General features: G+C 57.1%; 2 protein-coding genes across 28 annotated transcripts; one reads left to right on the plus strand and one right to left on the minus strand.

Annotated features, from left to right (window-relative positions):
• Positions 1-6353: 6353 nt before the first annotated feature.
• On the minus strand, positions 6354-37929 carry IGHMBP2 (immunoglobulin mu DNA binding protein 2). 27 transcript variants are annotated; one of them, XR_014836751.1, is made up of 17 exons: positions 37818-37929; positions 35976-36145; positions 32651-32834; positions 32372-32469; positions 30396-30559; positions 29081-29281; positions 28104-28251; positions 24149-24323; positions 22975-23157; positions 22641-22759; positions 21724-21818; positions 20731-20854; positions 20071-20219; positions 19374-19568; positions 17328-17500; positions 14717-15363; positions 12882-13074 (listed from the first exon to the last, which is right to left on the minus strand). XR_014836751.1 is itself a non-coding variant. In XM_085010502.1 (15 exons), the coding sequence occupies exons 1-15, from the start codon at positions 37901-37903 to the stop codon at positions 15166-15168; spliced, it is 2964 nt and encodes a 987-aa protein (XP_084866628.1). In that variant the 5' UTR covers positions 37904-37929; the 3' UTR covers positions 12882-15165. The 27 variants fall into 27 exon arrangements, 2 of the variants coding, with proteins under 2 accessions (XP_084866628.1, XP_084866627.1); XR_014836750.1 differs by having other exon boundaries at positions 12882-13218; XR_014836749.1 differs by having other exon boundaries at positions 13226-15363.
• Positions 37930-38013: 84 nt separating this feature from the next.
• On the plus strand, positions 38014-49848 carry MRPL21 (mitochondrial ribosomal protein L21). Its single transcript, NM_001444544.1, is given in 7 exon segments — positions 38014-38137; positions 41577-41634; positions 44293-44378; positions 45525-45688; positions 47886-47938; positions 48266-48369; positions 49010-49848. Coding segments are annotated over 7 exon segments (630 nt in total). The 5' UTR covers positions 38014-38037; the 3' UTR covers positions 49075-49848.
• Positions 49849-69381: the final 19533 nt, after the last annotated feature.

Below are 69381 nucleotides of genomic sequence, written 5' to 3' on the forward strand. Positions count from 1 at the left end.
TGCTGGTCTACACCCCGGCCACAGAAACACAGGATCTCAGCCATGTCTGCGACCCACACCACAGCTCAGGGCAATGCTGGATCTTAACCCACTGAGTCAGGCCAGGGATCAAACCTGCATCCTCATGGATACCAGTCGGGTCTTAACCCACTGAGCCACAGTGGGAACTCCTGGTTCTGTATTTTAAGGGCTTCAGGGTCTGGCTGTACATGCAGCTGCTGAGTGCCAGTGTGGGTGACAGGAGGGGAGGGGGGGCCGCGAACAGCCATGTGAGTGGCACAGATGGTGCTGATGGGAGCCAGTGGTGGGCTGTGGGCAAGACACAGTGTGAGTGAGGAGAGCGACCAGGCGAGTGGGGTAGGGCGGGCAGAGAAGGGCAGCTGGGGGGCAGGGCTGGACCTGACTGTCGCTTCTAGACCCAGCTGGGGCACAGGAGGGGCTGCAGGGGGAGGGGGCACAGGGGCCACCTGATCCGTCAGAGCCTGGGGATCTCTGCCTGCCCTGCACACCCAGAGGCCCGCAGACCCAGCACAGAAACCTGGGGTGAGCTCACCCCCAAGTGACGGCCACCCGCTGGGCCAGTGCCCCCAGGAGACACACTCTATGCCACTGGGCACCCTGCACAGACCATGCATACAGCAGGCACTTAATACACATCTAGTCCGGTGCGAGTAATGCTGCCTTGTGCCGGGCCCGCCACCCACGGTGCGCTGGCACGTGTGTCCTAGTTCCTGCACCTTCTCCTTTGGGCCCCACCCTGGCTCCTCTGCACAGACCCCTGGGCAGCCACAGTCTCCCACCCACTCTGCCACCCTCTGCCCTCGCCTTCTGCCACCCCGCACACAGCTCCCGGCAGCCTCAGGGCCTTTGCCCGGACCGCCCCGCCCCTGGCTGTGTGCAGCGCTCTCTCCCTCGCCTCCTTCAGGTCCCTGCTCAAACGTCACCTCCTCAGAGGGCCCTTTCCTGAAAATAAAGCAGCCCACACCCCCCTTGACACTCCCAGCCTGGTTCATTTCGCCCACGTGCTCCCCACAGTCGGACACGTGTTCATCACGAGAGCAGGGGCCGTGTCCGCCTAAGTCACAGCCGTGCTCCAGGCCAGAGACGGGCTCCGGATGTGTTTTCGGAATGTCCCACTTGGCAGGCAGGCGGGGGGGCCCAGGAAACAACAGCTCTGAGAGTACGGTGGGGGTGGTAACCCAGGTGGCTCCGGTCCACGCTCATCCCCAAGGCCCCCCTCAAGGGACACACCCCATGAGGGTCCTCCCCCCATACTGGGTGGGAACGCTGGTGTTTGTGTGGACACGCCTGTGTGACCACGTGAAGGAAAGTGAGTGCTGAGTGTGTCTGCCTGCTGGTGTACCTCTATGTTGCGTGTCCACAGTGCGTGACCCCCACCCACCGCCGCGGGGGGCTGGCCACAGGTCTCGAGCTGTCTCATGCAACTGTGATACTTTTTCTCCCTTCTGTAGGGTAAAATTCCCTGAGACGAAGGCCTGACCCTTTTCGACCTTTGCCCAAGGCTGAAGGCAAAGACGGCAGTCCATCCACGAGATCTGACTTCCAGAATGAGCAAGATGAGCTGCTGCTTTGCTTTACCTGTTTGGGGGCTATGTTCTTAGGAGCATACAGGTTTAGGGGAGTTATGTCCTGGGGAAATGGCGCTTCGGTGATGAATCAGGAAGTTACTCTTATGAATCCCAGTCCTGTTATTTTCTTTGCAGTCTCTTGGACCCTAACACAGCTGCACCAGCTTTTTTTTTGGTTGGCACTGCCAACCGCATCTTCCTTCCTCCTTTGACCGTCTACCTTTCCGTCCTGTATCCGTTAGACGTATCACTTGCAAACAATTCATAATTGGACAGAGTTGCAACTTTGCAAATTAAACCCATCATGGCAGCGAGTGGATCTGTGAGTCCTGACTCCCACCTGCCACGCAGGCGTCAGTCCTGAAGAGTTAGTTGTGCAGGTGAGCAGGTGGGAAGGCCCCACCCTCACTGAGGGGCCACAGCAAGGGCAGAAAAGCACTGGCTCTGGCTTCGAGCCTCGGCCCCACCACCACCTCCCCGGGTGCCTTGGTCCTCTCTGAGCTGTCTTCTCATTGCAAAGTGGGGACAACTGCCTCCCTCTAGTACCAGGCTGCTATACGGAAGGATGGCTCACCATCTGTCTCTCAGCGGATACCAAGAAGTGTCATCCCTAAGGTGGAGCCCTGGGCCTTCCTGCATTAGAGCTGTGTGGGCACCGCCCAGCCCCTCCTGAGCCACCCAGGCCCCTTCCATCCTGTCCCTGGGTCCACCAAGGGTCACAGTACAAGATGCCAACCCCTGGGGGACTCCCAGGATCTCAGAGGCTAGGCCCTGCTTGGCTCTAACATCACCTGTGCTTCATTTTTCCGGGGCCAGTCTCCACTGCATCCCTGACCCGGGAGCTCCACTTCAGACTTGGGAGACCCCAGGGCATAATCACGTCGGAGACAGCTAGTGGTAATAAGAGGGCAGTGAGGGTGACCAAGGGGGCTGGATGACAAGGGACAAAGTCAAGGATGACTAGGAGAGGCTGGGATGACCAGGGGACAGCTGGGATGACACCACCCTGGCCAGCAGCCTCCACGCCAGTCTGTGCCCAGCTGCTCCTTCTCAACCCTCAGATCTCAGTTCTAATATCACCTCCGGAGAGTCACCTCCTGGCACAGCCCTTCCCCAGATCCCAGAACCTTCCACTGGCCACTCTCTGGGATGATCGCATTTCGCTGTCACTCAACATCACTTTCAGAACGTACCAGCCCCCAGAGTTCAGAAACCCTAAATGCTCAGTTCATTCTGCGCCCCATTGTACCCCAGAACCTAGCCCGGCACTTGTCACTTAACACAATAATTTGGAGAAATAAAGAATAACCTCCCCCCACCCCCAGGAGTTCCTGTTATGGCTCAGCAGTAACAAACCCGACTAGTATCCATGAGGATGCAGGTTCGATCCCTGGCCTTGCTCAGTGGGTTAAGGATCCGGCGTTGCTGTGGCTGTGGCATAGGCCAGCGACTGTAGATCTGACTCAACCCCTAGCCTGGGAACATGTTCATGACACATAAAGTGAAAAAGAGCAGGACACAAAGGGATGTAAAAGCCTGATGGTAACTATGCAAAGGGTGCAAGGAGTTCCCTGGTGACCTAGCGGTTAAGAACCTGGCATAGTCGCTGCTGTGGTATAAATTTGATCCCTGGCCCAGGAATTTCTGCATTCTATAGGCATGGCCTACCTTGATTAACTGATTGAATGATTTATTGATTAATGTTTAAAACTAAAACAGTGGCTTTTTAAAAAAAAATGCATGTGGGCATAAAGGAGGGCAGCAGAAAATTGGGCAAACCCACAGAGGGTACCTGCCAGAGAGTGAAAGGGCCAGGCTGGGCAAGCAGATAAGGAGTAGTTTTGTCATTAGTTCTTCCCATATTTCTTCAAGAAGAATCATTATCATTCTTGGCTCCTGTTATAAACTGAAATTCCAGAGGCTGGGGCAAGCAGCATAGCCAGTGATTGAAATCGTAACTTTCGACCTTAAATGGATCCGAAGCCAGCTCTGGATCAGATCCAGGCCCCTCTTCTAGAACCACCGTGCGAGCTGCAGTGAGAGGGGCCTGCAGAGCGCCCAGCAGAGGCTCAGGCGTGGGGATCAGCTGTAGAGAGCCTGCCTGGCGTGGGACCCCCTCCTGCAGTGTCCTCCTCGGCCACTGTCCCTCATGGGCACCTCCCTCCCGACTGTCCCCTGGGTCTCAGTGACAGCCAGCTCTCTGCAGGCACCTTCTCAACCTGCCAGCAAGCTCTCACTGGGCAGGGGCCAGCCCTGGTCCCCCTGGGGCCTGCCCAGCCCCCACTGGCACTAACCCAGCTCCTCCATCAGAGGCAGGCAGCCCCCATCAGAGCAGCAGTGCGGAGGCCAGATGGGCCAGGGGTGGCCAGGGGGGGTCGGCGAGGCTTCTTGCTGCCCTGAGCCTCTGTTCCCTCACCTGAAAACGGAGAAAATGACCATACCTCCCTCACGGCGGAGAGTAAGCCCCAAAGGAGATAGAGTCGTAAAGAGCCTGGCTCAGGCAGGCGAGAAGGATTACACCACTGTTTGCTTTTCAAGAAGTCCCTGGGGGAGTTCCTACTGTGGCTCAGCTGTAATGAACCAAATATTATCCACGAGGATGCGGGTTTGATGCCTGGCCTCGCTAAAGTGGGTTAAGGGGCCAGTGCTGCCATGAGCTGTGGTGTAGTCACAGAGGGGGCTCAGATGTGGCCTTGCTGTGGCTGCAGCGTAGGCCGGCAGCTGCAGCTTCAATTCAACCCCTCGCCCAGGAATTCCTATATGACACAGGTATGACCCTAAAAAGGCAAAAAAAAAAAAAGCAAAAACAAAGGTGTGCACAGGAGTTCCCAGTGTGGCGCAGTGGGTTGAGAATCCTACTTCTGCAGCTCCAGGCACTGGAGGCATGCGTTCCATCCCTGGCCCGGTACAGTGAGTGGGTTAAAAGGATCCGGCATTGCTGCCCGGAAACTTCCGCATGTCATGGGCGTGGCCATAACATCAACTAAAAATAAATGACTTGTATGCAACCGTTCACAGCAGCACAATTCACAATAGCCCCAAAGTGGGAAAGTACAACGGATAATCACAACTAGCTGAACAAAACGCGGCGTTTCCACACGGTTGTGGAGGGTTCAGCCATAAGAAGGAAGGAACCCTGACAGGTGGGTGACGTTGGGAACATCCTGCTCAGGAAGAAGCCAGGCTCTCGAGGTACAGTTGTCGGAGTTCATTTGCAGGAGAGTCCAGCGTAGGCAAGGCCACGGAGACAGAAAGGAGCCGTGGTCGCCAGGGGCGGGGCCGGGGCGGGGCCGGGGGCGGGGCCTGCTAATGGGGGTGAGGTTCCCCCCAGGGGATGAAAATGTTCTGGAAGTCGGCGGAGATGGTCGCTATACAACCGGAACCGCGCCACGGAGCTGCTCACCTTACAGTGGTTCATTTTATGTTATGTCGATTTTACCTAAAAAAAGTCCAGAGGGAGCTGGCGTGCGGGAGGCGGGGACACGGCAGCTGAAGGATGGCACCCAGGACAGGTGACACGTCACGACCAGCACCTCACACGTGTACACACACACGGGTTCTTCCTCCCACAAACACGCAAACGGGGTCCGGCCCTGGGCCGGCGAAAGCTCGGACCCGGACCGGCCCGACCTGAGAGGGGCCAGATGCAGGGCAGCGTCCCTCGCTCCGCGGAGGACAGAGAGCGTCCAGAAAGCTCCACTGAACCCTCGGGCCTGGGTGGAGGGGGAGTCTGCAGCCTTCCTTGCTTCTGCCCCTCTCCCCACCTCAAGGGCTCCCCGGGAGGTCGGAAGAACACAGAGCATATGTGAATTAGAAATGAGACCGATACTACTATGATTGAGAAAGTTGGGGCAGGACTCCCTGAGCCATTAAGTCATCCGTCACCCAAGCCAGAATCGGGAAAATCGTCCCTGGCCCTCCGCCCACCGTGGGTCTGGCCGCAGATTCCGGATGCTTTAACTCATGAATATTCATCAGGTGTGCCCACACCCACTCCACCGGGTCCCCTCCCGGCGGCCGCTCCCACCCGATTCCGGTCCTTGCCCCCACCCTCACCCCCACATCTTCCCCTCCTGGCTGTCCCCAGAGGGACTTTGCCAGGACACACATGGGCCCATCTCCCCTCCTCCAACATGGGTGAGACCCAGGCTCACCCCAAGTCAATTTGGATCACATGAGGCCCAAGAGGGAGAAGGCCTGTGCCGGCCACAGACCCAGCAGCGATCCTTCGGATTAGAGCCAGTTCTCATTGTGGAAAATGCTACAAATGTCAAAAGAACAAGTAAAATAAGACTCGCACCCCATCCCAAGGGGCAGAGAAGTCCACCATTTGGCCCAGGCCTTCTCATCTTGTATATGAATATCGCTGTGTTGTTTTAAGTTTAGTTTTGTTTTCTTTTCTTTTTACAGATGTACCTGCTGCATAGAGAAGTTCCCTGTACCTGCTGCATATGAAGGTTCTCGGTCAGGTGTTAAATCGGAGCTGCAGCTGCCGACTTACCCCACAGCCACCGCAATGCCAGATCCAAGCTGCATCGGCCACCTACCCCACAGCTTGCCGCAAAGCTGGATCCTTAAACCACGAAGCGAGGCCAGGGATTGAATCTGCCTCCTCATGGACACTATGTTGGGTTCTTAACCCGCTGAGCCACGACGGGAAGCCCCGTATCGGTGTGTTTTACGTAAGTTAGAGCCTACTGAATGTATATTTTGTATCCTACTTTTATCATTAAATTAACTTTACATGATTACACAATGTGGCTACAAAAGGATTCTACTGCTTGATTTTATAAAGTACCTGCACAAAGATGAATTCCTGAATATCCCAGAGGAACTTCCAGGTCAGGATGGCTGATTAAACACACACGCCACGGAAGCTCACTCGGGAGCCCAATAGACTCATTCCAAAGAGTCAGCAAAGGCTCAGGAAGCAGGGGCCTGGGTGACAAAGTAAGGAGGCTGGACGGAAGCCTTTCAGAGAGGCTGTCACCCCCAGGGACAGACAGAATATGGGTCACCAGAGGCTGGGGGAGGGAGGGGTGCAGAGTCCGTGTTGAACGGGGCAGAGCTGAGGCTTAGGAAGATGGGAACGTTCTGGAAGTGGACAGGGTGATGGCTGCACAATACTGCGGAAGCACTTAATGCCGCAGAGTTGTACACACCAAAAGGTGACGATGCTTAGGTTTTTTTTGTTTTGCTTTTTAGGGCTGCACCCGGAGCATATGGAGGTTCCCAGGCTAGGGGTCCAATCAGAGCTGCAGCTGCCGGCTTACGCCACAGCCATAGCCACACAGGATCTGAGCCACAGCTGTGACCTACACCAGAGTTCACAGCAACACCAGATCCTTAACCCACTGAGCGAGGCCAGGGATCAAACCCAAGGCCTCATGCATACTAGATGGATTCGCTTCTGCTGAGCCACCACAGGACCTCCGACAGTTAAGTTTTACTTGGGGCAAAATGAGGAGGCGAGCCCGGGAGGCAGCGCTCCAGAGAGCTCCGAGACACCGCTCCACAGAGGTGGCGGGAAGGTCAGTATAGATGGTTTCGGTGAAGGGGGAGGGCGTGCACCCAAGCACCCATTTGCAGAAGTCGCTGCTCGTCTTGTGAACGCCGCAGCTGTTCACGAGGAGCAGGTGTCACCATGAAGGCTTTCGGTGCTTTTCTAGACACGAAGAGATGCAAGAGTTGGGCTCACAATATGTCTCAAGTTCTGTTCTGCCCATTTTCCCAGAGCACAGAGCCCTCCCTCCTGGTCTCCACCCCGAGCTCCTTGCAGGCGGTGCTGAGGGTCGCCAGCTACAGCGGCTCGGGAGGCAGGTGGCAGGTGCCCGTCTCCAGTTCGCACCACCAGCGAGCCCAAGGTGGAGCGCGGGGCAGACAGAAAGGGGGCTGAGCTGGAATCCAGGGGAGACACTCTGGGGTCTGGGACCAGCGTGGCTGCAGCGAGACGGAGACACGGGTCAGATTCTAAGCGTGGTTGGAAGGCTTTGCAGGCAGGTTCCTGTGGGGTGGAAGAGAAAGTGGTACACGGGTGGGCAACGCTCTAGACGGAGCTGCAGAGTTAGAAGCAGGCTGAGGAGTTCCTGTGGTGGCACAGTGGTTAAGAATCTGACTGGGAACCATGAGGTTGCAGGTTCGATCCCTGCCCTTGCTCAGTGGGTTAACGATCCAGCGTTGCCGTGAGCTGTGGTGTAGGTCGCAGATGCGGCTCGGATCCTGCGCTGCTGTGGCTCTGGTGTAGGCCAGCGGCTATAGCTGCGATTCGACCCCTAGCCTGGGAACCTCCATATGCCGCAGGAGCGGCCCAAGAAATGACAAAAAGACAAAAAAAAAAAAAAAAAAAAAAAAAAGAAGCAAGCTGAAACAAAGGTGTCATTGGGACCCCACTCCCTCCCAAGTCTCTAGGGGAGAGGCCTCCCTTCCTGTCTCAGCTTCAGGGGACTCTCTGGGGCCGCCTCCTTCTCATGTGTGTTTGTCCTCTTCTGTCTCTTGTAAGGACACCTGTTATTGGCTTTAGGGCTCAGGGGCCACCAGAATGCTCTCCTCCTGGGATCCTTAATTACATCTGCCAAGACCCTTTATCCTAAAAGGTCTTATTCGTAGGTTCTGGGCATCAGGATGTGGGCATATCTTTGGGGGGCAGGGGCCCATTCAGCCCATGGCCAAGGGGCAGATCAGACGCCCAGCCTAGGACGTGTTGCGCTTGAAATGCCTGAGGTCCAGTTTCCTAGGAGTGGAGGGGGAGCTGGGACCAGGTGTGTGGTTGATGGGCAACCCAGGGGGACAGAGTGAGGCAGCAGGTGGCCTCGGAGAAACCAAGCAGAGGAGGTCCTGGCTGGAGACAGGACAGGTGTCACCTGAGCCCACTCTGTGCTGGGGGACAGATTCTGCTAGAGACCTCCCACCTTGAGACAAGGGCCGCGATATGGATCTCCGTGTCCCGCTGTGCTGTGTCCAAATTCCTTGGCCCCAGCAGCCGCAAGCGTGATAAATGGTTGTTTTATACCCAGTTTTGGGAAAATTTGTTACAAGGCCATAGCAACAGGCACAGCCTTTTTTTCCTCTGATGAATGGGAAAGCCCCGACCGGCATTCAGTCTGAACGTGACCTTGGCCCCATTCCACCTCAGAATGGGCCCTTTTAGGCCCTATTTACCCCCAGGAAAAACAGCCCCCGTTTCTCATAGGCCCCAGCTTCTTTGCCTCTGACTGCCCTATTTCTGTCTGTTTTCTGGAACACAGGGATATTTATCTTTGCGGGGTGTGGCTCTATATTTTTAAAATTCTTTTTCCATTTTATTAGGATTTCTCAGTGTTGGGTCAGAGGTGGGGGTGAGGGCTGCGCCCCGAAGCATACACTTGCAATGTCAACTGGACTGGAAGCCTGAGTTCTCAGCCTCCTGGGCACCCCCCCCCAATAAACGCCGGGGGACCCTGCCCCTCCCACTGCCCCACCTCTCGGGGATCAAGAACTTGAGGGCCAGACCCCTGTTCTCAAGGCTACCTTGGCCTGGAAGGCAGCTGTCCCTGCCCTGCGGGAGCAAGACACAGGCTCGTCCCAGGATGAGCCCCAGGATAACAGCTTGCTGGCTCCCCAAGTTAAGAGTCTTCCCCAGCATTCAGAGAGAGGCCCGGTGGTCCATGGGTTTGCTAGGGCCTGTCCCGTGGAGGTCAGGGAGTGACTTACCAGCAAGCCGTAACCTCTGTCCCCTCACTCCAGGAAAGGCTATGAAAGACTCCTTCAGAGTTCCCTGGTGGCCTAGCCATTAAGGATCCAGCATTGTCACTGCTGTAGCTCAGGTCACTGCTGGGGCACAGGTTCTATCCCTAGCCTGGGAATTTCCACATGTCGTGGGTGCAACCAAAAAAAAAAAAAAAAAAAAAAGACACTCCCCATTCATTGAAAAGGATGGACCAGGAATTCCCAGCCCCGGCTCAGCTGCGTGACCTGGAACCGGACACACCCACTCGCCCACTTCTGTCCGCCCACAGCACTAGCAGCCGCCACAGCATCTCTGGGCCAACTAGAAAGTAGCAGCCCCTTCTCCGAGTGGCCACAGCTGATGCGCTGAGATAGGCAGGGCACAGGTGGACTTCAGCCCCAACTCAGCCCCCAAAGCCCACCCTGTACAGCCTGGGGCAGAGGCCTGCTTCCATCTGCCCCCGAGAAAGATGAGCAGGGGCAGCTCGGGAGCAGCACTCCTCTGGCTACTGAAGTTTGCCACCGTGAGGCTGAAGGCTAAATCAAGTGGGTTTACAATCTAAGGGTAGTGTGGACGCTGGGTTTAATAGGGAGTGGAGGGGCGTGAGGGGCCCTTTGCTGGGCTTCTGTTTCCCTGGGGCTGGAATCTCTAACTCATTGCATCAAAAAATCCAAGAATGGTTGCCCTATAAGGAGACTCACTTCAGTCTGCAACAGACCTCAGCACACTGGTTTCCAAGGGGTTTTGGTTTTGGTTTTTTCTTTTTACGGCACATGGACATTCCCAGGCTAGGAGTTGAATTGGAGCTGCAGCTGCCAGCCTACACCATGGCCCCAGCAACACCAGATCTGACCCTCATCTTTGACCCATGCGGCAGCTCGCGGCAACACCAGAAACTCAAGCCACTGAGCGAGACCAGGGATCGAACCTATATCCCCGTAGATACCTGCTGAGCCACAACAGGAACTCCTGTTTCCAAACAGTTTTGATCATACACCCCATCAACAACATATTAAAAATTATGCACTGCGACCAAGTGGGGTTTATCCCAGGAATTCAAGGTTGGTTTAACATTCACATGTCAACTAATGCAAAAATCTACCATATTGATAAAGGACAACCCCCACGGTCATCCCCGTAGCTACAGAAAAGCTTATGACAAAGTCCAAAATCTATTTGTGGTTAAAAATAAAAGGGGTAACAACAGTTTATAAATAAGTAAACAAAAACGTTCAGCAAACTAAGGATGGAAGGGAACGTCCTCCCCTGATGCTGCAGACAGGTTCAGGGGAACTTGGTTGCGGGGGGGTGGAGGATGGCAAACCCCAACACACCCGCTAAAATTTGCTGCCTTGTACACTGGCGATGTGTGAATTTTACGGTATGATAAAGCTGCACACCGAATAACTCATTGGCAGCTGAAGGCAAGGGGGAGGCAGCTGAGCAGTGGTTCCAGGGGAACAGGGGGGATTTGTGGCTGAAAAGGGCAGGCAGCCCAAAACAAAGAGAGAAGGATGAGATCAAAATAATTCACAAACTGGACAACCCGCGCTGGCATAAAGAAGACTCTGCCCGCCCGGATGAGACATCGGCTCACTCACTCCACTTTTCCTCCAAGCAAAGAAGTTTCCAGACCAAATAAGGCTGCAGCTTTTGCAATGCTCCTGGCACAGAACAGGGTCCTTTTAAATGCCAGGTTGTAACTCGGGCCTAAAACATCCCGAAGGAGCAGGCTGGTGCCCGCCAGCCCACTCTGATCCCCTGGTAACGCTCCAAACAAACCCAGGTAAACACAGAGCAGGGCTGGCCTGACTGCCTGTTCGGGGCCACCAGCAGGGGGTGAGGGTGCACCCTGAGGCACGGAGGATGCCCAAGGTGCCAACCAAGCGAGGTCGGCAGGAAGCAGACTGGCTCCTGGAGCCGCGGGTGCCCTTGGCCGAGTGCAGGAAATGCCACCTGCGGAACCTGGACAAGGAGCCACGTGTGTAGCCTCGTGTCATTTTCACTGCAGTTCTGCAACATGACAAGGACAGCAGACACCTCCCGGGCACTGAAGTGCCCATGCTGTTTCAAGGGCCTCGTGTTTAAAGCATTTAAACTTTTTTTTTTTTTTTTGTCTTTTTGCTATTTCTTGGGCCACCCCCTCGGCATATGGAGATTCCCAGGCTAGGGGTCCAATCGGAGCTGTAGCCTCCGGCCTACACCAGAGCCACAGCAACGCCAGATCCGAGCCGCATCTGCAACCTACACCACAGATCACGGCAACGCCAGATCGTTAACCCACTGAGCAAGCGCAGGGACCGAACCCGCAACCTCATGGTTCCTAGTCGGATTCGTTAACCACTACGCCACGACGGGAACTCCCCTAAAGCATTTAATCTTCACAGCAGCCCTGTGAGGTGGGTGCTCTGATGTCCCCATTTTAAAGATGGGGAAACTGAGGCCCAGGGCCTGCAGCCTATACTGGGTAGATATGGGAGTAACTGCCCCCAGAGCTGACACCCTGAAGCCCGGGCTTCTTCCTGTGTCGTGTTGTCCCCACCCCCAAAGAAGACAATGACAGGGCCCCCTCACTGGTGCCCCCACAGGAGAGGAAGCAGGCCTGCCTGGAAGGGCCTCCAGCGCCGGCCAGGCTGCTCCTCCAGAAGGGCTGAAGCCCGCAGTGGTTTGGGAGGTTTTCCCCTTTGGGGAGCTCCCCTGTCCTGGCTGAACTACAGGACTTCTTTTTTTTTGGTCTTTTTCTAGGGCTGCACCCACGGCACACGGAGCTGCAGCTGCTGGCTTATGCCAGAGCCATAGCAATGCAGGATTCGAGCCGCATCTGTGACCTACACCACAGCTCATGGCAATGCCAGATCCTTAACCCACTGAGCGAGGCCAGGGATTGAACCCGCAACCTCATGGTTCCTAGTCGGATTCGTTAACCACTGAGCCATGATGGGAACTCCACGAGCTATAGGACATTTTTAAAGTAACGAGCCAACAACTTTCCTAACAAGGTCTCCTGGGGGGTAAGAAATGGAAACTTTTTGTGTTGCAACCATCAACTCATTATGTTGTGACCACACGCATCAAACTTGCCTTGAGTGGGTCAGTGATGGAGGGCGAAGGGGACGAGGGACGGGGTGGGGAGGGGGGGCAGCAACCACCACCAATCTTGTCCGATACCACCATGGGCCCAGTAAGCTGGCCCAGGCCCGACCACACACTGCCCACTGCCACTCCTCTGACCTCTCGCTCAGCACAGCCAGCGAGGCGGACCGTCCCCCATCCCCATGACAAATGAGCACACGGGTTCCCAGGGGAACAACGTGCTGAAGCCACATTGAGCCCAAATCGGGAGGCTGCATGCAGTGCTGCTCTCCTTCCTTCCTCTACTTCGAGCTCTTCCTGGGGGGAGGGATGGCCCGGGCGGATGGCACACGGATGAAGGTACAGGGCTTGCTCTTTCCCTAATGAGATGCCCTGATCCAGCACTGCCTTCACGAGGGGGCTGGGTGTCCCCAGCAAGATACAGGGACATGGACACAACTGGGTCAGCAAAGAGCCTTTTGCTACAAGGGAAAGAAAACCCAGGTAGACTTCCCTCAGCTAGAAAGGGGATTTATTATTTCAGGCACTGAGAATGGACTGGAGGTCAGGTGTGGCTGGATCCAGGTGCTCAGTGTGATCAGGTTATTCACCCTGGTCCATTCTTGGCTGTTTCTGGTTGGCCTCCTTCTCTCCTGCACGCAGGCTTCCTCGAGGTGGCAGGGAGGGCGGCCATCTTTCTTCCAGCTCCTGTGTGTGGATCCCAGGGTAGACGCCTGATGGGCCTGTTTGGACTCTGGCCCATCCCTGAACCTGGCCTTGCTGTGGCCATTAAGGTGTGTTCTCTGACCCAGTCGAGGACCCAGAGCCTCCCTGTGGCCCATGGATCAAGGCCTATTACCACGGAGACAGGAAGATTAGCATCCTCGGCAGGTGAACGAGCTGCCACCATGCTCCTCAGCCACCAAGACACGATGCTTCAAATGCAGACACCTCCTGACCCTGCAACCCTGACCATGTTTCCAGCAGCCAGTGTCCTTGAGGGCAGCCGGAACCCGGGCTGAGTCGGGGACGCTCTGCGAACAGCAGGGCTCTGGGCTGATGGAAATCACTGCCAGACCACATGTAGCACTTAAACACACGACGCAGGGGGTCCCCGCTCCTCCCGCTTCCTGAAAAGTTCAGTCCTAAAGTCACTCGATAGGAGTGAACAAGCAAGACGCCCACGCAAGGGGGGGAGGGGCTCTGGTGCAGAGTGGGCATGGGGCCTGGGCAGGGGGCAGGCCATCCCACGAGAGGGGACATGGAGAGGGGACAAGGCCATCCCCACGAGAGGGGGCACAGAGAGGGGACACGGAGAGGGGCACCAGGCCATTCCCACGAGAGGGGACAGAGAGGGGTGCCAGGTCATCCCCACAAGAAGGGACACAGAGGGAGCCAGGCTGGGTGGCGGGGCCCGGAATGGCAGATGCAGTGGTCAGGCACGTGAGCCTGGCAGGAGGTCAGGCGCCATCGAGGTGCAGGATGACACACGGGGTCAATGGCACAACAACAGAACAGACGGGGCTCCTGAGGCCAAAAACACAGACCCCTGAAGACCAGTCACACTGAAGGCGCAGGGGACAGGAATGACAACTGGGGGAGGGGACACGAGGCCCAGGTGAGGAGGGGCCAGGACGGGACACAGGCAGGGCAAGACCTGAGGGGGAGGCCCCGGCCCCACGGCACCTCCTGCCCGTGAGCGGGGCGGAGGCCAGCCCCGGCCCTGTGTCCTCCTCATCCGTCTGGGACCCGAAACGTGCCGCCCTGACTCTCGTGGTAGAAAAATCGAGCACGACAGGGAGGTTTTCTCCCGTCTCTGCTCCCAGAACAGAGCCCTCCCAGGCCCGAGTGTTCAGAGCTCGCCCTGGACCCTTGGGGCACAGAGGGGAAGAGTGAGCGTCTGAGACACATAACAGACAGCCTGTGGGCAGCGGGCATAAGTCATTTAACTTTTAAATAATTTACACCTTTTTGAAACAAAGAAATCCCTGAGGCTAAAACAACACATCCAGGAGAGGTTCTCGGAGACACCCCCAGGGCTCAGGGTGAGCGTGTCAGCAAGGCGGGCGCCCAGGGCCACCCCTTCGCAGGACTGACACCGGGAACAGCACGGGGACAGGTTGGGCCAGGCCAGGGCGCCCCCGTAAGCCACACTCTGGGGCGACGCCAGACTTGCCGGGAGCAGGGGACGGCCAGGGCTCTGTCTGCTGCCCTGTCCGGTCAGGGTGGGGTGGCTGCAGCCACAGGAGACAGAAAATGACCTCGGTGAAGTCCGGCTCCAGCAGAGGCCGGGCCGCCCGGGGACCCGGGGCAGGCGGGCTCCGAGTGCCTTAGCCGTGCGCCGTCTCACCTGATGGGCGGGCGGCCAGCCGGCCCTGGGCGGCAGGACGTCGCTCTCGCGGAGTCTGAGGCCCAGGCTCATCTCGGAGGTGCGGCTCCTGCTGTCCCCGCGGCCGCCCGGGGCTCAGAGGCTGGGGATTCGGTGCTGACCAGGAGGGAAGATGAGACGGGAAACGGTCCGGGCGGGAGTGAGGATGGCACACAGTGCCCCCGGGCCGCCCCCCAGCCCTGAGGAGGGGCCGCTGGCCCTGGCGTGGCCTCTCTGCCGCCATCCAGTGCGTCAGAGAAGCTTGCCACTGGCAGGCACCTGGCCCCGCGGCTTGGAGGACGGCTTGGGTCTGGCAGCACCCCTGTCGCCAGGAGCAGCCACAGGGAACAGAAAGAGGCTGGGGGAAGCCCACTCGCCCTGCAGCCACATCGCCAACGACGCTGGGCCCGGAGGCGGCGTGGCGCTGGCCCTCACTGCCCCTTCTCCTTCTTCCTGCCCTTCCTCTGGCCGGTCAGCTCCTCCAGCTTCTTGTCCAGCCTCCTCTGCAGCTGCGCCCTCTTGGCTGGGTCCAGGGACCTGTCCTTGGCCCCGCTGCCAGCATAGAGGACTCCTTCCCGACTGATCCTCTGCCGCGCATGGGCGCGAGCCCTCTCCCCGCAGCCGTGGACCTGGGGGGACACGAGAGTCAGTGCTGAGCTGGGGGACCGGGCCTGAGTTCTGCCCTCACAGAGCTCAGGGCCACGAGGCCCAGCACCAGCCCGGGGGGTACCCCCCACTCTCCCCGCACAGGACCCCCCACACCCTGGGGGCTGCGGCCGGAGCCTGACGCCCTTCCCGCACCCAGCTCTCGGCTCAGGCCAGACCGTCCTCTGAGCAGGTGCCGGCTAAGGACACCCCCGACAGTGATGTCATCCTGCTCAAGGTGACACCGTGTACACAAGTATGTGGTTTTTAAGGTGTCAGCGTGCTCTGCGTGCCCCGCGCTGTGCAGGTCACATGACCCTTCCACCAGTGAGCTCACGGGAACGTCCCCAGAGCACAGCCATCGTCTCCTGCGGGCAAGACACTGCTTTCTTTTATGCGACCCTCATGCCAGGCCTGTCTCGGGTGCTGCCTGGCGGGCACTGGCTGCCAAGCGTCCACTGCAGGCAGATGGCGCATCCTGCTGCCGCGCCTCAGTGAAACTCCGGTTTAAAGGAGGGAAAAGGGGACGGGGAGGGGAGAAGGCTGGCCCGGCACCTCCCGAGGGCCGGCACTACACCCCCTTGACACGCGTGTTCCTTGATTCCGCCCAGAAACAGACCGAACCCACGGGCTCCTTTCACCACGCCTGTGCTCGCCTTGCCGCACAAAACTGGGACCCGAGTTCAGACCCAGCTCGGTCCCAGACAGACAGCTGGAGGGCTCACCCAGCCCGCCGTGCCCCCGCTGCCACCCTCCTGCGGCCCCAGGCTGCCCCCACTGCTCCCGAGACAGACAGGCCGTGCCGTCCCATCCACGTGGCCCAGGCCCCCACACCCGGCGTCACGCAGCACGACGAGCATGAGCCATGCAGTGACGAGAACTGGACAGTCCCGCTTTCCCTTGCCAGCTTCTCAACACCCCAGGGGAGGTCCTTCTAGAACACCATCCGCCTTCGTAAGAGCTGTGACCGTGGGAGGCTGCGTGACTGCTGAGGGGGGACGTTTTCTTCCCCGGGGTTTTCTGGGTTCAGAGCCGAGCAGAGCCCTGCAGGTGGCAGCCACGACCAGCAGGACTCCACCAGGACAGACGCGGCCCTCCAGGGTGGCGTCACCAGCCCTGCCCGAGAGCCCCACGGCCAGCCCCCATCTGCCCTCAGCGGACGCCCGAGGACCACTCTGGGTCTGCCCGCTCCTCCTGTCCTTGACCTACGACCAGTTCAAGGGGCCGTGGCCCTCGCTCTCTCCATCCCCCACCCCAGGGAGACCCCCGGGCCTCTGGCCCACGTCCCTACAGCCAGTTCATGCTGCCTCCTGGCCCCACTCTCAGAGCCAGGCCTGACCTCCTCTAGGCAGCTCACCGGGCTGCCCTCGGCCCCAGCTGCACACACCGCCCCACCCTACCCTGCCCCACCTGGCATCCGTCAGGTCTCAGCCTGTGGCACTTCCTCCAGGAAGCCCGCTGACAGCCACCTGGGCAGCACCCACCCCTGCTGCCGCCCCTGGACCCCCCTCGGCACCCTCAGCACACACTGCTGGACGCTGGTCTCATCAGAGCCCGGCTGGGCCCAGTGCCCCCTCCACCGTCCGGGGCAGAGGAGAGGTCTGCTCTGGGCCCCAAGTCGCCATGCCTGGCAGAGGACGACCCCACCAATGCACGCACGCTCAGGGGTGCAGGAAAACACAACCAGGCGGGGGTGGGCCACAGGCCTCGCCCCCCACCTCCCTGACAAGACCCACCGATGGGTCCCAAGGACACGGGGACACAGCCTTCTCAGCCTGAATCGCCCCGACTTGGTGTAACTCAGTCAACGGGACACTTGCTCACTCGCGCTCTGACACGGCCACGTGTGAGTCAACTGTGAGGCCCTGGGGGCTCGTGCCCAGCTGTGGGTCTGTCTGGAGCGTGTCTGCCCGCATCTGCACCTGCAGGCGGGGCCCGGGCCACGTACCTCGGGCAGGTGGTGGCTGAGGCAGTAGCGGCGGCCGCAGTGCTGGCAGAGCTGGCCCAGGGTCACCACGCTGGCTGGGCACTTCGCGAGGCCACAGGTGTTATCAGCCTTGATGGCGGCTGAGACCAGGGCGTCAAAGTCCTCCTCAGCCGGCAGGTCTATGGCCGTGGGTCCTGGGGAGAAAGGCAAAGACAAAGAGGTCAGACGAGGACTTCCCTCTGAGGGCGGGGACCGCGGCCGCAGCTGCGCCCCCTCCTGCCCTCGGGGCCACGGCAAGGAAGCAAATGCATGTCCACCCATCCTTCACTGAGCCGACGACCAGTCACGCCAGGCGGGCACGGGCTTCTAGAAGGGGCGGGCAGGGCACGGAGTGTGCCTCCAAAGAGTTCACCCTCTTGGTTCCAGAAAAGCGGTTCAACATGAAGATGTCCCTTATCTCGTTAACTATCACGACAAAATCCCAAACAACCTACCGCGCCCCCCAGGGAGACGGGCAGGGGAACTGGGGCACGTTCACGCCCAGCGTCAGGAAACTTTAATATCCGTGACCAGGCGCGTGGACCCCTTTTAAGGTCGGAGGAAGACACCAGGAGGGGAAGAGAGATAGTTACGTACACGTGTAACACACCGAAGAGGCAACAGGAAGACGCACAGCAAGTGCGGGGAAGGCCACGCGGCAGGCAACACGCATTAGGTGGGTGAGGAACAGAGGCAGGACCTGCTGGCGCCCCGCCATCCCCCAGTCACTCTCCGTCCTGGGCCCCCCGAGGCAGCTGTCACAGAGGTCACAGTGGCTGACCTGGGCGCGTGGGGCCCGAGTCTCCTCCAGATGCCGCCCAGGGTCTCCCAGAGCCTCCTTCCCCACAAGTGCCTCATTCTACAGCGGCCACTGCAAACCTAAGCAGGAGCTGCTCTGCCACGATCACCTGTACGTGGGGACACGCCCCCTACCCTGTGCCCCGTGGTGGGCTGGAAGCTGACGGGGCTCTGCACACACACAGCCCTGGTGGGCACCGAGGGCCAGGGAGGGACAGTGCTGAGGCCCGGCCACGCCCCTCGGAACAGGACCAGGAGGTGCAGAGACGGCCCAGGAGGTGCCCGCGGCCGCAGACACCCAGCCTCTGGACGGTGGCCAGAGTCCTCAGGAGACGGATGAGACACAGGGAGCAGCACAGGGTGTTCAGGCCCCAACCCCGAAGGGGAAATCTCACACGCACGGGTGCTGGCCACCCGTCCCACGGGACCTGGTGCCCAGCACACCAAGGCCTGACGGGCAGGGCCTGCCATGGGAGGAGCGGGGGCTCCATCCGGAAGCACTTTTGCGGATGGCCTCCAGCTGCGGCCCCGGAGGGGCTGCACAGGCCCCTGCTTCTCAGCTGCCAGGAGGTCGGCACAGAGCTTAGAGACCGAGCGCATGGGTCATGTCTGAGCCCGAGGGCGGACGGATCCCGACGGCGCTGCCTGAAGAAGCCCCTAACACCGCCAGCAGTGCCAGAGCCCCTGACGCGGGGCCGAGTGTCCCGGGCGCTCCGTCCTAGGTGGCCCTGCCACATGCCTTCTTCCGGCCACGCTCTCCTGGCCCCTGTCCTCGGTGGTGGGGACACGCTGCCAGCAAGGTTCAAACCGAGGGAACATCGCTTTCCCCATCAGTGTGCCAGCGTCTGCGCTCACCCAGGCGCAGCCTGTGCCCGTGGACACTCACACGCAGGAGGAGAGCGGGGCACACGCCCCCCGGGCACCCCCGCAGGGGCCAGCACCGACCTGTGCTGCTCTCGAGGCCCCTGGGCCCACCCCGGCCGCTCCCCCAGGCCCCTTCCTGCAGCAGGCGCTCCAAGTGCCCCCTACCTGCCAGGCCTGCACGAGGCTCTGGGGACACCGAGGCCACGGTGAGCAGGACGGCCCTCGGGGAGCCCAGACCACACACATTAGAAACAAGGCACAGAGCGCACTGCCGATTCCGCTCCAGGGTAGGAGGCAGGACTTGAATGGGCCAAGCCCAGGGATAAGGGGACACCAGGCCTATGTTCTGCTGAGTCGAAGACTTACCTTTCGCTTCTTTCTTCTTCTTTTCTGGGAACTTGCGTGGCTTGGAGCCCGCAGCCTGTGGCCCCTCCCTGGCCTGCTGCTCCTGCCGGCTCCTCGCCCTCTGCAGTCTCTCGAGGTGCAGCACCTTCAGGTCCAGCTGGTTCTGGCTGCTCTGCACCCCGACGGGGGCCTCTGTGTGTGCGGGGCTGGGGGGCTCTGGACAGAGAGGGGCTTTGCTGCCGGCCTCCGCCGGGGGTGGCGGGGCCGCAGGGGCTGGCGGGGCCCTCTTGCTCACGGTGATGAAGCGCTCCCTGCCCTCCCCAGCACTGTCGTGCCTCAGCCCGAGCTCCTCTGCCATCTGATGGACCCGCAGCCTGTCATGCGAGTTCAGGGAGGCGGGAAACGCCAACTGCGTTTTCTCGCTGGACACAAACTCCACTATCGTGGCCCTCAAGTGATCTGCGCCGTCTCGGCTCCCAGCTCCCTGCGGGCGGCCTCCGCTGAGGCTGGGCTGAGGCGGGGCCTCAGAGTCGGAGGGCGTCCCGCCCGGCTTCTTGCAGCCTGGCCTGGCCCCTGCGGGCTGCCTGCTCCCGGGAGCTCTCCTGGCTGGCGGGGCAGAGCCCTGGGCTTTTGCACCGGCCCGGCTATGGCCCTGGGAGCCCTCGTGGGAGTAGTTTTCGGGGACGAGGTCGTCGAGATACTCAAAGGCCGTGCGCACCTCCCCGTGCTCGGCGAAGTAGGCCACCAGGGTCTTCAGGAAGGTGTGGTTGCTGACGGTGCGGGAATCACAGACCACGGCCACGTGGCGCCGTGCGCGGGTGACGGCGACATTAATGCGCCGGTCCTCGGCGAGGAAGCCCACCTCGCCTAAGATAAACCAGGATGAGTGGGGAGCAGACAGAGACAAAGGAGCAAGAAGGCAGCCACCCCCATCAGCAGCCGTCACCCGAGAGGGACCACTCGGCTCCATCACCTCCCGCAGCCCAGGGGTCCCGGGCGCAGACCCCGCCCAGCACTGCTGCCGAGGACGGCTCCTCGGCCTGTTCTGGGATGGTTCAAAGGTGGATGCAGACACCTCCGCCCTCAGCCCAGACCCAGGGGACAGCCCGGGGCCCCGGCTGCAGCCCAGACACCAGGAGAGTGAGGGACGTGGGTCCATTCCCCACCCAGACTCCACTCGTCCTGCCAGCCGGGGCTCAGGCACCTCCTGGGACCCCCCGTGCCGTGCGCGCGCCCTGCCGGTTCCCAAGCGGTGACCCCTGGAGCCCTTGTCATGCCCTCAGAGGGCAGAGACCACGTGCAACCGCCCAGCACGGCCCTGGCAGCCCCCCAGGCCTCACTTCCGCGCTTCCGGAGGACCCCGCCGGGCGCTACGCACCTTTCCGGTTGGATCGGACGAAGGACAGGATCACGGCCTCCTTCTCTCGGCCCTGGAAGCCGTCCACCGACTTAATCTCAAGCTCGGGGTGCCTCTGCGCCAGGCTCTGTCTGAGCAGGTCCACCTGAAACACCAAGCGAGGCCCCCCTGGCGCCCCAGCCCTGGACACCTGCCCTCCACTCTGCTGAGGCCTGGCCCGCGGAGCCGCCAGGGCCCAGGAAGCCCCGCCGGAGCCTCAGGAGTGATGGCTTCGGAGAGCCGTCCCTCCCACAGGCCTGCTCGTGACAGATGCGGCCGAGGGGACGCCAGCACCGACATCCCCCATTTCCTCGGGCTCATGACAGCCGGCGCCTCCGATGCCGCCACGCAGGGGGCGCGAGACCAGATGGCAACAGGGCCACGGGCCTCACGATGCTCTGAAGCAGGTGGCGTTTCCCACCAAAGGAGACGGCTTTGCTCCATAAGCACACGGGCACTAGGAGGGGAGACGGGAGAAAGCGGGCGGGGTGGGGGAGCGGACGTCTGTGGCTCCCGCTGGCCCCCGACCCACACCCTCTCCAGCAGCACCCCGACCTCCCCCAGCCGCCTCCAGGGATGGGTGAGGACCCCCACCGGCCGCAGCCCCCGAGCCAGGCCAGTGAGACCCACAGCTGAGACCCCCGCGGGAATCGCCACAAGGGCCAGGCTGCTCCCGGGACGCCTGTGAAGGGCGATCGGCCAAAACTGCCCGGCTCCCGGGAACAGCCTGAAGTCGAAGCTGGCACAGGGGTCCCGGGGAGCACCCAGACTGGGGCGGGGGATGCTCCTCGAGGGAGACAGACGGACAGACGGACAGATGCGCTTGCGGATGTCCTCTGAGCCCTGGGCGCTGTCGTGTCGTGGTCAATGCCGCTGTGCAGTTCTGGTCACTACAGTTCACGAGTTACCCTTTCCCTGCAGCCACTCTGGGCTGGAAGGTGACACGACCCACACAGAGAGACGGGGCCCCCGCACCTGCAGGTTGTACGGTGTGATGACGGCAACGTCGCCGGCTGGGACCCCCGCGTCCACCAGGGCCTGCACGTGCAGACCGACGAGGCGCACTTCACCTGCGGGACGCGAAGGGGTCCTCAGCACGAGGGACACTCTCGGCGCCACCGGGCGCCACCGCCTGGTGTTTGTGCCCGTTCCTGTCCCCTGGGACGGGAGGACCCTAACCGTGTGAGGCTGCCCTGGGAGTGACGACCTGAGTGAGGGCTGCGGACCCAGCCCACCAAGCGCAGGACGCCCCTTCCGGAAGCGCCCTTTCTCAGCGGAGGTATGGCCATGCGCCCCCTTTACCGGCGACCCCGTGAGCAAGGCCTCATCCAAGGCCAGGCCAGGCGGCACCGGGCTGCCTAATCCAGAACAAGAACAGGAAACGCTGGAGTTCCCATTGTGGCTCAATGGGTTAGGAACCCGACCAGTATCCATGAGGACACATGTTCGATCCCTGGCCTCACTCAGTGGGTTAAGGCTCTGTCATTGCCGCAAGCTGTGGTGTACACTGCAGACACGGCTGCGATCTGGTGTTGCTGTGGCTGTGGGGTAGGCCAGTGGCTACAGCTCCAATTTGACCCCTAGCCTGGGAACCTCCACATGCCACGGCTGCAGCCCTAAAAAGCAAAAAAAAAAGAAGAACCAGAGACGCTGCCCGGGGCCACCCTCTCCTGTGAATCGGTGCCATCTGGTCTGCCCGTGGAGAACAACAACGGCCTGACCTCCGAGGCCAGTGGCTCAGCCCCGCCCCCACTCCCAGGGATGCTCACACCCCCCTCCCCTCCCTTCCCTCGGCTCCCCTCTCAAGTGGGCAACTTGGAGGGGCTTCTCTTTGGAAGAGGCGCTCAGGGTCCGCTCAGATGAGAAGGTGGGCCCCTCCCCAGCCCGCTCACCAGGGTTCCCTTTGGACTGCTCGTCCTCCTCTTCCAGTTCAAAGAGCCCGCAGCCGGCCGTGTCCACCAGCAGCAGGGGGATGCCTGTCTCCTCGGTGGCAGCCACTCCTGGGAGATCCCTGCACACGGCCGGAGATAGAGCACGTAGGGCTGCAGAGCAGTGCTGGGGTCCAAGAGGCCCCACCTCCCGCCCGCCAGCAGTGGCTCTTCCCACAGGCAGCCCGAGGGACCTCTGACCAGGGAAGCCCAAGCCAGCTCTCCAGGGCGAGGCCACCCTGCTGTCCAGAAACCCACCCCCAGGTCTTCGGGGACAGCAGGGGGCGCTGTCACTCACCGCAGGAGGTGCCCGGCCACGGAAGCGTGGGCCGTGAGCCGCCCGTGGTACAGGGCCTCCGAGGCCCACTGCGCGATGGCCCGATGCATGCGGTACTGCACGGTCAGCATGCGCAGCACCCCCGCGCCGCGCTCCTCAACCAGGCGCTCCATCAGGCTGAGGGCCAGCCCCGCTAGCGCCGCCCTGTGGCCGGGGAGGAACCGGGAAGGGGGCCTGAGTCCCGGGGCCAGGGCAAGGCAATGCCCGACCCCGCAAGCTCCCCGTCCCCCACTCTGGCCGCAAATGGGACACCTGCGACCAGGGACCCCACGTGACCAAGGGGACTTGGCAGACGGGGTGAAGCTGAGGGGCAGAGCAGGGGGATGACCCCGGGTGATCCAGGGCCCCCCAGATGACAGGGGCCTCCGAGGAGGGAGGCAGGAGGTCAGGGTTGGAAAGGAGCTGGGTCTGGGCCCCAAGGTCAGGAGTAGGGGCTGCAGAAGCCGGGAAAGGCGGGGAGTGGGTTCTCCCGCGGCCCCCAGAAGGAACCGGCCCCGCCCACGCCTGGACCTCCACCCCCGAGACTGCGGAGTGGCTTTAGCCTTGCAGGACTCTGCGGGCAGAGACCCTGGTAACTGGCCACGGCAGCGACAGAACCCGCCATGATTATTTTACAAGGTCCACGGGCTCCAGCCAGGCGCTAAGCCAGACACCCTACACCGACAAACCTGCTCAGGCCCCACCAAACCCGAGGCGGACACGGCCAGGCCTCCCACGGCCCGCCCGAGAACAGTGACACCCAGGGAGGCTGCCCAGGCCGCCCAGAGGTGGAGCGCCAACACGGACACCCTCCAGGCGGCCTCCTGTGAGCGGCCAGCACCTCCCGGGCTGCCTCGCAGATGAAGACCACAGCAGGGCCGCGGACCCAGGGGTGGAGGGGCCGCAGACCCAGGGACCCCCAGCACGACCCCCGCCATGTTCTCCCCCAGATCACCCCACTTTCTCCAGGGGTGCAATCCAGCCCCGGGGCACGGTGTCCACACACAGGCTTTCTGGGGGACAAAGCCATCGGGCCTCCTCGGCCGGGCTTGCCACACATCCAGGGCCTCTGGGTGAGCCCGGGGCTTTGGGCTGGACGTCCGGGGAGAGACAGGGGGCGGGGGGGGGGTGGCAGTGGGTGGCAGCAGGGTCTTACTTGTGCGAGATGATGGTGGGGGGCAGCTGTTTGTGGTCCCCGGCCAGGATGCACTTCCTGGCCTTCAGCAGCGGGACCCAGCAGCTGGCTTCCAGGGCCTGGGCGCACTCGTCAATGACCACCACGTCGAAGTAGCCGTCGGGCAGCAACTTCAGGGGCCCGTCCGAAGAAGCACCTGGTTGCAAGGGGAAGCGTGAGCCCTTTCAGAGACGCTGGCTGTGTCGCACCAATAGAGACACGAGAGACGAGCCACTGTCCCGTCTAGTCCTGCCCTCGGGCTGTGCCCACTGCGTCTGCATCCTGGACTCCACGGGGGAACGACATTCGAGAACTCACAGTTCCACCCGCTTGCGTTTAAGTGCAAGGGGTCTGTGTCCCCGTCACGGGCCACTCCGATGTCTCCATCACCAAAATCAATCACCTCTCGGGGCTAGGACCCCAAATCCTTGGAAGGTGGGCATATGTCTAGATATTACTTCTGCACTGTTTTTCTGAATTTAGAATTTAATGAATTTCCTCCTTAGGTGTTTTCTTGGACACACAGAACAATGAACTGCTGAGCATTCCCCCAGGGAACCCCCTGCATCTGACAAAACCACTGCGGTTCCTCCTTCCTGGAACACACAGCCACCCAGAAGAACGAGGTCCAGTCTGAGCGAGACCTGGGCGCCCCCTCAACACCCGCAAACAGCAGGGGCCTTGGGCAGGCCACTCCCCCGCCCCACTCCTCGGCCACAAACGTGGGCAACGCCTGGACCTCCCGGGCCTGGTGTGATAACCGCACGCTGACACAGCACCTGTGTGTCCAGCAGCACGTTGCTTCAGGACGAGGGTAAAAGTGCCGTCTGCACACCAGGAAACACCTAAGTGCCTGCTACAAGGCGGCACTGGGGTTTTTTTCTTGCTTTTTAGGGCCACACATGCAGCATATGGAGGTTGCCAGGCTAGGGGTCGAATTGGAGCTGCAGCTGCCAGTCTACGCCACAGCCACCCCCACATGGGATCTGAGCCACATCTGCGACCTACGCCACAGCTCACGGCAACTGGAATTCCAAGAAGGCAGGGCTTAATAAATCCTATACGTGTTAGTTCTTGCCCTTTTCCCAATTAATCACACTAAAATACATACACATACAGTATATATACATGCGCATGTGTGTGTGTAGATACGCACGTGTGTAATACGTGTGCACATGTGCAGAGACTCATATTACAATCTGTGTATAAATATAAGATACTAAATTATGACTAAGACCCATATCTTGCTAAGTTTCCTGAGCCTGACTTTTCAGAGATGGCCGGAGAGTGTGTGTAAGAGGCAGACCTTAGACCAGCTTTGGATGACGAACAGATGTGTTCAGACCATGGAAGCGACTCGCGGGGCACTGGAACCCCTCGCAGGGATCGCATTCTGGCTTCCCAGGCCAGCGGGAGGGACCTCACGCCCCCGAGCGGACCGTGCGGGAAGGTTGGAGCGGGGCCGTGAGTCCCGGCAAGTGCTGTATTTAAAGGCGGTCGGCGAAGGGTGTCAGCAGACAGGGCAGGGTAAGGACCCCTGAGAATCCTCTCCACCTCCACAGCAATGAGAACATCGGCAAAACCGTCCAAACCGACTTTTTCAAAACTCTAGAGATTAACCAAAGGCCTGCAACAACCCAGGTGAATCTCCTCCCCCAAATGGCTAAATCTGGGCAGGAAAAGCAGGCTTGGAGGTGTTCCCCCATACCAGCACTGCTCCCTGCTCCCCGGAGGCCCTGAACCCAGGGCCTGCCATCACAGCAAGAACCAGCACCTGCCCCGCGAGGGACAGAACTCCTCAGAAGCCCTGTCCCCAGAGAACGTCGCAGTCACACCTGCCTGCTGGTTCCCTGGCAGGTCCCACCTGCAAGCCGGCCCCACCTGCAAGGGCCTGGCTCGGGGCTTGCCCAGTGCAACAGCCCTTTCCCCACTGGTACGAGTGGAAAACAGCCAGAGGCCACAGATGCACGCCACGCTCTTGAGGCCATGGATAAGAGCTGGAACAAACCAGAGGGACCAAAAGCTTGAGAGGAAAAGCTGGGGAATGAGACGCCCCTGGGGCCTTGAAAGCTCTGATCCGTGGCCGGGAATCCAGAGGCCACACTCCTGTAAACCCGAGGAAGCCCTGGACACTCACCCCGCTCACCTTTCCAGGCTCTGTGCCAGATGGAAGAGAAGGCTGAGATGCAAGCCACCTGGCTGAGCACCCAAAGCATGCCCCAGCACACAGAGCGCCCCGCGACAAAGACTGGGAGACTCCCCAGTCCAGGGACCACAAGGCCTCTGTCCAATCACTGCCTGACCTCGAAGCTAACTGGGCAGGGCTGCAGGCTTCACAGACGCAGCACCGAAAATCACTGCACAAACAACAAGGAACAGCAACAAACCCTGGGAGAGAGAGAACCTGACCTCCAGCGTCTCCACACGTCCTTTAAAATATTCACTTTCCCACCAGAGTTCCCACCGTGGCTCAGCAAGCAACAAACCCGACTAAGGATCCATGAGGACATGGGTTTGATCCCTGGCCATGCTCAATGAGTTAAGGATCTGGTGTTGCTGCGGCTGTGGTGCAGGCCAGCAGCTGTAGCTCTGATTCAACCCCTAGCCTGGGAACCTCCATATGCCGAGGGTGTGGCCCTAAAAAGCAAAAAAGAAAGAGAGAAAGAAATGATAAAAAGATACCTGGAAAATCCCCAAATGTTTGGAAAAAAATAACACACCTCTAAGCCATCCTGGGTTAAGAGAGAGATGAAAAGGGAACGAGGCCATATTTCACAGCGAATGAAAACGAAAGCTCAGCACGTCCAAACCGGCCAGAAGCCACAAAAGCGGTACAGGGGAAACACCCAGCACTAAACGCCAATGGCATAAAGACCACACGGCTCCAACCAAAATAAATCAGTGACCTCAGCTCCCACCTTAGAAAAAGAAACTGGGGAGTTCCCATTGTGGCTCAGTGGTTAACGAATCCGACCAGGAACCATGAGGTGGCGGGTTCAATCCCTGGCCTTGCTCAGTGGGTTAAGGATCCAGCGTTGCCGTGAGCTGTGGTGTAGGTCGCAGACGCAGCTCGGATCCCGTGCTGCTGTGGCTGTGGTGTTAGACAGGTGCCTATAGCTCTGATTAGACCCCTAGCCTGGGAATTTCCATATGCAGAGGGTGTGGCCCTAAAAAGACCAAAAAAAAAAAAAAAAAAAAAAAAGAAACTGAAGACCAAATTAAACCCAAATGAACAGAAAGAGGAAAATTAACAGGAACCAAGGTCAACATCAATAAAAAAGAAAACAGACAAATAACAGAGAAAACCAGCAAAAACAAAAGCTGGTTCTCTGAGGAGACCAATGAAAGTAATAAACCTCCTTCCAGAAGGCCAGAAAAAAAAAGGGTTTACAAGTTACCAATATCAGGGACAACAGAGGTGACCCTGTTACAGATGCCCTAAATATTTTTTAAAATAACAAGAGAATATTAAGAACACCTTTATGCCTCTCAATTTAACAACTTAGATGAAATGAACACGTTCCTTGAAAGACATAACTCACTCAAGAAGAGACAAGAGGACGAGTTCCCTGGTGGCTCAGCAGGTTAAGGACCCAGTGTTATCACTGTTGTGGCTCTGGTCACGGCTGTGGCACAGGTTTGATCCCTGGCCCAAGAACTTCCGCATGCCCCGGGTGCAGCCAGAAACAAGCAGGAGATGGGGAGACGAGGGAGGAGGAGGAGGAGGCGGAGATGAGCTGGGCATCCTACATCAAGTAAAGAAACTGAACTTGCAGTTGGGAGCTTCCCTGGAGTTAGAAAACGCCAGGCCCGGAAGGGCGTCACTGGTGGGTTCTCCCCAGCTGGAAAGACAATTCTACGCAGCTCTTCCAGAACCGCAGAGGGCAGCCCCCCAGCGCTCGGTGCGGCCAGAGGAGGGGAGGCCCAGCGCCCTCACCTGCGTTTGTGGCGAGGACCACGCGGGCCGCCGTGAGGCTCTCGAGCATGGCCGCTTCCTCCCTCTCCTTCAGCTCCTTCCTTAGCAGCTTGATTTCATCTCGAAAATGACTCTTCTCTCTCTTATCCTGGGTCTTTTTGGTTTTCCCCTAGAGAGAAGAGCAGAGAAAACGCAACTGACTCAATTCTGTGCTCACTTAGCTCCTTTCAGCTCACAAAGCGCTTCCGTCACGGTCAGCTGGTCCACGTCCATCAGTCCCTTAGAGGCACTAAAAAGTCAAAAGCCTTCCTTGAAGGGGCAACAGATCCACACAGATGACGCCGAGTGGCCTTAGAGCCCGTCTCCTGCGCAGGGGGAGGAAGTGTAGGTCCTCAGGGAACCACCAACTCAGCCGAGACCAGAGGTGGCAGTCCAGCCCCGCCCTGCCCAGGCACCGGACACCCTCTCGGGGCAGAAGAGCACCTGCTCCCGCCGGGATTGGGGTTTCAGCAACTTCTACAAAACCAGGCTGGGTTTCTCCCACTCTTCCACCTTTGCCAAAAGATTGAAATATCTTCTTCAGCCCCGAAATGTCTACCTAGACCCTGACTCCCTCCATGCTCAAAGACACGTGACCCTTCCTTACTTGTGGTTTCTGCTTGAGAGAGACTGCAGATCAGAAAACCAGACACAGGAGTTCCCACCGTGGCGCAGCGGTATCAAGCCCAACTAGCATCCGTGAGGACACAGTTCCATCCCTGGCCTTGCTCAGGGGGTTAAGGATCTGATGCTGCCGTGAGCTGGGGTGTAGGTCCCACACACAGCTCGGATCTGGCGTGGCTGTGGCTGTGGTGTCGGCTGGCAGCTGCAGCTCTGACTCAACCCCTAGCCTGGGAACTTCCACAGGCCGTGGGTGTGGTCCTAAAAGGACAAAAGGCGAAGAAAGAAAAAACCCAGAACACCACAGGCAGAGCGGACGCCAGCCGAGAGCCACTCACGAGGACCTGGTCGATGTCCCTCCTGATGTCCGCCACGACCTGGGCGCCGTCACTCCGCGCCAGGACCGCGTCCAGGGAGTGCTGCTGGATGGACTCCAGGAGCCGGGCTGGGTGCCCCAGGCGCACGATCCTCTGCTTCCACCGGGCCAGACGCTCCACCAGGTTGTCCACGGCGACGTTGGAGGGTGCGCAGCACAGGACCTGGGGAGGCACGGCTCTGACTGGTTGAGAAGTGATTTTTCATGAAATCACTCAAGCTGATGTTAAAGCGAACAGCAAATCTCAAAGAAAGGAGGGCAGGCGCTCCCGCTGTGGCGCATGGGCCTGGCAGTGTCTCTGCAGCGACGGAAGGCAGATTCGATCCCCGTGTCGCCACAGCTCAGTGTGGGTCACAACGGAGGCTGCAATCTGATCCCTGGCCTCCACACACCGAGGGGAGGGCAAAAAAAAAATGCGAGTTCCCGTCGTGGCTCAGGGGTTAGCGAATCCCACTAGGAATCATGAGGCTGCGGGTTTGATCCCTGGCCTCGCTCAGTGGGTTAAGGATGTGGCATTGCCATGAGCTGTGGTGTAGGTGGCAGACGTGGCTCAGATCCCACGTTGCCACGGCTGTGGTGTAGGCCGGCAGCTACAGCTCCGATTGGACCCCTAGCCTGGGAACCTCCATATGGTGCAGGCGCAGACCCCCACCAAAAAAATAAGTGAGTAGTAATATATGATATTCTGTTCCCCATCTGCAGAGACTAGTAACTGCAGTCTGCACGACTAACCTCTGGTTTTTTTTTGTCTTTGTCTTTTTTTTTCAGGCCTGCTCCCGCGGCATATGGAGGTTCCCAGGCTAGGGGTTGAATCGGAGCTGCAGCTGCTGGCCCCCACCACAGCCATGGCAACTCAGGATCCGAGCTGCGTCTGCAACCTACACCACATCTCATAGCAACACCAGATCCTTAACCCACGGAGCGAGGCCAGGGATGGAATCTGCGTCCTCATGGATGCTGGTCAGATTCATTTCTGAGCCACGACAGGAACTCCCAGACCCTCGGGTTAACTGAAGCTCGCCCCTCTCCCTCAACCGGCCACAGGGCCTCCTCCTGAAACGCATGGCAGGCCCTAGTTGCCTGCACACATGACAGGACCTGCACAGAGCACGTGTGCCAAGCAGGTGTTACTGGTGAACAGTGACCCAGCCCAGCGCTCGGTCAGTAAGTGCTTGGGGACGCCAACCAAGCTCAGTGCAGGCTGAGGCCCCCGAGTGCCTGAGAATGTGGCAAAGCCTGGTGACGGGTGCTGGGGGGACACAGTGCCCACTGCCCACCTTGGAGCCCTGTTTCACAGCTTGCAGAATGATTTCGACCACGGTGGTGGTTTTCCCAGTGCCAGGAGGCCCGTGGATGATGGCGAGTTCCTTCTGGGACAGCGCGAACAGGACCGCTTCCTTCTGGGAGGCATCCAGGGCGGTGTTGTAGAAGGTCAGCGGGGCTGCGGGACAGGCAACAGTTAGGCTCCAGCTCCCAGGCGCCCAGCCGCCCCCTCGCACCTGTGCTGATGGAAAGAAACAGGAGATGTCACAGGCGAACGCTGGCCCTCCCCGGGTCAGCCCGTCCACACAGGACCACAGTCTGCTCGGCTCTCAAAAGACATCGCCAGGAATGGAATCTGCGGCCGGGCCCCCGCCCCACACTCGGGCCCCGTGGCTCCCTGCTGCACTGCCCCAGAGCCGAACGGGTTTGCAGTCAACTCGCGCTCCAGAATACCCGACTTCCGTGAGGTTAATGTTTCTCGGAACGAACTTGTTCCTCCCACAGTATCCCTTTCCGAGTGAGGGCCCGTAAGTGACAAAAACAAACGACAGAAAAGAACTGCCAGCAGACCCAGGACTGCACCTCTGCCCCGACTCGCCCCCGTCAAGGCAAGCATCTGCGCCGTGCACTCTGCGCTCTGCCGGCAGGGCCGCCGCGCCCAGCTCCGTCCACAGCCTCCGGCACACGGCGCCGCAGCAGGGACGGGCACGCGCTTACAGGCACCTGTGCCAACCTGGCTGTGCAGGAGGGGCCCAGACTTGGAAAGAGCCAGGGAGCAGAGGTCCCGAGTCCATCCACGCTGCGTGCCTCCTCCCCGAGATGCGGCCACGGCGCACATTCACGGCGGCCTCGCCGTCCGTATTTGGGAGAAGTAAAATGTGGCTGAAAGGTGAGTGCTTGCGGCATCTGAGAAAGTGCACAGCCACCCGAGCTTAGAGCCAACGCACCAGCACAGGGGTGACATGAAAGCGTGTGGGACGGCCTTAGTTTTAGAAGGACGGAGCGGTGCTGTAAAAACAGACAAACGCCGGCGTCTAGAGAAGGTTCAAGACGCACAGCTGCTCCGACACGATAGACGCCTCTCAAAATGAGCTTCTCCAAGACACTGAAGGAGACGAGAAAATACACAGATCCCCGTGAGAGAAAAGAACAGGGTGTGTGGGTGTGGGTGTGTGTGTGTGTGTGTGTGTGTGTGTGTGCGCATGGGGGGTAAAGGACACACACAGTTCTAGGCGGGTGTGGAAAAACTAGAACACGCCCACATATCATAGAGACGAACTCTATGTGGCAGGTTTTGGAGGCATTTCTTACCCTCGTTGACACACTGTTTTTTCCAAAAGTCCTGCGACTAACCCAGATCACTCTTACAATTAAAAATTAGCTGCCCCTGGAGTTCCCTTTGTGGCACAGTGGAAATGAATCTGACTAGTAACCGCGAGGATTCGGGTTCGATCCCTGGCCTTGCTCGGTGGGTCGGGGATCTACTGTTGCCGTGAGCTGCGGTGTAGGTGGCAGATGCGGCTCAGATCCTGCGTTGCTGTGGCTGTGGTGGGGGCCAGCAGCTGCAGCTCTGATTCGACCCCTAGCCTGGGAACCTCCATATGCTGCGGGCACGGCCCTAAAAACCCAAAAAAAAAAAAAAAAAAGCTACCTCCGATCTGAAGGATACTGAGAAAATAAGTGCATGTAGAACAGAGACTTTTCAAACCAAACAAATAATTCTACCAAGCATAAAGGATGATCAGCTATTGTTTTCACAGGGCACTGAGCTAGAAGAAATATCCTTACACTTCACGATAAAATACTTAGGTATATTAGAAAGAGTATTATTTTGGAAAAAATGGCATGAGCTACTCCTTCTTCGGAGAGGGCGCGAAGGCAGATTTCTTCCCACTGCACATTCTCAAACTCTTGAGCGGCGGCCGGGCACAGGGTTCTCCACACTCCCTGTGGTGAGTTCAACGGGAAGGGGAGACTCGTCCGCGCTTACGGATGTCACTGGCAGGACTGGGGGCCGACGCGCCGAAGAGGACCTCGATGAGCGCGCTCGCGGGGCCGGAGTGATACTTCTGCAGGGTGGTCAGCGCCCTGCCGAGGGACGAAACCGAAATTAGGGGCCTCGTGAAAACCCGCACGGACCCAGCGGCCGAGCCCCCCGGCAGCGCTGCCGCCCGCGCCCCCCGGGAGGGGCCCTGGGCGGAGTCCGAACCGCGGCCCGGCCCTCTCCTGCCCGCAGGAGGGGCTGTGAGCGCCAGGCCCGCACACTCACTTTTTCAGTCGCTTATAAGTGACATCATTGGCAAGTTTTAAGAGTCGGTAGGAACGCTCTCGGTCCAAACTCAACTGGAAATCATGGGACGCGTCCAAGGCCACCGTGACCAGCTTCTGGGTGATGCGGGTCAGGACCCCCGTGGCCAGCTGACTGTCCTCGTCATACAGGCCCACGATGTCGCCTGCAGAAACAGAGCCCAGGGACATAAACACGCAACAGCGTTAAATGTGAATGACCTCACATAGCAAAGGCCAGCATCTCTCCAACATCCTATCTGCTACTTTCAGAAAGGAAAAGCAGTAGCACCGATTTCAACAGAACACGGGGGAGCTGCATCTGCAACATGAAAAAGTCCCCAGGCCAGGATCAAACCCACACCATAGCAGCGACCTGAGCCACAACAGTTCAGATCCTGAACCAACAGCCCACCAGGGAACTGCGCAGAAAAACAATTTCATATTTTTAACTAACATCATATATGACACTTTACGGGAGATGAACGAACTGCTTAAAACAAACAGGACAGCGTCCGTGCTGTCTGTGCCAGGTGCGGTTAAGCACTGGTCTGTATCAGGAACGAAATGCTGCCCACCGTGGGGGAGGAAAGGAACTAATACAAAACCCACTGCAGTGCCCAGGATGGGAGGAGATGAAGCATGCAGAGGGTGGGAGGGACGAGGTGCCATTTCTTTCTTTTTTAATTTAATTTTTTTTTTTTTTTTGTATTTTTGTTGTTGTTGCTGTTGTCTTTTAAGGCTGCACCTGCAGCATATGGAAGTTTCCAGGCTAGAGGTCAAACTGGAGCTACAGCTGCCGGCCTACACCACAGCCACAGCAATGCTGGATCTGAGCTGCATCTGAGCTGCATCTGCGACCTACACCACAGCTCACAGCAATGCCAGACCCTTAACACACTGAGCGAGGCCAGGGATCAGACCTGCATCCTCATGGACACCGTCAGGTTCATTGCCGCAGAGCCACAACGGGAGCTTCCGAGGTGCCATTGCAGAGCAGGTGGGAAGGACCTCTGGGGGTGACAGGTGAGCAGGGTGGGCTCTGAATGAAGTGAGGGCACAAGCCCATCCAGGGAGGACTTTCCAGGCAGAGACAGAGCACTGAGGGAGGAGGGGCAGCGGGGGGTCTCCCCACTCGGGGGCCTCCAGTTCCTGGGATACAGCTGAGGGGTGATTCACCCACCACCAGGCAAGCCTGAGGGGCTTCCCGACACCAGGACGGAGCATACGACCCACCCGAGTGTGTCAGGGCTTCACGTGCCCCCTGCCAGCGACAGGCTCGGGGCTGCGCGGGGAATAGTCAGAGCCCCCGGGGCACAGTGGGACTTTTGCTTGGAGGCCCGCACTTTCCACCTGGAGAGGACACAGGGGCTGGAGCTGCTGCCACGTGGCACCTGAGAAGGAAGCCAACCCAGGAGAGGGCAGGGTCAAGGCACAGACAGAGACCAGTCGGGTGCCACCTCCAATCACACAGCCACGCGCCCTTCCCGTCCTGGCCAGCATGGCCTGGGGTTTCTGCCACCTAAATACAGACAATCCCGAACAAACAAGGATCCACGCCGAGATGCAGCTGGGGCTGCCCATATACTTGCAGCCCATTTATTCCGAGTCAAAGTAGGTGCCGCACGTAACCAGGCACCAGGCAAGGTGTCAGGCCACCGAGCTAACAGCTCATCCTGAATGTTTTCTGTCTCCCTCCCCAGCTCTTCAAGACAACGAGCAGAGGCGGCCCTGCTCCCGGGGCCGAGGTGTGATTCTGTGCAGGGGGCCTGGGTAAGCTGAGCGCAAAGGACCCCGTTCTGACCACGACCTCCCCACCCGCTGCCCTGAGCAGGACCCCACATTTCACAATTTACATCTCCAAGCTACTGAGCCCCAAAACTGCTCCTCGGGACATGCAAAACTGACCACTCCACCTACACTGGACCAGTAGCTAGAGCAACACATCAAATTTTCAGCTCCATCCTTTTCCGCATAAACACTGCCTTCCTCTAACTTCCTATTTATCAACTGGTTGTTAACCTGTCCCAGCATTCACTCCACAACTCTTACTAAATGGAAATAATATTTTTCCTTTGGTTTTCAGAGTTTACAAGCGCCCTGCACGTACTTTCAGTCCCGCCCGTTTGATCCTGATGGCAAGGCGGAAAGGCAGGGCTATAACCCCGAGGCCCAGTCTGCAGAGGACTAGCTACTAACTCTCGGCCACTGAGCAGCAAAGAGTAAGATCTGACTCCGACCAGCAGCTTCCCCTCCTCCCATGTGCCTCCAAATCCAGGCAGTGTTCCTACAACGGCGGGGCCAGAGCCTAGAAATCGGAATACGAAGTCAACAAACTGTCACCACCAGGACAAGACAGAGAGACTTCCGGTGAAAGCACAGTGTCTGGCGGGGCTGCTCTTTCCAGGCTTGCTGGTCTGATGGAAAACACACGCCCAGGGGTGTGCGCTCAAGATGCTGCTTCTGGAGTTCCCGTCGTGGCGCAGTGGTTAAGAACCTGACCAGGATCCGTGAGGACGCAGGTTTGACCCCCGGCCTCGATCAACGGGTTAAGGATCTGGCATTGCTGTGGCTGTGGTGTAGGTTGCAGACGCGGCTTGGATCTGGTGTGGCTGTGGCTGTGGCGTAGGCCAGTGGCTACCGCTCCAATTAGACCCCTAGTCTGGGAACCTCCATATGCTGCAGGTGTGGCCCTAAAAAGACAAAAAAAAAAAAAAAAAAAAAAAAAAGCTTCTTCTAAATGCCCCCCCCCCCTTCCCAGCAGGGTTGCCACAAGTGTAGCCCAGGTACACGTGGCACCAGGACGGTCTGGGAACACACGCCTACACACACCGACCCATCGGACCAGGACTTGTTCAACAGGAGCACGTTAGGCACGTGTGATTTGACATTTCACATGTACAGCCGGCAGCACAGTCAGAACAGAAAAGCAATGGGCGAAGTGATTTCAGCAATATTCTACTTAGGCCAATATATGAAAATATCATTTTAAGACAGCAGTCAAAGAAATTACTCTTGACATTCTAAGTTTTTTGTACAGAATCTTCAAAGTCTGGGGTGTATCTGACACGTGCAGCAGCATTGAGCCATATTTCAAGTGTCCAATAACCCCATGTGGCTGGTAGCTGCCAGTCTGAACAGCGCTGGTCTAGACAACAAAAAGCCTCTTAACTGCTGAATTTCTAGGCAGGAGCCCTCCAACGAATGCAAGGCTTTATCCGCCACCTGGTCACGTGTGACACAGGCCTTACAACTCGCATCTGAAGACAGCAGCAGTCAGTGAACACCTAGGTTGAAAGCGCACAGACCTGACGTAAAGCTGTTACTGGGAAGCACAGCTGCCGACGCGCACCTCCTGGGCTCGAAGGTGACCAGCAGCCGCCCGTAGAGCCCGGTCCGCTGGCTGGAGACCTGCAGCTTCAGCAAACAGACGCCTCGGCTCTGGAGTTCTTTCAGAGAGACGTTTTCCTGCCAGGACCTAGGAGACACCCGATGCTGAAACATCAGTATTTATACGTTATTTTACTTCCAACCGTGCAGAAGGAACAGAGGGTGGTCTGTGCATGGGCACCAAATATGACCAGGAAGACGCCAAACCCACCCCTTCTCACACCTGCTCCTCCTATAGCCCTTCTCCCAGTGTCCCCAGACAGAACCTTTGCTCACCGCCTCTCCTCTCACTCCCCAAATCCCAGGTCCTGTGTGTCCCTGAGTCCGACCAGGCCTCTTGTTTGTATCCTGAATCCTCCTCTGTCTCCCACCATCACCGCCACAGCCCTGGTGCAAGCCTACCTCGCTGACCATCTGGACTAAACTGAGCCTAACTGTCTTACCTCTCAGTTCTCCCCAGCCGGTCACCAGTGGGTACCATCCAAGGGAGCCTCCGAAAATGCAAATCTCTTTACCTCCCTGACCTGCTTAAGGGCCCGGAGGCCCATCCTCCGCACAAGAACAGAACAGGAGCTTCTCCGCAAGACGCTTCGCCATCTGAGCCCGTCCATCTTCCCGCGGCACTTACTCTGCACTCGTGACTGTCCTGAGCACTTGACTTTCAGGGCCCGGAACTCCCACCTCACTCTTCTGCTCTGCTGTGAGGACCACCTCATTTTGTGCATGAGACACCGAAAGCTGCAAAGTCACTCGGCCCAAACCGATGGAGCCGAGATCCTTCTGAGGCCGACAGGACTGCAAACACTCCTCACCCTCAAGACCAAAAAGCTCTAAAAGGAACCCTGTCCACTCGTGCGGTGCAAGGGTTGAGTTCGAAATCTGGAATCAGCCTGCCTGAACCTCAAATCCTGGCTCTTCCTGTGTTCCCCTGGGCAAATGACTCAACCCCTCTGTCTCAGCCTCCTTCGACATAAAACAGGAATCACGGGAATCTACCGCGCAGAGTTGACATGAGGTTTCAGGTCCGTCCGGTGCTTTCACAGCCCTCGGTAAAGTTCCAGTCCTACAGAAACAAGCCCAGCTCTCTCACAGCTCCCTCCCTGGCCTGCAGGGCTGCCGGCTCTCCCCACATCTCTTGCAGGAATCTCCTCCCCTGCTTCCACTGTAACCCCTATTTTTCTGCAGGCCATGCTCAGAGACCACCTCCTCCAGGAAGCCGACCCCGAACTAAATCTCCCCAGGGGCAGCTGTTCTTCCTCCCGCTCTTGATGCGCCCGTCCCCTGCACGCACAGCGCCAGCATGCGTCACGCTGGAAGGGAACTGTTTACGCTCCCATCTGCGCCTTCCGCTCATCCCCCGACTCCAGGTGACCATACCAACGTCTCCATCTCGCTCTGGGCCTGGCACAGAACAGGCGCCAGCGTTTACAGAGAAGACAATTAAGGACGAGGGCTGAGAACACGCTGGGGAAGAAAGTGGGGAGAGAGGCCGGGCCTCCGAGGCAAAGTTCAGTGAGGGTGTCAGGTGGAGAACAAACGCTTCCTAAGGGTCCCCCAGACGGAACGGGCTGCCCCGGGAGGTGAAGAGGCCTCCACCCCGGAGGCGGCCGAGCCCCTTCGCAGCCGCGGTCGGGGTTCCAGGGATCCAGAGAGCAAATCCCGGCCAGGCCGAGCCTCCGGAGGCTCAGCCCGGGGTCGGAGCGAGGCGGGGATGGGGGAACCTACGGACCGACTCCGAGAAGCCCAGGCCGCGGCTGTACCTGCGCTCCTCGACCTCCGCGCTCCTCTCGAGCTCCAGCAGGTCCAACTGCTTGATCACGAAGCTCTCCACCGCCGCCGAGGCCATGGCGCCGCCCGGCCCGGGCCGAAGCCGACGAGGTACAGCTGTTGCGCGGGGCGGTGCTTCCGGTCGGGCCCGGTGCGTCGACGCACCAGGTTCGAGCCGCTTCCGCTTCCGCTCTCGGCCGAGGCTGCAGAAAGATGGCGGCGGCCGTGGCGGCCTCCGTCCTGCAGGGCACCTTCGGACGGCTGGTGTCTGCTTACAGCCGCAGCGTTCTGAGGACATCCAGGCCCGGGACAGGTGAGACTAGGGTTACAGGATGGCGGGAGGTGGCGGGAAGAGGCGGGACGAGCCCGGCGCCCCGCCGTCCCTCCTCACGTGTGTCTGTGTCCGACCCGATGCTTCTGTGTTGATTGCTTTTTTTGATGCAGTGACCATAGAGCGGGCTTTGGAGTCGGGGACATCTGGGTTCAGATCCTGGTTCCTTTAGTTAGTAGCTTAAATACTGACGATAACTGTCCCATTTCCATACAGGCTCTGTTTTGTTGAGGGGAGCAAATTGAGCTCAGAGTGGTCAGGTAACTTACCCAGGGTCACACAGCAAGGGGGTGGCAGGCCGGAACCAGAAAGCTCGGTCCGGGTCCGAAGCCTGTGCTGTAACCATTACCCCCAGGCTGTGAACCACTCTGAACCTCTGTCCTCATCTGGAAAAAGGCGATACAAGCTCTTGCCTAATGGTAACCAATTCAGCACAAGCAACAGCTGAGTTTTAGGCGGTGGGTTGTCATGAAGCTCAAAAAGATAATGTTCATGAGAAACGCTATAGACCTCTGCCGCAGCCACTGCGGGAAATGGTTGGAGTGTCTATTTATGTAAGGGAGTGATTAGGTATATTTTTTATCGGATCTATGTGTCTATTTGATAAATAATTGTTCCCATTTTTAGATGTGATAGGATGTTGTTGTTATGTCTTTGTCTTGTTTTATTTTGTTCTTTTTAGGGCCGTACCTGCGGCACATGGAGGTTCCCAGGCTAGGGGTTGAATCCGAGCTGCAGCTGCCGGCCTACACCACAGCCACAGCAACCTCTGATCCAAGCAGTATCTGCGACCTACACCGCAGCTCATGGCAACACCGGATCCTTAACCCTCTGAGTGAGGCCAGGGGTGGAACCCGCAACCTCATGGTTCCTAGTCGGATTCGTTTCCACTGAGTCACGATGGGAACTCCAAGAATTCAATTTTAAATAGGATGATTGGGGAAGTCCTCTCTACTGAGATGGTGTTTGAATGGAGACCCAAAAGAAATAGGGAATTAGTCTGGGGGATACCCAGGGTGGGGGCGTCCAGGGGAAGAGCAGTCAAGGCAGAGCCCCTTGTGCCTCGCATGTTCCGGGAGGAGCCAGAGCGGCAGGTGTGGTGTGAACGAGAGGAAACTCAGGAGAGAGGGGCTGAGAGAGACAGAGGGGATCGCACTGCCCCCTGCCCCACAGTCACCGCAAGGACTTTGACTTTTTCTCTGAATGAAACAGGACGCTCTTGGAGAGTTTCGCTGAATAGTGGCACGATCTGGCCTCAGCCGTAACAGGATTGCTCTAGCTCCTGTGTGGAGAAGGGTGTTAGTCACGGTCCAGGTGAGAGGTGGTGGTGGCTTGGATCTGTTGAGGAGAGGCAAGCATTTGCTGATGGGTTGGCTGAAGGGTGTGAGAGAGAAGGGCCATAAGTGCCTGAGATTTGGGGCCTGAGCAACCAGAAGGATGCGTGGCCATTATGTGAGGTGGGGAGCGTGTGGGCATGGGGGTGGGATCAGGAGCCTTTGTTACGTTTTGTGGCACCAACTGGACGTGGCACTTGTCCCTCCAAGTCCGGGCAGCAGGTATGACTTGAGAGTCACCAGCATATCGGCGGTAATTGACTAGATGCAGTCACCAGAGGAATGGCCATGAGAAGAGGTGAGGTCCGAGGCCTAAACCGCAGGCAGACACGCCAGGTTAGGGCAGGAGGAGAAAGCAGCCCCAGGGGCCAGGAGTTGGGAACAGCTGCTGATGAGCCAGCTTTGAAAGGTGAATGTTGGATTCTGGCTCAGTGGAGACAAACCCAACTAGTATCCATGAGGAGGCAGGTTCGATCCCTGGCCTCGTTAGTGGGTTAGGAATCCCGCCTTGAGCTTTGGTGTAGGTCACAGATGCAGCTCAGATCTGGCGTTGCTGTGGCCGTGGTGTAGGCCAGTGGTTGCAGCTCCTCTTGGACCCCTGGCCTGGGAACTTCCATATGCCTAGGGTGTGGCCCTAAAAAGCCAAAAAAAAATAATAATAATAACAATAACTCTTGTGGTATCTAAATTATAGCTCAATTGAAAAAAAAACAACAGGAGTTCCCGTCGTGGCTCAGTGGTTAACGAATCCGACTAGGAACCATGAGGTTGTGGGTTCGATCCCTGGCCTTGCTCAGTGGGTTAAGGATCTGGCGTTGCCGTGAGCTGTGGTGTAGGTTGCCGACGCGGCTCGGATCCCGCGTTGCTGTGGCTCTGGTGTAGGCCCGTGGCTACAGCTCCGATTCGACCCCTAGCCTGGGAATCTCCATATGCCGAGGGAGCAGCCCTAGAAAAGGCAAAAAGACCAAAAAAAAAAAAAAAAAAAAAACAGCAACAATAGTCACTAAGAAATCTGGCCTCTACTTTTTGCCCCTAAGTACTCTGCATTTTATTTCTGAGGCTTTCTCATCGTACTGTGGGTGCCTTTGTCCCTTGGGGTTTTAGTTATCTACTGCTGTGCATCAAATTACCCCCAAACCTGGCGGCTTAAGATAACTACCGTGTACTGATCACACCTTCTCTTCCGGTCAGGGTGCAGGGGCCACTCAGCCGGGTGGTTCTGGCTGCAGATCTCTCATTAGATCCAAGTCGGGCTGTCAGCAGGGGCTGCCGAATCGGTGTCCAAGTTCCCTCCCTGGGCTTTTGGCAGGAGGCCTCCCTTCCCCGCCCGGTGGGCCTCTCCAAGGGCTCCTCACAGCCTGGCGGCCCTGCAGCAGAGAAGAGAGGGCGCCCAGGACGCAGTGGCACTCTTCTAAAACTCTCCTTGAAGAGCCAGCCATCACTTCTGCCACATGCTCTTGGTCACAGAAACCAGCTCCATGGGGGGGTGGTGAGGCTACCAGGAGGTGGGCTCATCAGGGCCACCCCAGAGGCACCAAACAGGGTCTGAGCTTAGTGGGCACCTGGTCACGGAATGCGTTAGCGGGTAGGTGGTTCCATTTTAGGCCTATTTATTTATTTCTTTTGCCTTATCAGGTCCGCACCTGTGGCACATGGAGGTTCCCAGGCTAGGGGTCGAATCGGAGCTGTAGCCGCTGGCCTGCACCATAGCCACACAGGATCTGAGCTGCATCTGTGACCTACACACAGCTCATGGCAATGCCGGATCCTTCCTTAACCCACTGAGTGAGGCCAGGGATCGAACCTGTGTCCTCTCGGGTGCTGGTCAGATTCGCTTCTGCTGCGCCACGACGGGAACTCCATCCCTGGGCCCCTTCAGGTGCTGTGGTGACCGCATCCTGACGCTCCCAGTAATAACCAGTCCCTGGAAGTGATACTCTCTGCTGTGTCACCTAGAGGCTTCTGTGGACACATGTCGAGGTGGGGTTTACATCAGGAGCTGGTCCCGGCGGCGCCGGGCAGCCGCGCGGTGAAGGGCCGGCCACGCTTCGTGTTGGTGACCATGTGTGTTTCTCTTGTTCCCTCAGCTCCCCCGTGGTCTGCTCCTCGGAGGCTCAGTTCGCAGCACACATCGTCTCTTCGCGGGTAATGTCAGATGTGGCCTTCGCGGGCTCTTCCTTCCTCTCTTCTTTATGCCAGAACTTTAACTTTTGAATTTTCAAGAATATTTACAATTTTTTGTTTAATTGTCTGTTTGGTTAATGCCGCACCTGCAGCATGTGGAGGTTCCCAGGCTGGGGGTCGCATTGGAGCTGCAGCTGCCGGCCGACACCACAGCCACAGCCACAGCCACGCCAGATCTGAGCCGCGTCTGCAACCTACACCACAGCTCATGGCACCACCAGATCCTTAACCCACTGAGCAAGGCCAGGGATCGAACCCACATCCTCATGGATACTAGTCAGATTTGTTTCTGCAGAGCCACGATGGGAACTCCTCTTTTAACTTTTTGACAGCATTTTTCTCAGACCCTTGACCTACAGAAATACAGACAGAACCTCAAGCGTTCAAAGACAGAATCGTTCTGGACCTTGCATAGCTGCGTGTTTTAAGGAAAAGCTTTTAACTCCCAGATGGGGGTGGAGGGAGAATGGATGAATGGCAGAGCCCAGAGGATTTTTAGAGCTGAATCTGCTCTGATGGCTGCGTACCGTCATACAAATGCTCAAATCCACAGAACGTACAGCACTAAGAGTGAATTAGGAGGTAAACCATGAACTTTGAGTGATTATGAAATCGAAGATTTCTGCAAGATAGTGTGAGAAAAAAGAATGTATACATGTATGTGTGACTGGGTCACCATGCTGTACAGTAGAAAATTGACAGAACACTGTAAACCAGCTATGATGGAAAAAAATAAAAATCATTATATGTATAAAAAAATAATTTAAAAAATTAAAAAGCATTACTATAGCCAAAAAGAAAAAAGAAATTGCAGACTTCTCTCTGGGAAGGGTGAGTCACAGGAGGGCTGGGTCTCAGGAGGGATTTGTGTCATTTGAAAGAGCACGTTCAGTGCTAAAAATTTTATACGTAGACCTAAAAAAATTAGCATAAGCCACAGAAGGTAAAATTGACAAAATCACGCTCGGGGAGGAACATCCAGGGTCGCAGCCCAGGTCCCTGAGCAGAGTCAGCAACTCTGAGCTTCATTCTCTATCTTGATGGATTCCCCTGAGTCAGTAAATTTCTCATTTAGAGAGCTTAGAAAAGGAGTTCCCACTGTGGCACACTGGGTTCAGAATCTGCTTTAGCAGCTTGGGCTGCTGCAGAGATGCGGGTTTGATCTTGGCCCGCCGAGTGGGTTAAAGTGGCGTAAGTCGCAGCTCCGACTTGGATTCAGTCCCTGGCCCAGGAACTTCCATATACCATGGGTACAGCCCTAAAAAGAAAAGAAAAAAAAAAAAAAAAAAAAAAGAATCTGGAATGTGAGAAGTTAAATCCTTTCCAAGGTCACAGGGCCCACCCACGGCAGAGCTGGGGTGCGGACAGGGTGGGGAAGAGCAGGGAAGTGGCCCCTGCCATCCAGCTGGGGGATACAGGGCCCCTGCTGCAGGCCTGTGGGTACACGGGGAGCAGGGGAGCCACTTGCCTTGTGTGGGCGCGGCGGGAAAGAGGGGAGGGCCCAGGGCCACGGCCCCTCCCTCTGTGAGGAGCTGTGCCCTCAGGACACTGGCCTGGCCACTGCCCAGGACCCAGAGTCACCCAGAGGGAGCAGAAGGCTTAGAGCCCCAGTGCTGATACTGAGCGACCAGCCACTGTCCACAGAACACATGGCCCCTCTCGTGGGCGTGTGGGAGCCTGTCCTCAGGGTTACACCCGGCAGTGGGGTCTGTACCAGTGAGTCACGGGCCCCTCGCCTGTCTCCCCAGCATCCAGGCGCCTGTGCCTGTGAGAACACAGCTCATACGTCCAGGAGGGGCTTTCCTCTGCCCACCAGGGTCTTCTGGCTGCTCTGAGGGTTAAATTAACTGAGAGGGTTAACACCAGAGTCAAGCCAAAGCTGTGTACACAGGGCCCAGGGGAGAAGCGACTGCCACTTGGTGAGACCCTCCCTTCCCAACCCCACCCCTTTTTAGGGCTGTACTCGTGGCACATGGACGTTCCCAGGCTAGGGGTCTAATCAGAGCTACAGCTGCTGGCCTCCACCACAGCTCACGGCAATGTCGGATCCTTCAACCCACTGAGCGAGGCCAGGGATCGAACCCCCGACCTCATGGTTCCTGGTCGGATTCGTTTCCACTGCGCCACGACGGGAACTGCCGAGATCCTCCCCTTAAATGGTCTCTGCAGCTAGAGGCAGGAGAGGACGTTGGGTAGAGGTTTGGGACCTCGGGGGGAGGGAGGCAGTCCCCCTGGAGCTGGAAAAGCACGAGTTTGGTGCATGATGTCTCCTGGGCCAGGCAGGGGCGGTGGGACACAGCGGCCTCTGACCCCCAGACCCCTGTTCTCAGCCGTCCCTGGGAATGGTTCTGCTGCAGGACCCCTCCTCCATCTAAATTCTTTGATGCAGTGAGGGGGGGGTCAGAGCTTCCATCCAAGTGAGATCTGCGTGCCTGGGAGACGTTTGGAGATGCAGGTTTGCTCCCCTACAGCTGCAAGGGCAGCTGCCCCACCAGCGCCACGAGCGTCCAAGACATGCAAGGTCCTTGTCCTTCCCGGTGATCTGAGCGCAGCCCTTTCTCGTAGATTTTGAGCTGCCTCTTCACAGGTGTGACCTGCGTGTGTGAAACCTTTTTACAGGTGTGTTCCTAAAACATCACTGGGGTCACCGCCTTGGCCAGACATTGTCCTGCCAGACCCGGTTGAGGAGACAAGACACCATGCAGGTAAGAGGCTGAAACCTGCCTCCCCTGCCACCACAGTGGGGCCACCAGACCAGGGGAGCAAAGACGTCACACCCTAGTTAGCACTTGACACCAAAATTCAAGCCCTCGGAGTTCCCATGTCGTGGTGCAGCAGAAACTAATCCGACTGGGAACCATGAGATTGTAGATTTGATCCCTAGCCTTGCTCAGTGGGTTAAGGATCCAGCGTTGCCGTGAGCTGTGGTGTAGGTTGCAGATGCGGCTCAGATCCCATGTGCCTGTGGCTGTGGCGTAGGCTGGCGGCCACAGCTCCAATTGGACCCCTGGCCTGGGAACCTCTGTATACCACGAGTGCAGCCCTAGAAAAAACAAATACAAAAAAATTAAGCCCTTGTTCATCTAGCAAATCCTCTAGAGCACCAGCCATGTTGCAGGCAGGTGACGAGGGTCAGGGAGCCCTGGGGCCCAGCTTGTCCCCCTGCTGTCGGGAGAAACGTTGGTTCAGGGAAGGAGAAGAGCACCCGACTGTCAGGGCCAGGGTGTCAGCAGGAGGGGGGCGGGGTGGCCGCCACACCCAGCGGGGATGGAGTGTGGGATCCTGGGCTTCCAAAAGCTGGAAATGCCTAGTCGGGGAATCTCCCAGTTTCTAAATACTGCTGCACCCAATAAATAAAGCTACAGGCCGGGGTCCACCCTCCTCCCAGGCCCAAAACCCTGGCCTGCGGTGTCCATGCCCCAGGCCCAGGCGCAGGCGGAGGGCAGGCCTGGGCCTGAGGCCAGGTGGTACCTGGGAGCCAGTCTGCTGTGGGCCCGGAGGGAGGTGAGCAGCTGGAAGCCAGCGCCCTTGTTTGCAAAAAGGCCTCTCCTCGCACTTTGCCAGGCCTCCGGCTCTGCGTTACTAACGACTGGGAATCAAGCCAGGGGAGGGTCTCTCCACCCCAGAGTCTGAGAAACAGCCCCGCATGCCCAGGGGCAGGGCTTGTCCGTGCTGTGCTTCTGCCCTGCTGAGGGCAGAGCGAGGAGGCCAAACCGCCCACCTGCCCGCCCAGGCCGCTCCACAGATGCTCGCTGGGGGTCACGTGGCCGCAGGGGCAGAGGGCACCAGGCGGGGCCTGGGGGCCCAGCCGGGCCTTTCCAGGGGCACCCCTGATGCCGGCCTCCCTGCAGAGGTGGTGGGGCAGGTGAACGAGCTGATCGCCGCCGGCCGGTACGGCAGGCTCTTCGCCGTGGTGCACTTTGCCGGCCACCAGTGGAAGGTGACCGCTGAGGACCTGATTTTAATTGAAAATGAGCTGGATGTCGCGTGCGGAGAGAGGATCCGGCTGGAAAAGGTGAGACCGGGCGTCCTCTGCGTTCAGCCCTCAGCCCCGCTCCCCGGGGTCCTCTCTGGGGGGCTCCTCAAGGCCTGGCGGGCCCGGGGTGGAGCGGACAGAGGGGCCGCCGCTCCCCGCGACCCGGCTGCGCAGGGTCACTCCTCGCCAGGCCCGCGCGTCTCTCTGAGGGGACGCGTGTGTCTCTGGGCTGGTCCCCCGTCTCCTCGGAGTGTCCTTCCAGGACGGCGTCTGGTCTCGTCCCGGTGAAAACCCCAGTCGGGATGCAGCGGCCTCAGGCCCCAGTTATGCGGAGCTCACGTCCGTTCCAGCTGGAAGCGCCGCAGGATCGCTGTCCTGGGACGCGCCCAACCGTTGCCATGATGCAGCGTGACACGCGGTTTTCTCTACAGTGTAAAATTCCTCCTTCCTTTGCGAGTGTGGGGTCTTCGCCTGTTTACACCCAGGGGAGCATTCAGCTCCCGTCCCTCAGGTGGTCTCCCAGCCCGCAATCTGGGCACGACCCCAGGGGGCAGCGTGGACCAGCAGCCAGCTCGGCCCCGCCCCCGGCCATCCCGGTGGCTCCGTCAGGGACAAGAGCGCGTTTGCCTTTCCGTCTAAGATAAATAAGAGGCTTCAGGAGTATGTCCGTGCAGGTTTGTCAAAAGACATTGTTTTGAAACATTTCACATTAACAAAAACAGGAAGCCCGAGGTCGATTTTCATAATGTGGGAAACCGAGCAGCAGAGGACACATCAGGCTGAGAGTGACTAAAACAGCGCTGTGTTACCTGGCATGGATCGTCCGTTGGTGCCACCGTGAAATAGGCTTTGTCTGTACACATTTAAGTTTTTGTCTTTGTTTTTTTCTTTTTAGAACCACATCTGCAGCATAGGGATGTTCCCAGGCTAGAGGTCAAATCGGAGCTGCACCTGCTGGCCGACACCACAGCTCAGGGCAACGCTGGATCCTTAATCCACTGAGCGGGGCCAGGGATCGAACCCCTGTCCTCATGGATACCGGTCGGGTTCTTAACCTGCTGAGCCACAACAGGAACTCCGGACACTTAAGTTTAGCACGTTCGATTTTTTTTTCTTCGCATCAGTAAAATTTCAGTCTCTGAACATCTAATAAGAACCCCATTGCACTTGGACCACCAAGCCACCTTCATCGGACGCCACGCCTGGCGTCACGTTTCCGTCCAGCGAAAGTGGCTGCTTGGCCGCATGGGGTTTTGCAGCCATTAAAAGAACATGCTTGGGAGCCCCTTGTGGCACAATGGGATAGAATCTGGCGTTGTCACTGCAGCAGCTCTGGTCACGGCTGTGGCACCGATCTGATCCCTGGCCGAGGAACGTCCATGTGCCCCAGGAGCAGCCAAAAAATAAATGAATAGAAGAATACAGTTGAAGGAGTTTCCTGGTGGCCTAGTGGTTAAGGACCCAATGTTGTCCCTGCCATGGCTCAGGTTTGAGCCCTGGCCTGAGAACTGGCATACTGTGGGCACAGCCAAAAAAAAAAAATATATATATATACTTGAACTAAAATCTTCTAAATCTTTGCATTATCAGCAGGATTGTGAATTACTTCAAGGTACCAACAGGTCTGGTTTGTGCATTTTTTTCCCCTGCACGTATTATACTTCAATAACAAAGTTTTTTTGGAATTCCTGTCGTGGCTCAGCAGTTAATGAATCCAACTAGGATCCGTGAGGACATAGGTTCAGTCCCTGGCCTCACTCACTGGGTTAGGGATCCAGCATTGCCATGAGCTGTGGTGTAGGTTGCAGACTGGCTCAGATCTGGCGTGGCGGTGGCTGTAGCGTCGGCCGGGATCTATAGCTCCCGTTGGACCCCTAGCCTGGGAACCTCCATATGCCACGGGCGCAGCCCTGAAAAGACAAAAGACAAAAAAAAAAAAGCCCCCGTTTGCATAGGAGGCTTTTTGGAGGCTGTCTGAATGCATGACCAGGTTACACGTGTCCTGGTCCAACAGCGTGGGCATCTCCACGGGCAGCCTGGTGCCCCTGCACATGCCACTCGGTCACCAGCCGAGGTCCCCTCTGCCCGGGTTAAGAGGACCCTGAGTGAAACAGCAGAGCAGGCCCTGGTCCTGGGGCCCGGGTCGCCGGCACCTTCCATGTCTTGGGTGGGCTCAGGTCACCGCCTGTCCAGGACTTTGTGTTTGCTTGTTGGTAACGCACCTGTTTGATTCCAGGTCCTGCTGGTCGGGGCTGACGACTTCACGCTCCTGGGCAAGCCGCTCCTCGGGTAAGTCGCTCTTGGAGGCCAGCCGGGGGGCTGGGCGGGGGCTCCCGCACACCGAACCCCACCCGCTTCCACTGGCTGTAGAGGACGTTGGGGGTCCCACGTGGGCGGCGACCAGCCGCATCGTTGCTTTGTGGCTCATTCATTCCTTTAAGATCTGCCGTGCGAATCCGTTGCTCCGTATGGCGCTTCTCTGTAGTTTCCACGGTGTCTGCAGGGAGGGCGTGCTGCGGGGTGACCCTCGGAAAAAGAAAGTTACACTTGATTTTGAATGCCACGCGTTAGTAAAATTAAAAAACAGTCACATCGCTGCCTTTTCCTCCCTTCTAGAAAGGAGCTGGTTCGAGTAGAAGCCACGGTCATTGAAAAGACAGAATCATGGCCAAAAATCAATATGAAATTTCAGAAAAGGAAAAACTACCAAAGGAAAAGAAGTAAGTTGGAAAAAGCGCCACTGGCCGCCCTCCCAGCTGCTCTGGGTGTTGTCCGAGTCCTGCGCTGGCCCAGGCGGGACCAGGGCCGGACCAGTGAGCCTCCGGAGGGCGGGGAAGGGTCACTCTGAACCGCTCCGGGACCTCAGGGCCAGCTCGTGCTGGAAAACCCAGAGGCACCTCGCGTGTCCACGGGGAGCAAAGGGAGAGAGCCCCTCTCAGTGGCAGATGGGCCAGCGGGCGGGGAGTGGCACACCCGAGGTTAGGCGAGGGCGAGGCCGCTTTACAAAGCCGCGCGCCCGTGTCACACACGCCCGCATGAAGGCCCCTTTCTAGAGGAAGCATGGTGGGCACTGTGTCCCGTTCCCTCGGGAAGCTCCTCGGAGCTCACCTCACTGTGACGCTCCATGGGTCGGGGGCCAGGGGGCCAGCATCTGTGGAAGGTGCCTAAAGAGCGGAGATGGGGGCAGGAAGCGTGTGAGACCAGGATGGGCCGGGAGGCGGGCGGGACGTCACCGGGGCTGGTGCCTCCCGGGAGGGTCGCTGGAGGCAGAGCCCTCTCGGAGAGAGGGGCGGGGACAGGGTCTCGCCGTGACCCACTGACAGCATCTGGGTTCACGCCGGGCCGTGTGCGCTCTTGCAGTCACCGTGAACCCACAGACCGTCCTCAGGATAAACTCCATCGAGATCGCTCCGTGTTTGTGCTGATCATCCAGCTGATGTTTACGGAGAAGTGAAAATAAACTCGTTTTCCAGGAGACCCGGTTTCTGTGTTCCAATATAGACACTCTGGTATAAAAAGCTCGGTCCCATCGTGGACTGCTGCAAATCGGGCGCCGTGACTGAGCTTATTCTCGGGGAGCAGGAGGAATTCAGGAAGAATCACAGGCACGGCCTCCCAGGGCTGGAGCCCCGCGCTTGTGTAAGAGGCCGCTGCTACTGGCCGCCCTCTCCCCCAGCGCCGCGGGCTGCAGACCCGAGCCGTCGACGCCAAGAGAGACAACCTGAATTCCATCGCTTGGGCAACCCAGTCACCTGCTTCTAGCCGTTAGCTTTTCTAAGCAGCCGGGTTTCAGATCGTGGGTCTGGGCGCAGAGTCCCTGCTCGTGTCCTTTTGCCCCTTGTCGCAGCGCGTGTGGGCGACGCTGTGACCGTGGGCAGCACAGCAGCTCTGGGAACTGCATGCGAAGGGTCAGAGCAGAGGGACCGGAGGAGTTTCCGTCTTGATCTTGAAGCCGGCGGCCTGTCCCGGAGGGTTGGGGGCCGCCCAGGTCTGTTTGGGGTGCATCAGGCGGGCAGCTAGCCTGTGTCAGAAGGGAGGGGTCGTGACACAGTGGCGGGGGTGGAGGGCAGATGGACGGGCTTGGGGTTGGGGGGCGCTCTCAGGGGCCCCAGGCCTCTGGTTCTGTGTCAGTCACAGAGGCCAGGCTTCCTGCAAGAGAATTGCTTTCAAGTAACAATAAAACCTTTTATCAAACTGTAGTTGCCACTTTCTTCTGCAAGATTCCTTCCAGAGTCCCCAGAGGAAGGGGGTCGTCCTTGTGCCCCAAGGCCTCCCCAGTCTCCCCCTCCCCCCTCAGGTACCTGGTCCACTTGGGGGATGCCCGCCCCGCTCCCTCCCCTGCAGTGCCCTCTGTGTCCAGCAGGGGGCAGCAGTCCCGCTGGATGAGGTGATCCTGGATTGGGCCTGTTAGTGCTGCAGGGACTTGGGGACCGGGATCCCTAGCGGAGTGCTCTCCTCGCAGGCCTGGCTCTCCAGGTTCTCTCCGCCAACTCAGCACCCCTCCTGTGGTCCTTCCACATGCAGGTTATAAGATGGTCAAGACAGGAGGCCTTAGCGTCGTGGCACAGTGGAAATGAATCTCACTAGGAACCATGAGGCTGCCGGTTCGATCCCTGGCCTCAGCGGGTTAAGGATCTGGCGTTGCTGTGAGCAGCAGCGTTGCTGCAAGCTGTGGTGTAGGTTGCAGACACCGCTTGGATCTGTTGTGGCTGTGGTGTAGGCTGGCAGCTGCAGCTCCAATTCGACCCCTAGCCTGGGACCCTCCATATGCTGCGGGTGTGGCCCTAAAAAGCAAAAAACAAAGGAACAAAAAAAAAACATTCGGAAGTGATCATGAGGGCAGTGGGTTAAGTATCCAGCCTTGTTGCAGCTGTGGTGTAGGTGACGTCGCAACCCTGGAGCAGGTTTGATCCCTGGCCTAGAAACCTCCAGAGACCACAGGTGCAGCCAAAAAAAAAATTAGCCAAAAGCAGAAATAATTTGTCCGTGCAGAGATGGGTCAGAAGTACATAGTGTGATAGTTACACAACAAGATGCCTGTCATTAATGCCACCGAATTGTCCGTTAAAAGTGGTCAAGTTGGTAAATGGATGTTACATTTTTACTGCAATTTTTTTTAAACAGTGAAAAAAACCATCAGGTTAATGTCACATCACTTGACTGGGGAAAAAAAAAAGTGAGCAAAACTTGGATCCCCGTGGTTGTCTCTGATGACTCTTCTCCCTCCCAGCTGTTCTCGGCGGGTGGCTGGACACTTTGGGTCACCTCCGGGTTGGCGGGAGGCTCCGGCCTCAGCCCAGTGCCGGCTGGGATCACCCAGGCGGGCTTTCTCTGTTCCCTTTTTCACCGGAAGGCTGTGCTGCTCTGCCATCAGTGTGGGCTTCACCCTGGCCTCCAGGCACCTGCTCGCCTCACCCCACCCTCGCCCTGTTACTAACCCAGCCACCCATCCCCTCCCCCGCCCCCGTGACCACAGCCACCCACCTGCCGGCACCACCTTGGCCTCACCCAGCCCGAGCTCTGCCCTCCACCCAGCCAGTTTGCTCTGCTGGACCGCCGGGCTCACCCTCTCAGGGTGTGGCCCGAGGCCCAAGGCTGCTGTTCCCTTTAACCTCCCAGTGGGTCCCAGCTCCGACAGAGAGAGAGTAGGGGTGACACACATAAGGCACGAGTGCGAGGGGAAGATGGGACACAGGACGGCCCAGGAGCAGGCTCGAGGGCTTTGGTCAGACGTGGCCTCCATCACTAGCCAGGTACCTGGCTGCCAATGGGACGTGTCACTAGCTCAGAAGGGGCTGCGGGGCCGTCCTGTCTCAGAGGGTCCCTCCCCAGGTCACTATCTTCTTCCAGGTGTCAGCCCATCTCTTTCTCTGTCCCCGGATTCTCCCCGCCTCCCTCCCCCACTAGCCCCCAGCTCCAGGCAAGGGACCTATCTGCTTTATTCACTAATGTCCACGGGGCGTCCACTACCCCACCTGGCCCTCGGCAGGGATGCAGGTGTCAGAACCCCGGCCCCACGATGCTGCTGACCGGGCGCGGGGCCCCGCTGGCGGGCTGAAGTGGCTCCTCTGTGTGTGGGATCTGGGGCCCCGCCGGAGGCGGCAGGCAATGTGGGGAAGAGAGGAGTCCCTGCTCCAGGCGGGACGAGGAAGACAGAGTTAGAGAATTCTAGAAGCCTCCAACATGTAAATCATACTGCGGTGGGGAGGCGGCGGGGGGGAGGGGAAGCTGCTCAGGTTCCTGCTGTCCCAGCGGTGGCTTCCTCCCAGCATCGCCACACCCCCCGGGGCTCAGACTCCTGGGGCCACTTCCGACGATGAGTCAGGGCGCCAACCTGCAGGGACAGGCCCTGGGAGATAGGAGGCCACACCTGGCGGCCCGGTGCCCTTTCACCCACTGCCAGCAGCGCCGCAGAGGCGGGCGGGGCGCAGAGGCCAGGCCACCAGAGCTCCCCCGGGACGCCGGCTGCTTTTCTGCTCCCTTTCCTCCAGGAACACAGCGTTCCCTGCCCCGCCCCGCCCCAGCACAGAACTCCGGCTGCGGAACAGAATTGCCAGACGGGGTCCCGCCCTCCCCCAGTCCAGGGCTGGCTGTCCTGGAATGGTCTCAAGGGCCGAAGATCACTTCCTAGGGTGGCGCAGCAAGTAATGAACCTGACGAGTCTCCATGAGGGTTCAGGTTTGCTCCCTGGACATTGAAGATGAGACTCTGATCCCACGTGGCTGTGGCTCTGATTTGACCCCTAGCCTGGGAACTTCCATATGCTGCAGGTGCGGCCCTAAAATGACCAAAAAAAAAAAAAATCCCACCCACCCACCCCCGCACCCGCCAGTCGCCAGGCTAGCTCAGTTGCAGAGCATGAGACTCTTAAAGTAACCCCCACTAAATAAATGAATAAAACAAAGAGTTCCCTGGTGGCCTAGTGGTTAAGGACCTGGTGCTTTTACTGCTGGGATGTGGGTTCGGTCCCTGATATGGTAACTTCCGCATGCCGCGGGCAGGACCAAAAAAATAAAGAAAATAAAATAATAGAATTGCTTTGTGTGAGGGCTGTCTGGAGCCAGCAGGCCAAAGAGGAAACCGTGCAAGGGGTACGAACGATGCAGCCCCAAGGGCAGAGATGCGCCTGGCCTGGGAGGCCCAGGCAGGCCAGGCTTTGATGACAGTGATGTTTGCCGGTGCTCTGGCCTCAGGGCGCTGAAGACTAAACTGCAGAGGAGTGATAGCAAGTCTCAGCGCTGGCTGCACTTCAGAATCATCTGGTATCTTCATGGGACAGACTCTGCAATGCAACCAGAACAGATAAACCCTTTCTCTGCAGGGGCTTCACACAGGAAGGTTTTATTTCTCACTCACGGAAAACCCGGAAGGGTTGGGCGACGTCTCTAAGGAGCCTAGAGCAAACAGGGTGCTGGAAGGTACAGTTTTCCGGGGTGCTCAGGCAGAGAAGCCAGTGTACACACAGGAGCTTTTAAAATCATTGGAGTTCCACTGTGGCGCAGTGGGTTAAGGATCTGGTGTTGCCACAACTGTGGCATAGGTCACAGCTGCAGTACAGGTTCGATCCCTGGCCTGGGAACTTCCACATGCTGCAGGTATAGCCCCCCCCCAAAAAAAAACCACCACTGCCAAACCCCAGCCCCCCCCCCCCCCCCGCCCCGTTCTGATCTAACAGATTAAGGGTCCAGCATTACCACAAGCTGCAGCTTGGATCTAGTGTTACCGTGGCTGTGGTGTAGGCCAGCAATTGCAGCTCCAATTCAACCCCTAGCCCGGAATGTCTGTATGCCACAGGTGCAGCTGTAAAGAGAAAAAGGAGGGAGTTCCCGTTGTGGTGCAGCAGAAATGAACCCAACTAGAATCCATGAGGACGCAGGTTCAATCCCTGGCCTCGATCAGTGGGTTAAGGATCTAGCATTGCCATGAGCTGTGGTGTAGGTTGCAGATGCGGCTATGACCCCACTTTGCTGTGGCTGTGGTGTAGGCTGGCAGCTGTAGCTCCAATTCAGCCCCTGGCCTCAGAACCTCCATATGCCAAAGGTGTGGCCCTAAAAAGCAAAAAAAAGGAATAAAAAAGAAAGAAGGAAGGAAAGAAAGAAAGAAAGAAAGAAAGAGGGAAAGAAAGAAAGGAAAGAAACAGAAAACTGAGAGGGAGCTCCCTGGTGGCACAGAAGTTTAAGGTGTTGCCACTGCTATGGCTCAGGTTTGATCCCTGGTCTAGGAACTTCCACAACACAAAACCACCTGTTCTTCCTGCCCCTCCCCCTCCCCACTATCACGTTTAATGTTACCTATGAATGGCACGAATGAGAAGTGGCCGTGCGCACATGCCAGGGCTGCCCAGCGTTTCTTCACGGGGTCCTTTCAGCTGCCCAGGTCAACCGAGCTGCCTCAGAGGCCCAGCTCCGATGGGCAAACCATTTCATCTTTACGAGCCGCAGGCTCCTCCGCCAAATGGGAACAGGGCAGCCCTTGCTTGGTGGGGACTTGGCATCAGCCATTAGCCTCAGCGTCCAGAAGGATGCAGAGACCCCTCCCCCGGCCGCCACGGTACTCTGTCACCTCAACCTACCTGCCAGGCGATCGCCTTACAGACATCTCTTTCTGCTCCTGGCCTGCAGGAGCTGTATCCCTCTCTTTTATTTATTTATTTATTTGTTTGTTTATTTAGGCCACGCTCCCGGCATGTGGATGCATGTGGTCTGCGCCATAACGGTGACAACGCCTGAAACTTAATCCACTGCACCACAAGGGAACTCAAGCATCCTGCTTTAAAGGGCAGGTTTTATTATTATTATTATTATTATTATTGAAGCATAAAGAGGCCATCAGATCAGGACAGACTGCCATTGAAAAAAAGGTGGCCTGTCACGCACAGTTCCTGAGGGGAGGGCGGGCCATGCAGTGGGGGGCAGGACCAGAAGCATCAAAGGCAGTCAGGAGGCTGGGCCCGAAGGGGACATTGGGCAGAGGCTTTACGGTCCTCTCCGAGGCAAGAAGCAGGTGACACAGGATGAACAGGCCTGGGCTTTGCATCATCTCAGTGGCTGGGTGTGGGAGCTGCCCCCAGTCCCCCAGTCCCCACCCCGGGGTGATGAGGGCGGTGGGGAGGGGCCCTGGTGTGAGCCCCACGGAGGAGGAGGGCGGGATGGGGGCACAGCTAAGCCCTCGGGCAAGTGGCTCACAATCCCTAAGAACCGGTCCTTTTTTTTTTTCCTTTCTTTCTGTCTTTTTTTTTTTTTTTAATTTTAAGCCAACCCTTGGCATATGGAATGCCTGGGCCAGGGGTCAGATCCCAGCCACAGCTGCAACCTACACAGCTGCTTCGGCCTCATTCTTAACCCACCGTGCTGAGCCGGGGATCAAACCTGCATCCCAGGGCTCCAGAGCTGCTGTCAATCCCTCTGCGCCACAGGGGGAACTCCAAGACCTGGTTCTTGGAGCCCCATTCTGGCTCAGCTGGTGAAGATTTCTGCTAGTATCCATTCGACCCCCGTCCTCACCCAGTGGGTTAAGGAACTGGCATTGCTGGGGCTGTGGTGTTGGTTGCAGAGGCAGCTCCAGTTCGACCCCTAGCCTGGGAACTTCTCTATGCTGCAGTTGTAGCCCTAGAAAGAAGAAGAAGAAGAAAAAGGGGGTTCTACGGGGCAGTCCCTCCAGGGTCAGGGCCCCAACACCAGAGCATCGGAAACACAGAAAATTAGAAAGATGTGATGAGCACATAGGAGTTAACATCTGGACCCCGGAAGCCTGGCCCTCAGCAGGTGCCGGCTGTGGAACACTGTGGAGGCTTCCTGTCCTCACCCAGTGGGTTAAGGAACTGGCATTAAGACAGGTTAAGGAGCACCTGTCCCCTCAAACAGGAAGCAAAGCCCAGGGAGCCCCCTCGCCTTCCTGTTGTGGGAACGAAAAGCGATCTTGCCTTGTGGGGCTCAGCAAATGGTAAAGCCATCCCGGGGCCCTTCTCTTGCAGGAGCCTCAACCCCCTCGCACCCGCCACCGCACCCCCCGCCCTCCGTCCCCCCCACCCCGCCCCACCCTCCGCCGAGAGCCCCGCACGCACCAGAAACCCCTCCAGACCCAGGGTGGTGCCAACAGCCTGCGCTGGGAACAACTGGTCAGCACAGAAGAGACACGGTGATCACGAGGGACCAGCAGCAGCAGAAGCAGGGAGCCGGGGCAGAGGGTGACCAGAAGGGTCCCCACACGGGGGGCCAGGCACCCTCTGTGCAGAAACCACACTGAGGGAACGCCCCTCAGGAAATAAAAGGCACCAATAGCCAAGACATGGAAGCACTGACAAAGGATTGGATAAAGAAGTTGTGAGTACGGAGTTCCCGTCATGGCGCAGTGGTTAACAAGTCCGACTAGGAACCATGAGGCTGTGGGTTCAATCCCTGGCCCTGCTCAGTCGGTTAAGGATCTGGCGTTGCTGTGAGCTGTGGTGTAGGTTGCAGACGCGGCTCGGATCCCGCGTTGCTGTGGCTGGGGTGTAGGCTGGAGGCTACAGCTCTGTTTAGACCCCTTGCCTGGGAACCTCCATGTGCTGTGGGTGTGGCCCTAGAAAAGGCAAAAAGACAAAAAAAAAAAAAAGAAGAAGAAGAAGAAGAAGAAGTTGTGAGTAGTGGAATGTTAGCCATAAAAAAGAATGAAATAATGCCATTCACAGCAATATGGATGGACTGAAAGATTTCTCATATTAAGTCAAGTAAATCAAAGACAAATAGCATATCACTTACATGTAGCATCTAATAAAAAATGACACGAATGAACAAAACAGAAACAGGCTTGTGAATCTCAAGGTCAAATTTATGGTTACAAAGGGGGAACGCGGCAGGTGGAACACATTGGGAGGTTGGGATTAACAGGTGCACACTTTTGTGCATAAAATAAACAATCAACAAGGATCTCCTGCAGAGCACAGGCAACTCTACCCAATATTCTGTAATCGCCTATAAGGGAAAAGAATCTAAACGAGAGCGGGTGTTACGTCCACGTAGAACCGAATCGCTTTGCTGCACATCCGGAGCTAACACAACAGTGTAAATCCACCGTATTCCAATAATAACACAACAGTGTAAGCCAACCACATGCCAATAAAACTAAAAAAAAAAAAAAAAAAAAAAAGGGAAGTAAAACCGCCAAGTTCCCCAAGCACCAGAGACGGGAAAAACTCAAATATTCTCAGACCTGTCCATCTGGTGGTCACTGCCGAGGAGAGGAAGAGGGACAAGAGAAGGCCAAAGGGGAGGGCATCCTGAGAACTGGACCTAATAGAATAAAATCTTTTGGTGGGAGTTCCTGCCATGGCGCAGTGGCAAGTGGGTTAAGAATCCCACTGCATCAGAGTTCCCATGGTAGCTCAGTGGTAATGAACCTGACTAGTATCCAGGAGGTTGAGGGTTGGATTCCTGCCCTTGCTCAAGTGGGTTAAGGATCCGGCACTGCCGTGAGCCGTGATGTAGGTTGCAGACACGCCTCGGACCCTGTGTTGCTGTGGCTGTGGTGTAGGCCGGCAGCTGCAGCTCTGATTCCACCGACCCCTAGCCTGGGAACCTCCATATGCCAAGTGCGCCACCCTAAAAAAAAAAAGAATCCTACTGTTCCCTCTACCATAGCATGAAAACAATACAGTCTCATGTTACTACTTAAAAAAAAAAATAAAGAATCTGACTGCGGGAGCTCCCGCTGTGGCACAATAGAATTGGTGGTGTCTGCAACACCAGGATGCAGCTTTGATCTCCAGCCCAGTACAATGGGTTAAAGGATCTGACGTTGCCGCGGCCGCAGCATAGGTCACAACTGTGGCTCTGATCTGATCCCTGGCCCGGGAGATCCATATACTGCAGGTGCAACAACAACAACAAAAAAACAAAACAAACAAAACAACCCTCTTAATAAGAGTAAATATGGGCATGTAGACAGATTGTGACACGTTTTGTGCTGACGTCTCTGTTTAGGGAGAATCTGAATAAAATTCTGAGCCTCATATCAAACAAAATGCAACTTGGAGCCTGCCTGCTGGGGCAGAACCCAGCAGAAGGGCCCGGGTGGCTTCCAGAGGCTTTTATCTCCGGGCAAAGCTGGGCCTGGGCACCCAGCAGATGCTCGGTGAATACCTGCTGGTAATCCAGGCCCAGACATGTGTAAAGAGGGGTTAAAGAGCTTCTGGCCTCTTGGTTCACATTTTGGAACAAAGAGGCTTGGGCAGGTGAGCTGCCTCTTTTCTGAGTCTCCTGAAACCCCCTCACAGCTGCACAGGTGAGAAGCCAGGGAGATTTACTCAACTCTTGGACACCAGCCCTGCCCTGCTGTGCTCCCCACGCCGCCTCAGAGCCCAGGTGTCTAGCCTCACCCAGGAGCCAAGTCCGAGGCCTCTGGCTGCTCTAGGGGAGGCTGAATTCCAACCTCAGGCAGCGTCGGGGCAGCTAGGCAGCTCCCAGCCCACCCTCTGGGGCACACGTGTCACCAGAGCTGACCTGGAGAAGGGAGGAAGCCCATTCAGACGGCTTGGCTGAAGGGTGGTAGGTGGTCCTGCTGCACTGAACTGTGTGTGTGTGTTGAAAACTCAGAATGTGGCTTATTTGGAGACAGGGCCATTTGCCGATGGAATTAGTTAAAATGAGGTCACTCCGCTAATCCAACGTGACTGGTGTCCTCAGAAAATGGAAAAACACAGAACTTCCCGTCATGGCGCAGCAGAAACAAATCTGACTAGCATCCATGAGGATGCAGGTTCGATCCCTGGCCTCGCTCAGTGGGTTAAGGATCCAGCATTGCCATGAGCTGTGGTGTAGGTCACAGACATGTCTCGGATCCTGCATTGCTCTGGTTGTGGTGTAGGCTGGCAGCTACAGCTTTGATTTAACCCCTAGCCTGGGAACCTCCATATGCCGTGGGTGTGGCCCTAAAAAGACCCCCCCAGAAAAGGAAAAAACAGGAGTTCCCATTGTGGCAGTAAAGAACCCACCTAGTATCCATGAGGATGCAAGTTCGATCTCCGGTCTCACGCAGTGGGTTAAGGATACGGTGTTTCCATGAGCCGGGGTGAGCTGCAGTGTGGGTCACAGAGGTTCAGATCCCCCATTGCTGTGGCTGTGGCTGTGGCGGTGGTTGGCAGCTGCAGCTCCAATTCGACTCCTAACCCAGGAGCTTCCACATGCCCCAGGTGGAGGCTTATAAAGCAGAAAAATAAAGGTGGGGGGGACACACTGAGAGACAGGGGAGAACCCAGGTAAAGACGAGAATGACACAGGACAAGCGAGGAATTGCCAGAAGCCAGGAGAGGCCACAGGCGGGCCCTTCTCCCTTGACCTCAGACGTCCGGCCTCCAGGACAGTGACACAAAAGTCTATCATTTCACACACACACACACACCCAGCCGGGGTGAACATTCTGGAATCAGCCCTCCCACCTCCAGGCAGCTCACCTGTCCCCGGCGTGTGGCTGCGCCCATGCCTGTGATCCAGGTGTGTCTGTCTTCCTCCAAGGGCAAAGCCAGACTCGTGGAGAACCAGCTCCTTCTGGGACTGCCCTCGGGGACTGTCCACCAGCCTGGCACCCTTCACCTCGACAGGGCACGGCCCTGCCTTGGGTGCTGGCTTCGTCACCAAACTTCCAAGAAGTTACCCCTGGCTGCTCATGGACCGAAACTCTCTCTTGTCACACAGCCTAGGGGCAGCCAAGAGCAAAGAGGAATTAATTGCACAACAGACTCCAGCCCCCACTCCTTCTCCCTTCTTTTTTTTTTTTTCTTTTACGGCAGTACCTGCGGCCTATGGAAGTTCCCGGGCCAGGGGTCAAAGCAGAGCTGCAGTGGCAGCCTGCGCCACAGCCACACTGGATCCGAGCTGCCTCTGTGACCTACACCAAGGCTTGAGCAGTGCTGCATCCTGAACCCACTGAGCGAGGCCAGGAATCAAACCAGCATCCTCACAGAGACAACCTCAAGTCCTTAAGACAGTGAGTCACACCAGGAGCTCCCTCTTCTCCTTGCTTCTGAATCCCACCCCCCACCCCAAGCCCCAGCACTGCATGGAGCTGCCCACACAGAGTTTCCCAAATGCAACCCAGTAAAAATGCATGTGAAACCAGTGGGCAGTCGTCCCCCCTCCCTTTACCCAGGACCCCCAGGGGACGCCTGAAACCACCACGGATAGAACAGAACCCCGTAGATACTCTTTTTTTTCCTATATGCATACACCCACGATAACGTTTAATGAGCAGGGAGTTCCCTGGTGGTCTAGTGGTTAGAAATCTGGGCTGTCACCACGGCAGCCCTGAGCGATGACACAGGAAAACGGCAAGATGGAGTTCTCTGCTGGCCTAGCGGTTGGGGAGTTGGCATTGTCACTGCTGTGGTTCAGGTTCAATCCCTGGCTCAGAAACTTCCACATGCTATGAGCTCAACCAAAAAATATTAAAAAAGAAAACAGCAGGGTTCCTGTTGTGGCTCAGCAGAAACGAACCCAATTAGTATCCATGAGGATGTGGGTTCAATCCCTGGCCTTGCTCAGTGGGTTAAGGATCCGGTGTTACTGCGAATTGTGGTGTAGGTCAAAGACGAGACTCGGATCTGGTGTTGCTGTGGCTGTGGTGTAAGCTGGAGGCTACAGCTTCGATTCAACCCCTAGCCTGGGAACCTCCATATGTTGCGGGTGCCGGCCTAAAAAGCAAAAAAAAAAAAAAAAAAAAAAAAAAAAAAAAAAAAAAAAAAAAGAAAGAAAGAAAGAAAAGAAAGGAAAAGAAAAAAAATGGCAAGAGCATCTCTCCAGAGTCAGGAGCTGGGAGACCAGAGGGCAGGGAAGGAAAGAGGCATGCTTTTTATAATCTGCCCTTTCGCCCCTTTGGAATTGTTGCCGGGGGCAAGTGTTACCTGTGCAAGAGAATTAACAAAACTCACAAAGAATCGCCATGTGACATTCTAACTGCACGCTTAGTCTCAGATTAGAACCCAGGGGGTGTTTGTACAAAGGCGCACACAAGTTCCGTGTGCGCACGGTGAGCAGACAAGAGGACCGGAGAGCCATGGACCCAGCAGGCGACAACCAGGCAGAACCTTCCGCCCAAAGGCAGAAGGAAGCGTGAGGGACTGGTCCGAGGAGGCGGTCACACGCATGCGCAGCAAGACGCCTGCATCCCAACGTGGGAGGGACGGCTCCCCACCTGCCCACCTGCCCACGGGAGGCTCATCAGGAAAATTCCGGCAGAGCCGCTGGAATCGTGTGCCTGGTCAGAGTTAGGGTGGCTACAAGCAAGGTCCTTGGTGTCCAGGAACTCGCCCTCCAGGACGTGCCACGTGTCCTACCGCAGCCCCACGGGCGGAGCGGGCTGGCTGTGCTGAGGGGTCAACGCTCGCACCGCTGTCAGGGCAGCAGTGAGGCGTGGGCGCCTTCAACCCCCAGAGGATCCCACCCGGTGGTCCTCCTTGCCCAGACGATGGCCCACCTGCTCTGGGATGGTCCTGGTTTTGCTTCCCTTGCCTTCCCGGCTCCCGCTTCCCATCCCCCACTTGTCCCCTCTTCCATTCCCATTTCCCAGCCCTGGCTCATCCGGGGTCATATCCCCCAGAGGAACGGCTCCACCAAACTGGAAGTTCTCCCAACTGGAAGGGTTTTTAAGGAGGCTCCTCTACAGAGGCATGATTTTTTATTATTTTATTCTTTAACTGAAGTTTAGTTGATTCGCCGTGTCATGGTTGCGATTTTTTTTTCTTTTTAGCAGCCCCGAGGCATGTGGCGGTCCCTCGCCAGGGCTCACATCCAAGACACAGGTGTGACCTACGCTGCAGCTGTGGCAATGCCGGAGCCTTTTAAGCCAAAGCGCCCGGCCAGGGACCAAACCTGTGTCCTGGTGCTGCAGAGACTGATCCCACTGGACCACAGAGAGAGCTCCATGATTTTTTTCCCCAGCTTTACTGAGATGTAACCGACGTCCGACCGTATAAGCTTAAGATGCACAATGATCTGATACTCATATATATTTTGCAAGATGATGCAACCATGGCGGTTCGCTGCAACTCCGTCCCATCCTATCACCGGCAAGTAGGTGTAATGGATTATCACTGGCCATTAGTGACTACCTCAACCTTCAGCCCTTCTCCCCTCCTCAGCGGTTAGGGCTGGGGCTGAAAGTTCCAACCAGCCCCCCTCCTGAGGCTGTCCAGGGCTTTCCAAAAGTCACCTCATTAATATAAATTCGGGTGTGGCTGAAAGGGACCAGTTACTAATGAAAGGTACCCATTCCACTGTGGTGACTCCTATCAGTTACGAAATTCCAAGAGCATTTTTTAGGAGCGCTGCATGGGAAACAGGGATGAAGACGAGATATATTTTCCTTATTGTATTTTTTTATTATTGTTTTCTTTGGGGCCACCCCTTTGGCATATGGAAGTTCCCAGGCTAGGGCTTGGACCGGAGCTGCAACTTCCGGTCTGTACCACACCCACAGCAATATCAGATCCAAGTTGTGTCTGTGACCTACGCCACAGCTCACGGCTGAATGAGGCCAGGGATTGAACCCGCATCCTTATGGATCCTACTCAGTATCTACAGAGTTACAGTTGCCAGTCTACACCACAGCCACGGCAACTAAGGACGGCAACTTGGGATCCGAGCCTCGTCTGCGCCCTACACCACAGTTCATGGCAACGCTGGATCCTTAACCCAATGAACAAGGCCAGGGATCGAACCTGCAACTTCATGGATCCTAGTTAGGTTTGTTAACAACTGAGCCACAGCGGGAACTCCCTTTCCTTATTTTAAATCACAACAGGTGGTAGCCTAGTGGCTACGGATTCAGCATTGTCACTGCCACGGTTTGGGTCACTGCTGTGGTGCAGGTTCGATCCCTGGGCCGGGAACTTCTGTATGCCGCAGGTGCAGCCAAAAAAAGAAAAGGGAATCCCAAGATCACAGCATGGAAATGGGTGTAATGCAGGAAAATGGTTATAGGAAATTCGAGAGGATCAGTAACGTGTCTGTGCTTTACAGGAAAAGCCAGCAGGAAGGAAGCTCTAAGGAAGGGTCAGCTCCACAAGAGCCTCCGTCAGCCGCAATCTGATGGGTGCTGGCAGCAGCAAGAAAGCAGGCAGGAGGTCTTAGGGAAGGTCCAGAGTTCCCTCTTGGGCTGTGGAGGGTCTCCTGGTGGCACAGCAGGGTGGGGACTCTTTGTGGGGCATAACTGGCCAAGGTGTTCTCAACCGGACCCCTGGGACCCTCCAAACACCTCCTTTTCCCTAGAAACTCTTGTCCCCTTTTTTTGGCTACACCCATGTCACCCGGAAGTTCCCGGGCCAGGGATTGAACTTGCACCATGGCTGTGACCCGAGCCACAGCAGTAACAATGCCAGATTCTGAACCCGCTGAGCCACCAAGGAACTCCTTGCCATCTCTTTCTCATCACATCCCCGCCCTTTCCCTGAGGACGGGTATCTGGACACCCAGGACGAGTAGCCTTTGTCCCTCCTTGGACAGTGGGGAGGGGTCCGGGTGTGGGTGTAGGGCTGAGAAGGTGGGACCCGTCTTTCTGTCCCCGTGGAGTAGGGCACATGGAAATAAGACCACCACTGTGCACCTGTCATTTTTACCGGGGGTCCCTTCCAGGAGGAGGGAATTTCCCTGGGGCAAAGGTGGAGCAGCACGACCTTTGCTTATTACACCTGTTCCCCGACACCTTTCAACATTGACCTTCATGATTCCTGTGCTAGCCTGCCACCGTGGTTATCTTTACTTGATACTTGTAACTTCTTGCGCTTTTGTTTTTTACTTAAACCCCTCCTTTAGCTTTGTCATAAACCATTTGAGCCATGAAATCCTAGCCTTGATGTAGCAGCTACTTGTGGAAATATATGAAACAAATGCCTGACTGCAAAAATCAAAACTGCATTTCTGTGTTACCCAAATCTTCTCCTGTGCCCCGAGGCACCCAGATCACTTTGGGTTCCAGTCTCTATTTTTTTTTGGCTTTTTAGGGCCACACCCTTGGCATATGGAAGTTCCCAGGCTAGGGGGCGAATCAGAGCTACAGCTGCTGGCCTGCACCACAGCCACAGCAATGCAAGGTCAGAGTCACATCTGCCACCTACACCACAGCTCACGGCAACACTAGATCCTTTACCCACTGAGCAAGGCCACGGATCGAACCCACATCCTCATGGATCCTAGTCAGGTGTGTTAACCACTGAGCCACGAAGGGAACTCTGGGTTCCAGCATCTATTGATCACTGGCTATGGGTCTTGAGCCAGTGCTTGACCCTCTGCAAGCCTCAGTTTCACCTCTGAGAAGTGGAGGAGATCTGGCAGGTGAGGTCACTAGAAGGTCAATTTATAGGTGAGGCCCACAGCAGGTGCAGCAGAAGCCCAGCTTCCCTCCCCACTGCTCTCCTACTCTGCAGGGTGTCTGACTCTGCCCTGAGGCCAAGCTAAGCATGCAGGCACCACCCACTCCATCACAGCGTTTCATCCAGTGCTTGCTATAGGTCAGGAGCTGTGCCTGCGCTTTGCATAAGTTAGCACATGGTGAAAATTAATAATAAAGGGAAACCTCATTAAAATGGATTCTGGGGGCCACAAGGGGGCGCTCTCACCACTTGGCCTCAATTCAGATTCCCTAAAGGAAGTGAGGGCTTACTACCTCCAGCCTGAGGAACAAAGATTTGCTCCTTGGCAACAGCTTAGCCAATGAGAGATTGTCACAAGTCAACCAGTGAAAAGCCACTACACTTTAAGCTCTCAGCATCCTCCAATGGACTTTTTGTTTATAACAGTCCCTCTCAACTCCCTGTTCACCTCTATAAAAGAGTTTCCCTTTACAGGGCTTGCATATGCTTTACCATGGTTGCATGTCTGAGTTGCAATTCTTTGCTGATCCCAAAGAAACCTGCTTGCTGGTAAAAATAACTGGCTATTTTACTGTTATGAGTTAACACTTCATCCACAAAATAATTCCATTGCAGTAGTCAGGGCTGTCCAGAGAAACAAAAGTAACAGCAGATTAAAGATATAGAGAGATAGGAGAGATATAGACATACAGATACATATATACAGATACATAGATACAGAAATTAGATAGATAGAGATACCTAGATACAAATATATAGATAGAGATACAAATCAATATACAGATACAGACTTATTATGCTTATGCTATTACGGAGGCTAAGTCTCACTATCCACCATCTGCAAGCTGGAGACCCAGGAAAGTGGAAGCCAATCCAAACCTGAAGGCATGAGAACCAGGGCAGTCAATGACATAAGTCCCAACCCGAATTCCAAAGGTCTAAGAACCAGGGGCACCCATGTCTGAGGGCAGGAGAAGATGGATGTCCCAGCTCAAGCAGAGAGAGCAAATTCACCTCTCCCCCCTCTTTTTGTCAGATTCAGGCCCTCTGTGGATTGGATGGTGCTGCCTCTTTGGTGAGGGCAAAGCCATCTTTTTTTTTTTTTTTTTTTTTAATGGAGACTTTTTTTGGGCCACAGCCACAGAATGCAGAAGTTCCCAAACCAGGGGAGTTTCCATTGTGGCGCAGTGGAAACGAATCTGACTATTATCCATGAAGATGCCTGGCATCACTCATTTGGGTCAGGCATTGCTGTGAGCTGTGATGCAGATCACAGATGCAGCTCAGATCCCACCTTGCTGCAGCTATGTCGTAGGCCAGCAGCTGTAGCTCCCATTCGACCCCTAGCCTGGGCACCTTCATATGCCTTAAAAAGCAAAAAAAAAAAAAAAAAGAAGAAGAAGAAGAAGAAGCTCCTGAGCCACCAGGGGTCAAACCCAGGCCACAGCAGTGACAACCCCAGATCCTTATTCTGCTAAGCTGCCAGAGAACTCCTAAGGCCACCTTCTTTACTCACTCTGTGATTCAAATGCTAATATCTTCTGAAAACACCCTCACAGACAAGACACACCCAGAAATAATGTTTTACCAGCATCCCGCAGCTGGGTCAAGTTTATACATAAAATTAATCATCACATCCAGATAATTTTCACAGTAATCTTACAAGGTCAATTATTCTTTAATTACACATAAGGAGACTGAAGCTCAGAGAAGTTTAAAAAACACCTCCAAGGCTGGTAAGTGGAGGTTCCTGGGTTTGAAGCCAAGTGGCCTATGCCCTGAGCCTAGCTGGGAAGGTTTGTGCCAGAAGGGGAGGAAAAAAATATTTTCCTCTGCCTATCATAGGTTCTCCAGCTGGGGCCCTATAAGTGAAACAGGCCAAAGACAGGTTAATAGGAAAAAAACAGGAGTTCCCGTTGTGGCCTCTCAGATTAAGAACCTGGCTAGTAGCTAGGAGGATGCATAGCCATGAGCTGTGGTGTAAGCCGCAGACATGGCTCAGATCTGGCGCTTCTGAGGCTATGGCATAGGCTGGCAGCTGCAGCTCCGAGGTGACCCCTAGCCTGGGAACTTCCATACGCCTTGGGTGCTGACCTAAAAAGCAAAAACATTAAAAATAAAAAAAATAAATAAATCTCTAAAACAAAACCGTGTTGGGGTTTTTTGGTAGTTGCTGTTGTTGTTTTAAAGATAGCTTGATTGCTTTGCCAGGCAAAGGGGGCCACAGCAGGCTAATGCTGTAAAGACTGTGCCCTGGTTTTGTTTTTTCATGGCCACACCAGAGGCATATGAAAGTTCCCCGGCCACAGACTGAATCTGATGGACAGCTGCGACGTGGGTGGCAGCCGTGGAAACCCACTGCACTGGGCACCTGATGAAACCCCCACCTCCCTAGCCATCTAAGCTGCTGCAATCAGATTCTTAACCAACAGCACCACAGGGGACGCCCAGGTATTTCTATACATAAATGTGGAAAAGTCCGTAAGCATTACCAGCCGGCTAGCAATTGTGGCGACTATCGCAGGGGAGTTGGGTAGGGTTAGTCAAGGAGGGGCGTGACCAGAGGTTTCTGCGCAGTTTCCAGGTACTGTTACTTGGGGGAAATGTCCATTCAAGAAAAACAGTAGAGGGAGTTCCCCGCCGTGGTGCGGTTGAAACGAATCCGACTAGGTTGTGGGTTCGATCCCTGCCCTTGCTCGGTGGGTGAAGGATCCAGCGTTGCCTGAGCTATGGTGTAGGTCGCAGACGCGGCTCGGATCCTGAGTTGCTGTGGCTGTGGTGTAGGCGGGCAGCAGCAGCTCCAATTAGACCCCTAACCTGGGAAGCGCCATATGCCGCGGGTGCGGCCCTAAAAGGGCAAAATACCAAAGGAAAAAAAGAAAGAAAAAGAAAATAGAAAATAGAAAAGCAAAACAATAGAAACGCTGGTCTATCATACGCCTTCCATTTTCTAAACATGCACGAACTGAGAGTGAAAAGACTTAGAAAGTAGCACCGAAGAAAGACCGAAGGAAATGTAGCCTATGGTGAGCAGGTGGCGAAATTCCAAGCAGTTCGAAAGCTCTTGGATTACGGTTCAGTGCTTCCTGTTTCTCCACAAAGAATACACCTTAACTGCGGAACCGAAAAGCTCAACAAAGGAGTGGCCGAAGCAGCCAGCCCTGGAAGCCGACTCTCGCTCCAGCCCCTGGGGCGTAGGCGGATCCGCCGGGATTGCACCGACCGGGGGCACCCCCGCAGGAAGCGCGCTGCGACCAGGAAGCGCTCGCCCAGCACATGGAGCGGCGCGGGGCGCGCGCGGTCGGTGTCCTCGGGGATCGGTGCTCCCGGCCGGGTCAAGGCACCCGGCTGGCCCGGTGCGGTTGGAGGGCTGGAGGGCACGCACGCCGCCCCCGCCTCCCCGTCGCCGCTGGCTTCGGCTGGGGGGCGAGTTCACACCCTCGGCCGGCGCCGCGCACGGCCCCATCCTCCCGAGGTCTCCTAGCCGGCGCGTGCGCGGGCCCGGCCGACCTTGACCGCCGCAGCTCCGCCGCACCCTCTCCCGCCCGCCGGCTGTCCCCGGCTGACCCCGGCCAGGACTGCCGCGAAGGAGCGCGCCGCCGCGGCCACCTCCCCCTCGAGCCCAGCTCCTCCTCCCTCGCAAACGAGCGGCCCCAGGGGACCTGGGGACGCAAAAGCGGCGGGCGGTGGGCGCCGAGAGGAGGAAGCCGGGGTGGGGCTTGGGGTCCCCACCACCACCCCCCGGCCGCAGAAGCCTCCCCAGCAGGCAGGCCCCGCCGCTGCGCGGGGTCCCCGGGACCTCGACCTTCCCCGGGCCTGCGGCGGGGACCCAGGCGGGCGGTGGAGGGAGCTGCAGCTTTGGGATCGTCCACTGAGCTTCCTTCGAGAACAAAACAGATTCGAGGGAGCCGGCAGTTGGGCGTCTTTCAACTTAAACTGCCTCCTGCCGCCGGTCGGCCGCTCCCCATCCCGCGTCCCCCCCCCCGCGGGGGCCTGTCGCTTCCTCCTCCCCTGCCCACCCCGCCCGCCCCCCCGAAATCCCCCGGCTCTTCCTCCTCCCCTCCCGGCAAGTGACCTCAAGGAAACAATTAGCTTATCCGGACGGCCAGTTATCGCCCGGGCAACCTCGCTCTTTCCTTTCTGCAAAGGCTTGGCGGGTTGGCGGAGCCTCACAGGGGCTTCAGAAAGGGGACTCGCCGCGGATCCCGATCTGGAGTGGGACGGGGAGACGCCTCGCCTCAGATCGGAGAAAAGCCGGCGTCTTGGAGCCCGCCCCACACGGGAGGGCCCCGAGAAAGCGGTTATCAACCTTTTGGGGCTCAGCTGGGAAGGCCTCTTGGACCGGATGCTGTCTGTCTGAGTTGGACTTTGGAGATGAAGTGGGACTTTTTCAGGCGGGAAAGGGGCTTGCTTTTCAAGGTCAAGGTCAAGGTCAGAGTGTGAGCTGCACCCCACCCTACTCCCAAAGGCCGATTGGGAGCTGGTGTGTGGAAAGCTGTGGGCATCCATCAAGGGTGAATGGATAAACAAAATGTGGCATGTGGTGCAGTGGAATATTATTCAGCCATAAAAAGGAATGAAGCACTGACACAGGCTACAACACGGACCCTGCAAACTTGCTCAGCAAAAAGAGCCAGACACAAAAAGCCTTGTAGTGCAGGATTTTATTTAGAAGAAGCTTTCAGAAAAGGCAAATCTATAGAGACAGAACGTAGATTGGTGGTTGCCAGGGGCTGGGGATGTGGGAAAAGCTTCCTGGGGAGGGGGGGTGGGATTCTTTTAGGAGAGAATGTTGTGAAATTGCGTTGCGGTGATGGTTGCACAACCTGGTACATATAGTAAAAATCACTGTACATTTTAAAAGGATGGATTCATAGTACACGTGGGTCGTATCTTAGTAGATTTTTTTTTTTTTTTTACAGCTGAACTGCGGCATATAGAAGTTTCCCGGCCCTAGATGAACGTGCCCTGCAGCTGTGACCAGAGCCACTGCAGTGGCAATGCCAGATCCTTAAACCCACTGCACCAGGCCAGGGATTGAACCTGCACTTCTGCAGCAGCCCCCACCCCCACCACCGCTGCCGTCTGATTCTAAACCCACTGTGCCACAGCGGGAATTCCCCTAGTAAATTTTTTTTCTTTTTTTGGCAAAGGAAGAGGGCTGTGAGCAGAGCCCCACGTAGATCCAGCAGTGTCCTTGTCGCCTGTTTTGCAACAGAGGAAAGTTTACCCGCTTTGGGCCTCACTGCTGGGTGGGGACTCAGATGCCTTCTGAGCATCTCTGCAGAGTCTGGACTGGGTCTGCTCCCCTCTGCCCCCCAGCTCCCTTCCTGGCACCTAGCCCATGGCTGTGGGAAGGCACTCAGGGCAGCAGAAACAGGTTAGACACCCA

The sequence above is a fragment of the Sus scrofa genome, chromosome 2, assembly GCF_054392235.1.
Source record: "Sus scrofa isolate SSC_HxYL_T2T_F1_AM1 chromosome 2, Sscrofa_HxYL_maternal_Yorkshire_Landrace_v2.0, whole genome shotgun sequence".
Lineage (NCBI taxonomy): Eukaryota > Metazoa > Chordata > Mammalia > Artiodactyla > Suidae > Sus > Sus scrofa.

Excerpts from the sequence above, each read along its gene's own strand:
- IGHMBP2 (XM_085010501.1), bottom strand. The coding sequence starts at position 37,903 with ATGGCCTCGGCGGCGGTGGAGAGCTTCGTGATCAAGCAGTTGGACCTG. Across the intron at positions 30,623-32,371 it reads CAGTCCTGCCAGTGACATCC|CACAGGTGCGAGGGGGCGGC; the intron begins GTAAGCGCGGAC and ends TCTTTCCATCAG. Across the intron at positions 22,760-22,974 it reads GTGGCCGGGCACCTCCTGCG|GGATCTCCCAGGAGTGGCTG; the intron begins GTGAGTGACAGC and ends GGCCGTGTGCAG.